The 63,892-nt window shown below is 48.2% G+C and overlaps 3 protein-coding genes across 10 annotated transcripts; 2 read left to right on the top strand and 1 right to left on the bottom strand.

The window, feature by feature from the left end:
• Positions 1–25,988: 25,988 nt before the first annotated feature.
• Positions 25,989–37,038, bottom strand: SLC5A6 (solute carrier family 5 member 6). Of its 6 annotated transcripts, none has more exons than XM_061432977.1 (18): positions 36,880–37,038; positions 36,256–36,317; positions 34,156–34,237; positions 32,790–33,332; positions 32,397–32,462; positions 32,029–32,080; positions 31,603–31,670; positions 31,193–31,347; positions 30,674–30,814; positions 30,359–30,488; positions 29,744–29,832; positions 29,235–29,347; positions 28,848–28,915; positions 28,360–28,446; positions 28,032–28,213; positions 27,700–27,803; positions 27,358–27,473; positions 25,989–26,953 (listed from the first exon to the last, which is right to left on the bottom strand). In XM_061432977.1, the coding sequence occupies exons 4-18, from the start codon at positions 33,180–33,182 to the stop codon at positions 26,801–26,803; spliced, it is 1,917 nt and encodes a 638-aa protein (XP_061288961.1). In that variant the 5' UTR covers positions 33,183–33,332; positions 34,156–34,237; positions 36,256–36,317; positions 36,880–37,038; the 3' UTR covers positions 25,989–26,800. The 6 variants fall into 6 exon arrangements, with proteins under 6 accessions (XP_061288961.1, XP_061288960.1, XP_061288963.1 ...); XM_061432976.1 differs by lacking the exon at positions 36,880–37,038 and adding an exon at positions 36,502–36,632; XM_061432979.1 differs by lacking the exon at positions 36,880–37,038 and adding an exon at positions 36,582–36,630.
• Positions 37,039–37,105: 67 nt separating this feature from the next.
• Positions 37,106–41,790, top strand: ATRAID (all-trans retinoic acid induced differentiation factor). The gene is made up of 7 exons (XM_061433002.1): positions 37,106–37,274; positions 37,959–38,080; positions 39,707–39,778; positions 39,987–40,058; positions 40,159–40,280; positions 41,146–41,243; positions 41,459–41,790. The coding sequence occupies exons 1-7, from the start codon at positions 37,176–37,178 to the stop codon at positions 41,561–41,563; spliced, it is 690 nt and encodes a 229-aa protein (XP_061288986.1). The 5' UTR covers positions 37,106–37,175; the 3' UTR covers positions 41,564–41,790.
• Positions 41,791–41,893: 103 nt separating this feature from the next.
• On the top strand, positions 41,894–63,541 carry CAD (carbamoyl-phosphate synthetase 2, aspartate transcarbamylase, and dihydroorotase). Of its 3 annotated transcripts, XM_061432968.1 has the most exons (45): positions 41,894–42,236; positions 42,455–42,594; positions 44,408–44,537; positions 45,254–45,396; positions 45,559–45,700; positions 45,880–46,051; positions 46,229–46,414; positions 46,587–46,699; positions 47,019–47,164; positions 47,407–47,538; positions 47,664–47,897; positions 48,023–48,244; positions 48,439–48,627; positions 48,830–48,954; positions 49,145–49,275; positions 51,975–52,087; positions 52,327–52,571; positions 52,800–53,046; positions 53,392–53,490; positions 53,680–53,904; positions 53,991–54,173; positions 54,348–54,566; positions 54,830–54,997; positions 55,582–55,764; positions 55,913–56,017; positions 56,465–56,704; positions 56,952–57,033; positions 57,303–57,469; positions 57,629–57,793; positions 57,937–58,068; positions 58,258–58,459; positions 58,805–58,995; positions 59,150–59,290; positions 59,473–59,574; positions 59,936–60,032; positions 60,308–60,358; positions 60,647–60,691; positions 60,804–60,973; positions 61,084–61,158; positions 61,674–61,886; positions 62,071–62,196; positions 62,412–62,567; positions 62,669–62,770; positions 62,953–63,047; positions 63,159–63,541. In XM_061432968.1, exons 1-45 carry the CDS (start codon positions 42,155–42,157, stop codon positions 63,259–63,261), a joined length of 6,729 nt encoding a protein of 2,242 aa, XP_061288952.1. In that variant the 5' UTR covers positions 41,894–42,154; the 3' UTR covers positions 63,262–63,541. The 3 variants fall into 3 exon arrangements, with proteins under 3 accessions (XP_061288952.1, XP_061288953.1, XP_061288954.1); XM_061432969.1 differs by lacking the exon at positions 60,308–60,358; XM_061432970.1 differs by lacking the exons at positions 61,084–61,158; positions 61,674–61,886; positions 62,071–62,196; ... (2 more) ...; positions 62,953–63,047; positions 63,159–63,541 and having other exon boundaries at positions 60,308–60,369; positions 60,804–60,897.
• Positions 63,542–63,892: the final 351 nt, after the last annotated feature.

The raw sequence follows: 63,892 nt of genomic DNA, 5'->3' as shown, positions 1-63,892 counted from the left end.
TCCCATGAAGTGATGGGACCGGATGCCATGATCTTCGTTTTCTGAATGTTGAGCTTTAAGCCAACTTTTTGACTCTCCACTTTCACTTTCATCAAGAGGCTTTTTAGTTCCTCTTCACTTTCTGCCATAAGGGTGGTGTCATCTGCATATCTGAGGTTATTGATATTTCTCCCGACAATCTTGATTCCAGCTTGTGCTTCTTCCAGTCCAGCGTTTCTCATGATGTACTCTGCATAGAAGTTAAATAAGCAGGGTGACAATATACAGCCTTGACATACTCCTTTTCCTATTTAGAACCAGTCTGTTGTTCCATGTCCAGTTCTAACTCTTGCTTCCTGACCTGCATACAGATTTCTCAAGAGGCAGATCAGGTGGTCTGGTATTCCCATCTCTTTCAGAATTTTCCACAGTTTGTTTTGATCCACATGGTCAAAGGCTTTAGCATAGGCAATAAAGCAGAAATAGATGTCTTTCTGGAACTCCCTTGCTTTTTCCATGATCCAGTGGATGTTGGCAATTTGATCTCTGGTTCCTCTGCCTTTTCTAAAACCACCTTGAACATCAGGGAGTGCACGGTTCACATATTGCTGAAGCCTGGCTTGGAGAATTTTGAGCATTACTTTACTAGCATGTGAGATGAGTGCAATTGTGCGGTAGTTTGAGCATTCTTTGGCATTGCCTTTCTTTGGAATTGGAATGAAAGCTGACCTTTTCCAGTCCTGTGGCCACTGCTGAGTTTTCCAAATTTGCTGGCATATTGAGTGCAGCACTTTCACAGCATCATCTTTCAGGATTTGAAATAGCTCAACTGGAATTCTATCATCTCCACTAGCTTTGTTCATAGTGATGCTTTCTAAGGCCCACTTGACTTCACATTCCAGGATGTCTGACTCTAGATCAGTGGTCACACCATCATGATTATCTGGGTCGTGAAGATCTTTTTTGTACAGTTCTTCTGTGTATTCTTGCCACCTCTTCTTAATATCTTCTGCTTCTGTTAGGTCCATACCATTTCTGTCCTTTATAGAGCCCATCTTTGCATGAAATGTTCCTTTGGTATCTCTGATTTTCTTGAAGAGATCTCTAGTCTTCCCCATTCTGTTGTTTTCTTCTATTTCTTTGCATTGATCACTGAAGAAGGCTTTCTTATCTCTTCTTGCTATTCTTTGGAACTCTGCATTCAGATGTTTATATCTTTCCTTTTCTCCTTTGCTGTTCACTTCTCTTCTTTTCACAGCTATTTGTAAGGCCTCTCCAGACAGCCATTTTGCTTTGTTGCATTTCCTTTCCATGGGGATGGTCTTGATCACTGTCTCCTGTACAATGTCATGAACCTCATTCCATAGTTCATCAGGCACTCTATCTATCAGATCTAGGCCCTTAAATCTATTTCTCTCTTCCACTGTATAACCATAAGGGATTTGATTTAGGTCATACCTGAATGGTCTAGTGGTTTTCCCTACTTTCTTCAATTTAAGTCTGAATTTGGCAATAAGGAGTTCATGATCTGAGCCACAGTCAGCTCCTGGTCTTGTTTTTGCTGATTGTATAGAGCTTCTCCATCTTTGGCTGCAAAGAATATAATCAATCTGATTTCGGTGTTGACCATCTGGTGATGTCCATGTATGGAGTCTTCTCTTGTGTTGTTGGAAGAAGGTGTTTGTTATGACCACTGCATTTTCTTGGCAAAACTCTAGCAGTCTTTGCCCTGCTTCATTCCGTATTCCCAGGCCAAATTTGCCTGTTACTCCAGGTGTTTCTTGATTTCCTACTTTTGCATTCCAGTCCCCTATAATGAAAAGGACATCTTTTTTGGGTGTTAGTTCCAAAAGGTCTTGTAGGTCTTCATAGAACCGTTCAACTTCAGCTTCTTCAGCGTTCCTGGTTGGGGCATAGACTTGGATTACTGTGATATTGAATGGTTTGCCTTGGAAACGAACAGAGATCATTCTGTCGTTTTTGAGATTGCATCCAAGTACCGCATTTCAGACTCTTTTGTTGACCATGATGGCTACTCCATTTCTTCTGAGGGATTCCTGCCCGCAGTAGTAGATATAATGGTCATCTGAGTTAAATTCACCCATTCCAGTCCATTTCAGTTCGCTGATTCCTAGAATGTCGACATTCATTCTTGCCATCTCTTGTTTGACCACTTCCAATTTGCCTTGATTCATGGACCTGACATTCCAGGTTCCTATGCAATATTGCTCTTTACAGCATTGAACCTTGCTTCTATCACCAGTCACACCCACAGCTGGATATTCTTTTTGCTTTGGCTCCATCCCTTCATTCTTTCTGGAGTTATTTCTCCACTGATCTCCAGTAGCATTTTGGGCACCTACTGACCTGCTCTTACATTATTGTAAAGTTTAATTGGATTATTAAAAGGACATTCTAACTTTGTCTCTGAAGTTTATCACAGTAATCTATCTCTGGATGAAGAGCAAATATCCCATGACCTACAACTAGGAGATTATGCATAAGAACACATCAGATAAAGGACTCTTTACAGTCAGGTTGGAAGGGGCCATATCAGTTCTGCTCTCCTAGTTCAGTTCAGTACAGTTCAGTCACTCAGTCGTGTCTGACTTTTTGCAACCCCATGGACTGCAGCACACCAGGTCTCCCTGTCCATCACCAACTCTCAGAGTTTACTCAAACTCATGTCCATTTAGTCGGTGATGCCATCCAACCATCTCATCCTATGTCATCCCCTTCTCCTCCCGCCTTCAATCTTTCCCAGCATCAGGGTCTTTTCAAATGAGTTAGCTCTTTGCATCAGGTGGCCAAAGTATTGGAGCTTCAGCTTCAACATCAGTCCTTCCAATGAATACCCAGGACTGATCTCCTTTACGATGGACTGGTTGTATCTCCTTGAAGTCCAAGGGATTCTCAAGAGTCTTCTTCAACATCACAGTTTAAAAGCATCAATTCTTCAGTGCTCAGCTTTCTTTATAGTCCAACTCTCACATCCATACATGACTACTGGATAAACCATAGCCTTGACTAGACGGACCTTTGTTGGCAAAGTAATGTCTCTGCATTTTAATATGCTGTCTAGGTTGGTCATTACTTTCCTTCCAAGGAGTAAGTGCCTTTTAATTTCATGGCTGCAGTCACCATCTGCAGTGATTTTGAAGCCCCCCAAAATAAGGTCTGACACTGTTTCCACTGTTTCCCCATCTATTTGCCATGAAATGATGGGACCGGATGCCATGATCTTCATTTTCTGAATGTTGAGCTTTAAGCCAACTTTTTCACTCTCCTCTTTCTAAGTGAGCTGCAACTCCTGTTTCTTATACCAGACTACAGCTAAGATTGATCTCACGGAGGCAGCAGTGAATGGTGGTGTGAAGCGAGATTTTAATTCCCTGCCCAGGAACTGAACTTGGGTAGCCTGGATGAAAACCAGGAATCCTAGCCCACCAGACCAGCAAGGGCTAGAGGTTAGAAGCTATTTTCCCCCGGATCTTTCGGTTTAGTTCAGTCACTCAGTCAAGTCTGACTCTTTGTGACCCCATGGACTGCAGCACACTGGGCTTCCCTGTCCACCACCAACTCCTGGAGCTTACTCAAACTCATATCCATCATGTCGGTGATGCCATCCAGCCATCTCATCCTCTGTCATCCCCTTTTCTTCCTGCCTTCAACCTCTCCCAGCATCAGGGTCTTTTCTAATGAGTCAGCTCTTTGTATTAGGTGGCCAAAGTACTGAAGCTTCAGCTTCATCATCAGTCCTTTCCTTCCAATGACTATTCATAAGTTATTTGCCCCCAGTGAAAAATGCATTTCTCATGGAGGCAAAAACTGTAAATGCAGGCACAAAGTTTATTATTAGAGACAATAGCACAACAACAAGTGGGAGAGCACACAGAGAAACTGTTTAGCTAAGATAGAAGCAAGGGCATACTCAGAGAGAAAGGGTGTGGGCTTCCCCTCTAGTGAGGAGGAGCGCAGAAAAGAGGCAGTTAAATCCTTTACGTAAGGCAGTTCTTCTGGGTCTGTTTCTTCCCTTTGGACAATATCTGGTTTCTTTTTCCACACCTACCCTAGGGCCCTCTCCAACATGCATGTGCTACTTTCTTCCAAGAAGGATTCCAGCCCAGAGGACTGTGGGATCACATATTAGTGTCACAAATTATGGGGTGGCACCTCCTCCTTTTCAACCCCCAAGGAGACTTTCCGCTCATGTGAAACACCTCCCTTGTCCAAAGGATGGGAAATATATGACCTCCTGATCCTTTACTTAGATGAGGTTTAGCCCCTGTCTGGTCTTGCCACGACTGTTGTCTTAAGGTGTTCACAGGAGACAAAGCCTGGCTATTTACCTTTTTTTCATTGTTACTTCCATTTTGGAGAACAAACAAGAGGCTGGTTGTAAATATCTAACCTGGGACTCACCTATCCCGTGTTTCAGGAAATGAAAACAGGAGGCTAGCTGTAAGTGTTTGCCCTAAGCCCATCTTTTTCTTGCCCCTCAAAACAGGAGGCCAGTTATAAATGCCTAGCCTGAGACCCATCTATCTCCTACCTCAAGATCACCACTACAGACCAGGACAAGAAGGAGACATCTGAAGTAGACAGCTGATCTAAGGTGCCGAACCAGGCCTAATTACTTTGACAATTACCCACACTTTTCCTAATGAACCATGTATGTTTCTTCCTTGGACTCAATTATATGCTAGTTTCAAAAATCAATCCAGGGACTTCACTGGCAGTCCAGTGGTTAAGACTCTGCTTTCCAATGCAGGGGACACAAGTTCAACCCCTGGTTGGGGAACTAAGATCCCATATGCCCCGGGGCAACAAAGCCCGTGTGCTGCAACTACTGAACCTCCACACCACTACTAGAGAAGCCTGCCTGCTGCAGCAAAGACCCAGCACAGCCAAAAAAAAAAAAAAATCAATCCAATCGCCAAGGTTGCTTTCTCCTCCTCGAGGCTCTAATTGTATGGCCCTTAGACATTTTATTTTAGAAGAAAGAAATTCTAGTGCTGTGCAAACTACCACCAGTATCATTAAGTGGATAAACCTCTTACCTGGCCAATTAAGGACACCTGTTCTGAACCTGACCATAAATACCTGCTTTTGACTAGATGCTAAATATTGGCCCACAGTGGATTTATGGTCTATGAATCTCCTGCATTGCATGTGGATTCTTTACTGCTGAGCCACCAGGGAAGTCCCATATTAAATATGTAGCTGTATAAATATAGATATGTTGGTTCTTCTCAGGTTGTTTCCTAAACAACACACAATTGCTTTCCCTTGGGTTCAAGGCCACCTACGGGTAGCCTTGGAATCAGCCTCTGCCAATCTGCCTTTCATGTAAGAATTCTGGTTCTATCAGTTTTCCAACGGTATGATCATTTGGCTGTGATATTTGTTCCTTCAGTTGGAATAAAAGATGTCATTACATAGAGAGTTTAACAAAATTTACTCAGCAAGCCTTGAAAGATACAAATAAAGCTGGTTGCTTGCTCAGTGTAGAAGTCTCCCTGATGACAAGGGTTCCCTTGTGGTTCATCTGGTAAAGAATCCGCCTGTAATGCTGGAGACCTGGGTTTGATCCCTGGGTTGGGAAGATCCCCTGGAGAAGGGAAAGGCTACCCACTCCAGTATTCTGGCCTGGAGAATTCCAAGGACTGTATAGTCCATGGGGTTGCAAAGAGTTGGACACGACTGAGCGACTTTCACGTCACATGATGACAAAAGTGGTCTGACAGAATCACGCGGCTCTTAATACTTCAACTGCTTCCCAAGGGGGAACTTGAGCTATAATACATACTGAACGTTGGGGTTTTCTGTGTCTTCTGTTGTAACTCATCTAACAACACATATGAAGAACTCAGATTTCTGCTCCGAATGATCCTTTTCCCAGTTTAAGGGAAATACTAGGAAAATGGTCTGGTTTAGGAGGATCCTGGCTTTAACCCTTAGTGATGACATTGTCACTCCTATTGACAATTTTGATTATAATTTGTGTAATTAAAACTTAAAAAGTGATAGTTTCCTGCCTTTTGTATCATCTACTCCTATTAAGATAATATCTAAACAATTTGAAGCTATCAATCACATCTGTAGTTCTCTATGGGCTTCCCAAGCAGCACTAGTGGTAAAGAACCTGTCTGCCAATGGCAAGAGACATAAGAAACGTGGGTTGGATCCCTGGGTAGGGAAAATCTCCTGGAGGAGGGCATGGAAACCACTCTAGTATTCTTGCCTGGAGAATCCCACGGACAGAGGAGCCTGGGGGGCTACAGTTCATGGGGTAGCAGTGCCAGACACGACGACCGAAGCCACTTAGCAAGCACACAGCACGTGCTGCTGCTAAGTCGCTTCAGTCGTGTCTGACTCTGTGCGACCCCACAGACGGCAGAGCACCAGGCACCCCCCCTCCCCATCAAAGCTGGCATGAATCCTATTGGACAATTTGGAACTGACTGTTAGTCCTTGCCAGATATCTTACTAGTACAACCCCCTAAAAGGAAAGAAAGAACTGGACGATTTAAGACCCAACGTCAAGGGATATGATGAACCCAGAATAGGTAAGCAACCACCATTTGAACCCAATGGATCAAATATTTGATCAGCTAATGCTTTCTATCAAAAGGTTAATAATTAAAAAGGGGGAGGAAATATTGTTTCCCAGGTTAGAATCCTTATTTGGCTCAAAATTTTCCATTTCTTTCTTAGATCGACTACTGATTCATTTTTAGTCAACACTACTTTTGGGCACTAGCCTTTTCTTCTTGCTAATAGAACTCTGATTTTGTTAAGCTTGGGCTGGCAACAGGCTCAGGAAAGATGGGGTTATCACCCAGTCCGGTTGCCAGATTTAGCAAATAAAAAGATAGGACATTCAGTTAAAAGTTAACTTCAGACAAACAACCAATAAGCAATCCAATCCCCATGTTTTGAAGATGAACTGTGATTGGTTAAACCAAACAGGGCAGTCCCTTTCCCCACCCAGTGATTGGTCTGGATGGGCATAATAAGAGACTTTGACCAATGGCGTTGAGGAGAAGTCTGGGGACTTCTGGGAAAGATTTTCCTCCCTGATTATAAACAGAGAGAGAGAGGAAATGTGGGAAGTCCTTCATGTTTCCTGCCTTCAGTAATCTCCTGTGAAGAAGATGTGTTGCGGACAGCAGTAGTTATTTTGTCCCTGTGGAGGAACAGTCGTGAGAAAGCCGGAAAGACTGAGCCAGAGCTCTGATGTTGTTGAACTTCTGAATCAGGCAGCTCTGGAATTCTTTTCTTCAGACTTCTTGTTTTGTAAAATAATGAATGTCCTCATTATTCGAGCCTCATTTAGTTGGGCGTCTCTGTTTATGCTGCTGCCAGCATCCTGGATGATTCAGCTGAAATTGTTTCGAATCTCACTCAGCAGGTGTTAAATGGTGGTTCTTAGATAGATCCAGAACTCAGCTAAAGAACTGTATTCCACCCGGGTGAAGTTATTTTATTGTAAGATCTACTGGCCTAGTAGAATCGCCTGGGTCTTTCTCAAATTCTCACACCTTCAAAAATCACAGAAAAGCTCCCAACAGACTTTATAGACAGTGGATGGGACACAGCGATTGTCACCTCCTGGATGGAGTATTCTTATTAACAGTTCTCCATATGCTTGATGTCACTGACAGCTTCACAGAGCTGTACGGGCTGCAGGGGGAAGTGCCAGCCAGTCAGGTCAATTTTATGAGACAGACAGACATTGTGTGATGGACATTTCACACCTACAATTGTAGGTATGAAACGGACAACCTTTAGCTCAAAAGAAGTTGGGATGGGTGATCCTGAGATGTGCTATCGCTTTTGATCACAATGTGGATATTATGCCTTGTTTGTTGGTTTTAGTTCTAAACACTCTAAAATGAAGAAAAATTCTCAAATGTTTAGAAGCCACATTTTTATGTATGGCAAATAGTTTGTATTAAAAACAATGCACATGTCATCTATAGACTTCAGACCAATAAGTCTCCCATACTAGTCTTTTTTCATTATCTGGAAGCAACCATTATTATATCTCTCTTTTGTATACACGGATCATTATACAAATATGTACTTTTTAAATACAAATGGTAGAATATAATACCTATTAATTATATCTTGGAGAGCCTTCTGCGTCAGTACTTTTGAAACTACATTATTCTGTTCAAAACATGCAGAGGATAAACAAACAAAAAGAGCTGCAGAGGAATCTAATGCATGGATGTGCCATAACACATTAGTGACTCTCCTGTTGATAGATGTCACAATGGACATTTGTCATGTTTTCTAGTTGGCCGGCTCCTTTGGAACGTTTCTCATGTTGGAGGAGAAACTCACTCTCCTGTCTCCTTGGAAGCTCTAATGACCAGCTGCACCCAGGGCAGATTCCAAATTAGAAGTGAAGCCAGAAGCAAATGTGCTTTGGGTGGGACATCCATGTTGTGTCCAGGGTGCAGCCTTATAGCCTTATAGCTTTGGCAGCAATAGGAGTTAACAGAGCAAATTCCTGATGCAGAAGAGGCATTGGTGGCACTGGTATGAATGATGTTGCAATTCTAGCCTAGTTCCGAGTGGCAACATAAATCACAACACCTTGTTCTTGGTCATAGCACGATGTTCTGGACCTTTTCCTCATCAGACCATTTCTAAATGTGGTTTGTGGCTTTATTTCTTGAGATTTAACATCAAGTCTATTCTCTAGCCCTCCCAGCAATTATTTTTATAATAAATGACTTTCTGCTCATCAGCCAGAATCCCTTCTACTTGTGACCAAGAACCCAGTTTGGGACATTTCGTTTTCCTTCTAATCTGTTATTTTTTAGGGAAAGAAAACTTTAATGACAATCTTTCATATACATCTTTGTGCCTGTGTGGGGATAAATCTGTGGCATAACATTCTAAAAATGGCATTAGTCTGAGAGAAAATATCTGCAAAAGACACATATGATAAAGGACTGCTAACCAAAATATACAAAGAACTGTTAAAACACAACAATAAGAAAATGACCTGGTTGAAAAATAAGCCAAAAACCTTCATACACCTCACCAAAGAAGATGGCCAATAAGCATATGAAAAGATGCTCCACATAATATATCATCAAGGAAATGAGAATTAAAACATTACACACCTATTAGAATGGCCAGAATCCAAAACACTGATAACATCAAATGCTGATGAGAATACAGAGTAACAGGAACTCATTCATTGCTAGTGGGAACGCAAAATGGTACAGCTAGAAGACAGGTTAGCAGTTTCTTACAAAACTAAACATACTCTTACCATACAATCTAGCAATTACATGCCTTAGTATGTAACCAACTGGGCTGAAAACTTCAGTAAAGTTCAGTTCAGTTCAGTTCAGTCGCTCAGTCGTGTCTAACTCTTTGCGACCCCATGAATCGCAGCACGCCAGGCCTCCCTGTCCATCACCAATTCCTGGAGCTCACCCAGACTCACGTCCATCGAGTCAGTGATGCCATCCAGCCATCTCATCCTCTGTCGTCCCCTTCTCCTCCCTCCCCCAAAAAACCTGTACATGGATATTTATAGAAGCTTTATTCATAATTGCCGAAACTTGGAAGCAACCAACGTGTCCTTCAGTAAGCGGACGGAGAAATAAACTCTGGTACATTCAACCAATGGAATATTATTGAGCGATAAAAAGAAATGAAGTGTCAAGCCATGAAAAGATATGAAGGAACCTTCAAAGCATATTGCTAAGTGAAAGAGACCAATCTGAAAAGGCAACATACTGCCTGATTCCAACTATATGACATTGTTGAAAAGATAAAATTACAGAGACAGTAAAAAGATCAGTGATTGCCAGTGGCTTGGGGGAGAAAGGAATGAATAGGGGAAGCACAGGGGATCTTTAGGGAGGTGAAACTATTCTATACAATACAGTAATGGTAGACACAAGTCATCATACATTTGTCAAAGCCCATAGAATGTACAACACACAGAGTGAATCCCAATGTTAGCTATGGACTTTAGTTAATCATCAATTACAACATATGTACCACACTAATAAAAGAAGTAAATAGTAGGGGATACAGTGTGCTCAGGGAGAGGGGTATGTGGGAAATCTCTGTGTTTTCAAAAAACATTTTTTTGTAAACCTGAAAATAGCCTAAGTAAAATATTAAAACCCCCTACAATGAAAAACAGTTTATACACACTAGGATAAAAAAGATGGACAATACTATTGACAGAGGAATGGATAAAGAAGATGTGGTACATATATGTAATGGAATACAACCGAGTCGTAGAGAAGGATGAAATGCCATTGTGGCAACGTAGAGGGACCTAGAGATTGTCATACAGAGTAAAATAAGTCAGACAAAGGGAAATATCACTTATATGCAGAATCTAAAAAGAAATGATACAAATGAATTTATTTACAAAATACAGACTCACAGACTTATTAGAGAATGAATTTATGGTTGCTACTGTGATGGGAGGGGGAGGGTCAAGGATGAGAGAAAGGATACTTAGGGAGTTTGAGAAAGGATACTTAGGGAGTTTAAGATCAACATATACACTGCTATATTTAAAATGAATAACCAACAAAGACCTACTGTACAACACAGGGAACTCTGTTCAATGTTAATGGCAGCCTGGTTGAGAGGGGAGTTTGAGGGAGAATGGACACATGTGTATGCATGGCTGAAGTCGCTCTGCTGTGCACCTGAAACCGTCACAACATTGTTAATCAGCTATACTTCAATATAAAATGATAAACTTATTTAAAAAAAAGAGGGAGAATAGTAAGAAATAGGAACTCTCATACATTTCTGGTAGGAATGTAAAATTTGCAGCCACTTTGGGAAACAGTCTGGTAATCATTTAAAAGGTCACACACAGAATGATCATATTACTCAGCAATTCCACTCCTAGGTGTACAATCAAGAGAAATGGAAATATTTATCCACATAAAAGTTTGCACATGGATACTAATTGCAACATTATTCATAGCAGCCAAAAAGAGGAAACAATGCCAATGTTTACCAACTGATGAATGGATAAACAAAATGTGGTATAATCACACAATGAAATATTCACGTTCATGCTCAGTAGCTTTGTAGTGTTTGACTCTTTGCAACCCTGTGGACGATAGCTTGCCAGGGTCTTCCATTTATAGGACTTCCCCGGCAAGAATACTGGAGTGGGTTGCCATTACCTCCTCCAGAATGAAATATTATTCGACAGTAAAAGTAATGAAGTACTGATAGATGCTATAATATGGATGAATCTTTAAAACATGGTAAGTGAAAGAAGGCAGTTACAGAGGGCCACTTATTTGTTGATTCCATTGATGTGAAATGTTTCAGATCAGATCAGATCAGTCACTCAGTCGTGTCCGACTCTTTTCGACCCCATGAATCACAGCACAACAGGCCTCCCTGGCCATCACCAACTCTCGGAGTTCACTGAGACTCACGTCCATCGAGTCAGTGATGCCATCCAGCCAGCTCATCCTCTGTTGTCCCCTTCTCCTCCTGCCCCCAATCCCTCCCAGCATCAGAGTCTTGTCCAATGAGTCAACTCTTCGCATGAGGTGACCAAAGTACTGGAGTTTCAGCTTTAGCACCATTCCTTCCAAAGAAATCCCAGGGCTGATCTCCTTCAGAACGGACTGGTTGGATATCCTTGCAGTCCAAGGGACTCTCAAGAGTCTTCTTCAACACCACAGTTCAAAAGCATCCATTCTTTGGCGCTCAGCCTTCTTCACAGTCCAACTCTCACATCCATACATGACCACAGGAAAAACCATAGCCTTGACTAGATAAACCCTTGTTGGCAAAGTAATGTCTCTGCTTTTGAATATGACTTCTAGGTTGGTCATAACTTTCCTTCCAAGGAGTAAGCGTCTTTTAATTTCATGGCTGCAGTCACCATCTGTAGTGATTTTGGAGCCCAGAAAAATAAAGTCTGACACTGTTTCCACTGTTTCCCCATCTATTTCCCATGAAGTGGTCGGACCGGATGCCATGATCTTTGTTTTCTGAATGTTGAGCTTTAAGCCAACTTTTTGACTCTCCACTTTCACTTTCATTAAGAGGCTTTTTAGTTCCTCTTCACTTTCTGCCATAAGGGTGGTGTCATCTGCATATCTGAGGTTATTGATATTTCTCCTGGCAATCTTGATTCCAACTTGTGTTTCTCCCAGTCCAGCGTTTCTCATGATGTACTCTGCATAGAAGTTAAATAAACAGGGTGACAATATACAGCCTTGACGTACTCCTTTTCCTATTTAGAACCAGTCTGTTGTTCCATGTCCAGTTCTAACTGTTGCTTCCTGACCTGCATACAAATTTCTCAAGAGGCAGATCAGGTGGTCTGGTATTCCCATCTCTTTCAGAATTTTCCACAGTTTCTTGTGATCCACACAGTCAAAGGCTTTGGCATAGTCAATAAAGCAGAAATAGATGTTTTTCTGGAATTCTCTTGCTTTTTCCATGATCCAGCAGATGTTGGCAATTTGATCTCTGGTTCCTCTGCCTTTTCTAAAACCAGCTTGAACATCAGGCTGATAACTGGTAACTATATAACCCCACCAGCAGGAGCTAGGTAGGTTACTAGCTCTGAAATTTTAATGCATTTCCGCCACTGGTCAGTATGTTTTGCAGAGTAAATAGAGGGTATTTCTCAGTCATTGAGGTAGTTAAGTAAACTAGTTAGGATTACCAGCGCACTTCTGTTTGGAAATATTATAAGTTAAATAGGCTCTTTGCATCTAACCCGGCCTGCCACTTTGAAGTTATAGCATTTACCCAAAGACAGTGCTGAGCCCACTGTAAGCACCATCAACACTTTGGATATCAAGAACCTCTTGTGGACAACTTAGATAGAGTGATGGCTCCTTGGAACTGCCTGTCAGAATCAAACAACAGAAATTCACAAAGGAGACTGCATGGAAAGCCACTCGAATCTGGTACTTACATCACCCTGGAAAAGACTTTTCATGCTATTGTCATCCAGAATAATCAAATTAATCTATAAATTCATTGCAACCCCAGTCAAATCCTAACAGGACTTTTAAATTGGAATTTAAGAATTCTGATTCTCTTCTGAAAGATAAAGTATTAACAACAGTCAAAAAAATCTGAAAAAGATTATTGCATGGGAATTCGCAATATAAATATAAAAATTATATTTTATATTTATATTTATATAAATATTTGCAACATAAATATAAAAATACATAAAGCTGGGGCTTCCCTGGTGGCCCAGTGGTAAAGAATCTGCCTGCCAATACAAGAGACACAGTTTGATCTCTGGTCTGGGACGATCCCACATGCCATAGAGCAACTAAGCCCACGTGTCACAAGTACTGGAGCCCACACACCCTAGAGAAGCCACCACAGTGAGAAGCCTGCACACCACAACTAGAGAAAAGCCCGTGCAGCAACAAAGTCCCAGCACAGCCAAAAATAAATTAAAAAATAAAATTATTTTTTAAAATATATAAAGCTAGATTAATATTTTAGAAATAGGTTTAGCAATATAAAATGAAAGGAATAAAAATAGATCAATGGAATAGAATAAAATGCAGAAACAGATCCATAGGGAGCTAACAATACAGGCAATGTTTAAAATCTATGAAGGAAGGGTGGCTTTTTTTCAATAAATCATGTGACATAATTGGCTATCCACTGAAGGAAAGATAATTTTAGATTGAACCTCCTGGCCCATCACATCAAACACAGATGGTCCAAGTAGTTAAACATCTGTGGTGGAGGTGGGGGCGAGTTAAAATATTTTAAAGGATTTTAAACTATATTTTTAATAATATTGGGGTGGAGAAAGACTTCCTAAGCACAATACAAAACTCAGAAGCCATACAAAGCTTCAAGATTTGTCCTCATAAAATATAAAACTTCTGTTAAAAGAAATGCTATAATAAAAGTTGGAAGAAATGAGAAAAATGTAGGAGAAAAAGATTATTGCATTGAATAAATATCCAAGAAATATACAGAATTCTGACAACAATAATTTAAACCAACAGAGGATATGACCAGAAATTTCATAGAAAATTACAAATCAAAGAAGAAAAAGAAAGAGGAGTAAGAAAAAAAGGAGAACAAGGGGGAGTAAGAGAAGAGAAAAGAAAGAGAAAGAAGAAAAGAAGCTCAAACTCAACAGCAACCAACAAAAGCAAATTAAATGAGATGTATTTGCCCATCAGATTGTCCAAGATTTAAAAGCTTGCTTAAAGCCAATTTTTGCCTTGTAATGCTCAAGTTGCAGTAAGCTTCTAAATGGTTTATAATTGCCAGTAAGATTTATATTTAATGCAGGTGTTATTTAGAAGTATTTAAAAACTTCCAAATGTACAGGTTTTTAAAAAAATATTTTAGTATTGGTAATGCATGAATTGTTCAAAAGCAAAATGTGTAAAAGGTGCCAAAAGATGAAAGAAAAGGCTCCCCTTCCGGCCCAGTCTCCTTATCAATCCAGCCCCTCTTACAGCCTTCATCGTTGTTAGTTGCCTCCATACATTTCCAGCATGTGTCTATTAATAGAAGCATTAATTAATTAAGACAAGTATTAATGTATTCTTTTCCTTCTCATTTATCCTACAAAAGGTGGCATATTATGTATTATGTATTATTCTGCATCTTGTTTTTCTTAAGAATATATTGAAAATGAGAGCTGTCTATGACTATCATACATCAGACTTTTTAATTATTGAGAAATGTACCTAGAGCATATAAGGTATATTTGCAATGTTTAGAGTGAATCTTTAAGATATTCCCACACAGTGAGGAACTAGAATACAGCTGGTATCTGCAAAGCCACTCCCTGATCACATCATCCACCCGTTTCCCTCTAGGTAACCACTCTCCTGGCTTTGGGGGTTAATAATTTCCTTGCTTTTCTTTACGATTTTGGCACCCCACTCCAGTACTCTCGCCTGGAAAATCCCATGGATGGAGGAGCCTGGTGGGCTACAGTCCACGGGGTCACTAAGAGTCGGACACAACTGAGCGACTTCATTTTCACTTTTCACTTTCATGCTTTGGAGAAGGAAATGGCAACCCACTCCAGTATTCTTGCCTGGAGAATCCCAGGGACGGGGAGCCTGGTGGGCTGCCATCTATGGGGTCGAAGAGAGTCGGACACGACTGAAGCGACTTAGCAGCAGTAGCAGCAGTGGTTAATTTTTTGTCATTGTTGTAAAGCATTCCTGTATGAATGTAACACAGTTTTTATGAACTTTTAGCCTTCAGTTTGAGGTTATTGTGTTGCTGTGAAAGTTCTCTTTTGTCTCCTGGTTTACAGCAACAATTATCAAAGTGTGGTCCATGAACCCCTAGGGATCACAGGAACCTTATCAAGGAGTCACTGAAGTTAAAGCTATTTTCTTCTATGATAATACCAAGATGTAATGTGCCCTTTCATCTTATTTATAGCTTCCTTTGCTATGCAAAAGCTTTTAAGTTTAATTAGTTCCCATTTGTTTATTTTTGCTTTGATTTCTATTACTCTAGGGGGTGGGTCAAAGAGGATCTTGCTGTGGTTTATGTCAAAGAGTGTTCTGCCTAGGTTTTCTTCTAAGAGTTTTATATTGTCTGGCCTTATATTTAGGTCTTTAATCCATTTTGAGTTTATTTTTCTATGTGGTGTTAGGAAGTGTTCTAGTTTCATTGTTTTAAATGTAGCTGTCGAGATTTCAAAGCACCGCTTATTGAAGATGCAGTCTTTTCTCCATTGTATATTCTCGCCTCCTTTGTCAGAGAAAAACTTAAAAGCTTTTGCTCAGCAAAGGAAACTATAAACAAGATGAAAAACAACCTTCAGAATGGGAGAAAATAATTTCAAATGAAGCAACTGACGAAGGATTAATCTCCAAAATATACAAGCAGTTCATGAAGCTCAATATCAGAAAAACAAACAACCCAATCAAAAAATGCTTGGAAGATCTAAATAGATATTCCTCCAAAGAAGACATACAGATGGTCAACAAACATATGAAAAGATGCTCAACATTGCTCATTATTACAGAAATGCAAATTAAAATTACAATGAGGTATCACCTCATACCAGTCAGAATGGTCATCATCAAAAAATCTACAAACAAAAAATGCTGGATAAGATGTGGAGAAAAGGGAACCCTCTTGTACTGTTGGCGGGAATGTAAATTTATACAGCCACTATGGCAGTTCCTTAAAAAACTAGAAATAAAACTACCATATGACCCAGCAATCCACTACTGGGCATGTACCTGAGAAAACCATAATTCAAAAAGTCATATGTACCCCGATGTTCATAGCAGCACAATTAACAATAGCCAGAACATGGAAGCACCCTAGATGTCTATCGACAGATGAAAGGATAAAGAAATTGGGGTACATATATACAATGAAATATTACTCACCCATAAAAAGGAATGCATTTGGGTCAGTTGTAGTGAAGTGGATGAACCTAGAGTTTGTTATACAAAATGAAGTAAGTCAGAGAGAGAAAAACAAATACATTAACGTGTATATATGGAGCCTAGAAAAATGATACTGAGAGTCTATTTGCAGGGCAGGAATAGAGAGGCAGACATAGAGAACAGACTTGTGGGCACAGTGGAGGAAGGAGAAAGTGATCTGAATTGGGAGAGTAGCACTGACATTTATATGCTACCATGTGTAAAAGGGATAGCTAGCAGGAAGAAGGAGAAGGCAATGGCACCCCACTCCAGTACTCTTGCCTGGAAAATCCCATGGGCAGAGGAGCCTGGTGGGCTGCAGTCGATGGGGTTGCGAAGAGTCGGACATGACTGAGCGACTTCACTTTCACTTTTCACTTTCCTGCATTGGAGAAGGCAATGGCAACCCACTCCAGTGTTCTTGCCTGGAGAATCCTAGAGACGGGGGAGCCTGGTGGGCTGCCATCTATGGGGTCGCACAGAGTCAGACACGACTGAAGCAACTTAGTAGCAGAAGCAGCAGCAGCAGCAGCAGCAGCAGCAGGAAGCAGCTTATAGCAGAGGGAGCTCAGCCTGATGCTCCATGGTGACCTAGAAAGGTAGGATGGGAGGGGTAGGAGGGAAGCTCAAGATAGAGGAGATATACCTATAGCTGATTCACATTGTTATATAGCAGAAACCAACACAACATTGTAAAGCAATTATCCTGCAATTAAAATTTTTGTTAAGATTTTTTTAAAAATTGAAAAAAAAGAAAAGAGATAATGTGCCCTTTCCACTCTGTGGACATTCACATTTATGATACAAAAGCACTAATAAGTAAAACTGTAGCCGCCTTCATTTGTGTCCAACTCTTTGCAACCGCATGGACTGCAGCACGCCAGGCCTCCCTGTCCAACCTGGGAGTTGGTACTCCCAGAGTTTTTTCAAGCTCATGTCTATTGAGTCAGTGATGCCATCCAACCATCTCATCCTCTGTCGTCCCCTTCTCCTCCCACCTTCAATCTTTCCCAGCACTGTGTCTTTTCAAGAGCCAGTTCTTCACATCAGGTGGCTAAAGTACTGGAGTTTCAGCTTCAGCATCAGTCTTTCCAATGAATATTCAGGACTGATTTCCTTTAGGATGGACTGGTTGGATCTTCTTGGAGTCCAAGGGACTCTCAAGAGTCTTATCCAACACCACAGTTCAAAAGCATCAACTCTTCAGAGCTCAGCTTTCTTTATAGCCCAACTCTCACATTCACACATGACTATTGGAAAGACCGTAGCTTTGACTAGACAGACCATTGTTGGCAAAGTAATGACTCTGCTTTTTAATATGCTATCTAGGTTGGTCATAACATTTCTTCCAAGGAACAAGCGTCTTTTAATTTCATGGCTGCAGTCACCATCTGCAGTGATTTTGGAGCCCCCAAAATAAAGTCTGTCACTGTTTCCATTGTTTCCCCATCTATTTGCCATGAAGTGATGGAATTGGATGCCATGATCTTAGTTTTCTGAATGTTGAGCTTTAAGCCAACTTTTTCACTCTCCACTTTCACTTTCATCAAGAGGCTTTTGAGTTCCTCTTCACTTTCTGCCATAAGGGTGGTGTCATCTGCATCTCTGAGGTTATTGATACTTCTCCCAGCAATCTTGATTCCAGCTTGTGTTTCTTCCAGCCCAGCGTTTCTCATGATGTACTCTGCATAGAAGTTAAATAAGCAGGGTGACAATATACAGCCTTGACGTACTCCTTTTCCTATTTGGAACCAGTCTGTTGTTCCATGTCCAGTTCTAACGTTGCTTCCTGACCTGCATACAAATTTCTCAAGAGGTGGATCAGGTGGTCTGGTATTCCCATCTCTTTCAGAATTTTCCACAGTTTATTGTGATCCATAGTCAAAGGCTTTGGCATAGTCAATAAAGCAGAAATAGATGTTTTTCTGGAACTCTCTTGCTTTTTCCATGATCCAGCAGATGTTGGCAATTTGATCTCTGGTTCCTCTGCCTTTTCTAAAACCAGCTTGAACATCTGGAAGTTCATGGTTCACATATTGCTGAAGCCTGGCTTGGAGAATTTTGAGCATTACTTTACTAGCGTGTGAGATGAGTCTGTGGTAAGTGATATTTTTCTGGTTATTTGTCCATTTTATTTAAAGTTTCACATTTGTTGGCCTAAAGTTGTTCATGATAGCTTCTATTATTTTATTAATAATGCTACAATGTCTGTAATATGTAGTACCTTTTTATATTTCTGAAATTATTTGTACCTTCTCAACTGTCTTGATCATATTTGCCAGAGTTAGTGAGTTTTATCATTCTTTTCAAAGTCCCAAATTTTGACTTGTTGAGCAGTGTGAAACTGAACTGCAAATCCACAAGAGTTGATATATGATTTTATAGAGATTTTTTTCACCACTCTGCTTGGTTCTAAAGCAGTTTTTCTTGCATTCCTGGGCCTTGGGGGTATCACTGTTTTGCACCCCAGCTTTAGAGAGGGAATGTATCCTTATAGCCCCCACATGCTGGATATCCCCTGAGCTAGATGTCTGTCAAAGCTGAAGATGTCAAAACTAATGCTCAAATTCACGCAAATCTGCAAATACCACTGGGGACAAAAGCAATCTCAGGGTTCTGCCCAGCTCTCCAGATTCCTGCCCTCACTTGACTCCAGCCCAATGAAGTCTTACCCTTACTATTAATAGCTGTATGATGATTTTAAGAATTTTTAAAAAACATTTTATTCAGTATTATCATCACTTTCAAAGGAACATTGGTCCAGATATTTAACCAGACTTATCATCATAAATTTGCATAAATTCAGTAATGCTCTTATTTTTAAACAATGTGAAATATCATTTTGGGTCAGTTTGAATGCTTTCTGCATTGATTCTATTGACATGCTATCGATGTTTTATTAAATTCTATTGATGTCTGATATTACTGCTACTGCTTCTGCTTTTATCATTTGCACGGCCAATTTTTTCCCACATCTTTACTTTCAATTATTTCATGCTGTTTCCTTTTAAGTATATATTTTATAATAGCAAATAGCTGGTTTTCTTTTATTATTGCCAAATCTAGAAGTCTGTGACTTTTACGTTTTACTTTTATATATTCATAAATATTGAGTGACATGCTTGAACTTATTTTTACCATAATATTCAGCATTTTTATTTAGAAAATACACCCTCCCCCCTCCCCCCCCGCCCCCACAACACACACACTCTTACTCCACTTGATTATTCAGGGTTTTTTTTTCTTCATCATTGCTCCATTTGATTTTTTTCTTTAATGGTATGGGAGTGATATATCATATTTCTATTATTCTATTCAGTTCAGTTGCTCAGTCATGTCCAACTCTTTGTGACCCCATGAGCTGCAGCACGCCAGGCCTCCCTGTCCATCACCAACTCCCAGAGTCCACCCAAACCCATGTCCATTGAGTCGGTGATGCCATCCAATCATCTCATCCTCTGTTGTCCCCTTCTCCTCCTGCCCTCAATCTTTCCCAGCATCAGGGTCTTTTCAAATGAGTCAGCTCTTCGCATCAGGTGGCCAAAATATTGGAGTTTCAGCTTCAACATCAGTCCTACCAATGAACACCCAGGACTGATCTCCTATAGGATGAACTGGTTGGATCTCTTTGCAGCTATCTTTAAATGTTTACCTCATACTGTAATTTTTCAATTATCCAATGTGAGTCTACATCCAGTTCTCTAAAAAAGAGAAAAGAAAATCTTAGCTCTTGGAGTTTAGTTCCAGATTATATTGATTGTTTGAAAAGTAATCCCTGCTTATTCAGACATAACAATAAATGTTATTGGTTAATTAGGTCATTGTTCTAACAGTTGACACCTGTCGACTTTATGTTTCCTTGTATATCCAAAAGTATCTTTATTTCATGTTCACATTTGGATTATATTTTGATTAAGTGTAAAATTCTAGGTTGGTAAAGTTGTTTTTCAGATGATAAAACAAGTTTATTGCTTGGGAGCTAGAATCTCTGCCAAATGACTTAGTGATACATTGGTAGTTGGATGGATTTTTCTCTGGCAAAAATGGTCACATGGACTGAAGACCCCACTCTGACTTTGCTGCTTCTGCTGTGGGTATGTAGGGTCATGTAAACATGTAAAACACTGTAGTGCTAGGTTTCATTCCCAGCTTTCAGACACAGAATCTGTTTCTTTCCCGCTTCTCACCACCACTGGCTTCACTACCAGCCCTGCCATGGAGTCATCTGCTTTCTGCTGTCAGATGCAGAGGAGCCAAGGCTGGCTGCTGGGAGTGGAGGTTCATAGGTCTTTTGCTTCTCACACTACATGATTCCTTTAGGAAAACAGAAAACCCATAGAGGCCTCAGAATCCTCCAGAGGAATTCTGGAATGGTGGTGGAAAGTGGGAAAGAAACAGATCATGTGTCTGAAAGCTGGGAATGAAACCTAGCACTACAGTGTTTTCAGTGGACCACAATACATTTAGTAGATCATGCATGAAAGTCAGTTCACTGTATATTTCCTACTAACAAGAACATGACCCTACACAGCCACAACAGAAGCATCAAAGTCAAGAAGTTAATGTTACTTTAATACTCAGATCCTATTTAATTTTCAGCTATGGTCCCAATAATTACAAGCCAGTTATTTTATGGAATGTCTCTCAATTTTGTTTTGTCTGATATTTTCTTATGATTAGATTCAGGTTATACATCTCTGACAAGAGAATCACAATAGTGATTATGTGTTCTTCCCTTTGCATCTTGTCAGGTGATGTATGACTGATTTATCCCTTACAGGAGATGTTTATTTTGATTACTTAAGATGGTGTCTGCCAGGTGGCTCCACTACAGCTCTTCTTTCTCCCTTGTAATTAGTAAGTATTTTGTGCAGAGGTAAGCATTTGAAACTATATAAAGATTCCATACCCTATCTAAACTCTGACTTACTACTTTTATCAGTATGAACTCATGATTTCCTTTTTTCATTTAATAGCTTATCATCTATTATATTATTTTAATGCTCAGAATGTTCCAGATTTGGCTCGTTGGAGTCCCTTCAAGCTAGCTTCTCTGTCCTTTTGATATGATCTTATCTTTCCTCGATAAATTCTTTGCTTTCTGGCACATGATGTCCCAGCCCTAGAATCAATTTCTCCAAGCAGCCTTGGGTTTTTTGTTGCTATTGTTGTTGACATTCTTAGTGGAGAATGTTATTTAGAGTCCAAGGTCTAAGCACAAAGCTCTTATTGCTCCTATGCTACTACTGCCCCCCAAACCCTCTCAGAAGACACAGCTACATCCATCTGCTTCTTTCTGCTTCTTTAATATTATTTGGCTGCTCAAATCTTAGCTGTGGCACGCGGGATCGTTGATCTTCATTGTGGCATGCGAACTCTTAGTTGTGGCATGTGGGATCTAATTCCCTGCCAAGGATCGAACCTGGGCCCCCTGCCTCGGGAGCTCGGTGTCTTGGCCACTGGATCACCACAGAAGTCCTCATATCTATTTATTTCTATATTTATGTAGATCTATTGAAAACCAGGAACACATGCCAATATCTCCTGTTCCAATTCACCAGAGTTCATTCTTGCTTTCTCCCATTCCACGAAACACTCTTCCCCAATAGTGAGAAACATGGCTCATGCTATTGATTGTCACAGCATCTTGTCACAGCCCCAACAGTTCTCTCACACATATTATGCCTTCCTCATCCTACTCAGGCTGTGAGACTCCACTGGGCTGGCCCCTATGTGGATGTCTTCATCTCCCCATTTGAGCTGACCCCCCAGCCCTGGCTGCCTCCATGGCAGATGACCTCCTCACCCTACTTGGGCTCCCACCTGATGATAGATTCTTCCTCCTGTTGCACATGCCCTTCTCACAGCACTCAGGCTCTAACAGCCCAGGTTGAGCTGCTCGCATGTGTAGATGCCCTCTTCATTCTGTGTGAGTTGATTCTCCATGGAAGACACACACACACACACACACACACACACACACACAGGATTTGATAAGCCACACCAAGCCACCTACCTTGTGGATGCTCTCCTCATGCTGACACCCCCTGCCCCCCAATCAAGCTGTCCCCCTTATGAGCTCCCACCTCACTCACTCCCTTTGACAACCCATATGTCTTCTTGCCTCTAAGGACGCCTTTCATATTCTCCAACCCTACATCAGGCTTCTGACCCCAACGGACACTTCTCACCCAACAGAGCCCTAACACACCACAGCAGGCTTCAGCCCTGCGTGGATACCTCCTCATTCTGCTCAGTCTCACATCCAAGCTGGGCCAGTTCTATGCATGGCCTCCCTCCTCTCACTTGAGCTCTGACATCCATGAGAGCCTCCAGCATGAATGCCTAACTTGCTCTGCTCCACATGATGGCATGAGGGCTGAATTATTCACAGAGCGAAGGGAAAAGGAGAGCTCCAGAAATAGTAACTATACCTAGAGACCCTTTTTCATGACATGTTTTAGTAACACAATGCAATGTATGAGTGTACTGGGTCATGCTGTGAAACATTTTACTGTGGGTCTAAAGCAAGGTTTGAAGGCCAGAATGTGAAGTCAAGTGGGCCTTAGAAAGCATCACTATGAACAAAGCTAGTGGAGGTGATGGAATTCCAGTTGAGCTATTCCAAATCCTCAAAGATGATGCTGTGAAAGTGTTGCACTCAATATGCCAGCAAATTTGGAAAACACAGCAGTGGCCACAGGACTGGAAAAGGTCAGTTTTCATTCCAATCCCAAAGAAACGCAATGCCAAAGAATGCTCAAACTACCGCACAATTGCACTCATCTCACACGCTAGTAAAGTAACACTCAAAACTCTCCAAGCCAGGCTTCAGCAATATGTGAACCATGAACTTCCTGATGTTCAAGCTGGTTTTAGAAAAGGCAGAGGAACCAGAGATCAAATTGCCAACATCTGCTGGATCATGGAAAAAGCAAGAGAGTTCCAGAAAAACATCTATTTCTGCTTTATTGACTATGCCAAAGCCTTTGACTGTGTGGATCACAATAAACTGTGGAAAATTCTGAAAGAGATGGGAATACCAGACCACCTGATCCACCTCTTGAGAAATCTGTATGCAGGTCAGGAAGCAACAGTTAGAACTGGACATGGAACAACAGACTGGTTCCAAATAGGAAAAGGAGTACGTCAAGGCTGTATACTGTCACCCTGCTTATTTAACTTCTATGCAGAGTACATCATGAGAAACGCTGGGCTGGAAGAAACACAAGCTGGAATCAAGACTGCTGGGAGAAATATCAATCACCTCAGAGATGAAGATGACACCACCCTTATGGCAGAAAGTGAAGAGGAACTCAAAAGCCTCTTGATGAAAGTGAAAGTGGAGAGTGAAAAAGTTGGCTTAAAGCTCAACATTCAGAAAATGAAGATCATGGCATCTGGTCCCATCACTTCATGGGAAATAGATGGGGAAACAGTGGAAACAGTGACAGACTTTATTTTTGGGGGGCTCCAAAATCACTGCAGATGGTGACTGCAGCCATGAAATTAAAAGACGCTTACTCCTTGGAAGGAAAGTTATGACCAACCTAGACAGCATATTCAAAAGCAGAGACATCACTTTGCCAACAAAGGTCCGTCTAGTCAAGGCTATGGTTTTTCCTGTGGTCATGTGTGGATGTGAGAGTTGGACTGTGAAGAAGGCTGAGAGCTGAAGAATTGATGCTTTTGAACTGTGGTGTTGGAGAAGACTCTTGAGAGTCCCTTGGACTGCAAGGAGATCCAACCAGTCCATTCTGAAGGAGATCAGCCCTTGGATTTCTTTGGAAGGAATGATGGTAAAGCTGCAACTCCAGTACTTTGGCCACCTCATGCGAAGAGTTGACTCATTGGAAAAGACTCTGATGCTGGGAGGGATTGGGGGCAGGAGGAGAAGGGGATGACAGAGGATGAGATGGCTGGATGGCATCACTGACTCAATGGATGTGAGTCTGGGTGAACACCGGGAGTTGGTGATGGCCAGGGAGGCCTGGCGTGCTGCGATTCATGGGGTCACAAAGAGTCGGACACGACTGAGTGTCTAAACTGAACTGAATTGACCTAGGAAGGTTCTAGAATGATGGTACAGTAGCACCTATTTAATACATCATTGTTCTCTGGACTGCTGTGTCAGGACAGACCCTGTCACCTGTGTGTGCACCCTATCCCAAAGGACACAGCTTCCAGGACAAGAGATGTGACTTTGGTAGGCCACTGAGAGTCACAGATCTGGGTTCTAGCCCTGCTTCAGCCAATCACTAGGCAAGCACTCCAGTTACCTGATACATGAAAATGCAAACGACATGGTGTGTGCTTCTCTCCCAAAGTATAAAATCAGGTAGTCACGAAAAGTGCTTCGAAAACTACAATAACTGGAATTTAAGGAATGCATCAATCCTTTACAATCTTGAACCTTCATGAAATTCACACCTAGTAGATGAAGGAACTGAAGCTTAAGGAGGTTAGGTGGACGGATGAACCAGTATTTGAATCCAAATCAGTCCATTAGACTTCACCCCCAATTATTAAATGGTACTTTTCTGCATGAAGATAAGTTACTGCATTAGAGACGAAGGAACATCTGTGTTGAGTTTGAATTACTTATATCGAGAATGAATCTATTATTCCCTTTTAATATAACTTGTGAAAGTTCTGAGTTCTGTAGGGTCCCCCCTTTTCTATGCAAATACAGTTAAAATACAGGAATTTGAGGCAAAAAGGGGCCACTCTGAAATGCCAATGGTGGGACTGGTGCAGGGTCCCTGGGTGGCACAGTCATTCTTTAGCTATAAGATGGCAGCCAAGGTGAGGCCCTTGCATGAAGTGGGTGATGGATAAATATGATGAAGAATAAATGATGAAACTCCAACTAAAAATCTTTATTTACTTAAAAAATAATTGTAATATATACTGGAACTATATGTAACCTTGTTCTGTATTTTCCAAGTCTCCTGTAAATGTGTTATCATACTTTCATAATTTAAAAAAATTAAAAAAAAAAAAAGGAATGAATGAGAGCCTGGCTAGGGCTAGAACCCTAGCAGCTTGGTGGGGTAGGGAAACAGGTTGAGCTGTGGCCCTCAGGACCAAGGTGGGGGGCTGTCAAGAGGGGCCTGAAGAGCCTGTGCTCTGGCCAGCTGGATGGGGCCAAGCAGAGACAGAGACCAAGTGTGGGTGGGCATAAGCAGAGTTTCTTCACAAGACCATAAAAGTCCACCTTAAATGTTCTATTTTTAAATGCTAAATAGCAACCTTCTTCCTCCTGCCCCCAAAGTGGAAATTCTCAGAGCAGCATATTGTTCTGGTCAAGGACAAGTGGGCAGGACAGGCAACAGACCGAGCCACACGGGAAGAGAAGCAGCAGAGGAAAGTGCACGTTCAACCCCATGAACACGTTACCCCCTGTAGACATGCACACCGGCCAGAGATCAGAAACCTCACCAGCCACCCTTGGTCCCCTGCAGGCCTCCCTCAGCAGGGGAAGACCTGTGCATGGGAGGGGGGGCTCTTCACCCTCGCCAGGGACAGGACTAGGGTGGACAAGAGCAGGTGCAGACAGTACAGGAACCCAGATTCTAGCCCAATGGCAGTTTTTATTCCTTAGGAACAAAGATATGTGGGTAAAACTCCAAAAGGAAACAGGAGCATGAATGACCAAATGACACGAGGGTGGCATGGCTCAGGAGTCAGACGGATGGCACACTCCACAGTGGACCTGGTCATGTCCTGGTTTCTCAACATCCACCCCATCCCCAAGTGCCCATTGCAAAGGTAGGGGGTGGGGCAGCGAGGTGAAAAATGTCCCTACTCTACACAAAGGAAATTAATGTACCTGCGTGTTCCGAGAGGCCTCTCAGGGACACCAAAACCTCCCTCTCAAGAATGGAGGTAGACAGATCAGGATGTCTGGGTAGCACAGACAACCTCAAAGTAGTGTCCCAGGGGCCCTGTGTGGCTGGCAGAAGCCGTGCTCCAATGGGACTGCAAGGGACACAAGAGCTGGCCAAGGCAGCTCCGCATCAATCTTGCCAGAGTGGGCCCAGCACAGCTATTTCCATTCACTTCAAAGAAGCCTGGCGATGCTGAATCAGAAGCCATTATCCTTTTGCCTGGAGATTTACTTCTATCCCTTTTTCTGGCAGAATTGTACCCCCTGCAAGCCTGGTTCTCTAGAGAACAGATGGGCAAAGAACAAGGAAAAACCTTGTCCTACTCTCACACCTCCTGTGACATGACAGCTTCTGCTGTAGCACAAACTCCCAAGAACAAGGTCCTTTGGTGTGGGTGAGGTCACTCAGTCTGTGACCCTCCTGCGGAACACCAGGGAACTCATCCCAGTACCGCAGGGGCCTCTGGGTCTGGGTCCCAAGTCTGTGATCCCAGGATCACAGTGAGGTCTCCTGGAGGATGAAGGTCGGGCTGATCCCCGGCTGGACGGGGCCTTCCTCAGGCACAGCCATGTCCACCTGGTCTCTGCTGCCCCTCAGCATCCCATTGCTCATCTTCTCTGGAAACATACAGGCTTCCAAGGAGAGGTCCTGGGGAATGTGGGCAAAGGGTGGGGTGAACGTGAGACGAAAGGGGAGGTGAAGGAACCTCCTTTTCCTCTTGCAGGAAGGGTGACCCCTCTGTGATCCTGGCTAGAACGGGGACCAGCAAGGGGCAGCGGGGGGAGGAGCAGGCCTGGGGTGAGCATGAGGGTGGGAGGAGGGAGAGGACAGGCCAGCAGCTGTGGCCGCTCGGGGCCAAGACCCTTCTGCCCACCAAGCCCCCGCTTCCCTGTGGGAAGGAGCCAGCACCTGCTGCCGGATGGCCCAGGCTCAGGCAGATCATCAGAGAATGGGGGCTGGGGGAGAAAGAAGATAGGGGGGGGACGGAAACCAGAAGGTCCGGCAGTAGTCTGAGAGGGAGGGGAGGGGTGATCTGACAACAGAGGAGCTACCTGGCTGCCGGCTCTGCAGGGAAGCCGCTTCTGACAGGACAGGGGCAGGAGGGCAAGGAGTTTCGGCAACACTGGGTAAATGGTCCGAGGGTCCACGGTCCGGCCCCGCATGCCCCCTGAAGACAAAGTGCTCCTGAGACTCTAGTGTATAACCAGGGCACTTCCCAGAGCCATCCAATCTCACTCCTCTGAGCCCCTAGCCCCTACCCACCTCCTAGAGCTCCGCCAAGAAGCCTGACTATTCCAGACATCCAGGAGCCCCTGAGCTCAGACCCCAGACCCCTGAGTGCCATCCCTCGGGCAGTCCTCATTTCTTTGCGTGCCCACCCCATGCCCCCTCACCACTGAGCAGACTGACAGCCAGGCCCACCACAATGACGGTGGTGGAGTTGTGAGCGCTGTACCATAAGTACGACAGGGAATAGAGCCGCTGTAGCCCCGTGGGCCTGGGGAGAGCAGGGGGTGAGGACAATTAGCAACTCATTGAAGGAGCAACCGACCCTCAGGCACCTGGCTCCCCGCCCCCACCCCCTGCAAGGTCCCAGAGGTCGGGGAACCAACACCCAACATTCCCCACCCCCCAGGCTTCTAGTGGCCCATCCCTTAGCAAGGGCCCTGGAAAACCCCTCAAGAATGAGCTGCTTTCCCCAAGGAGAGAGTGAGCTCTGACTCACTTGGAGGCGGCAGTCGAGGGCATCAGTGTGGCCATGGTGACAGCAGTCAGATTGCTGGACAGGGAGAAGCTGGACCCGTTAGGGGGAGAGAGTGCTCTACCAGAGCCCATGCTGGTCACTATGCTCCCGATGCCGATCCAGAAGGCCATAATCAGTCCAGCCAACAGGCCCACGATGGCACCCTGCCCAGAGACGTGACACTCTCTTGTCACAAGGCCAGCCCCACCAAAGCTTTACACCAGTTCCCAGCACTCCTAGTGAAAGCCCTGCCAAGCCATTCCCCAGGTCCACCCCCACACATGACCCTGGAGTCATGTGGGTCACTCACAGGAGGATTTGCACAAGGAAAGAACATCCCAAGGCAGAAGAGTCCAAGCAGTGGCCCCCCAACCATACCAAAGATGCTGATGGCTGCCTGCAGAGGACAGGGTGAGAAAAACAAAAGAACACACAGGCTCAGAGACCCCAGCCTCAGCAATGTGGCAGAGCCACCACCACTGCCTCAGAGCCCCACCAGCCAGATCTGTCAGTCTCTTCTCCCTGGAACCACTAGAACGCAGGATCCTAGAGGGCAGAAACAGTTATGGGAATATGCCTGGGGTTCTCCAGAGGCTGATCCTTAGAACTCTCTGAACCAACAACAACTCTGGGGCTTTTGGCTACTAGGGAGTCTGTTCAGACCTACAGGCGTAGCCGGTCAAAGGGGAACTTCTGACACCTGCCCTCTGTGTCAATTCCTTTCACAATAGCGGTCTTCTTCCCTTTCTGATTTCAATCTGCTCCTTTTCTCCCCCAACAATTCTGTTCCCTCATTACCTGCAGCACAGGTCCCATCTGCGAGGAAATATAGGCCATTCCCAGACAAAGTAGCCCATAACCAAAGGCTGGGAAAAAAGCAGGGGAGAAATAAGCAGATGTGAGTTAACACAATAAGCAGGGAAAGCAGAGCAAAGCTCTTTCCCTGGTCAAACTACTACCTCTCTGTCCCTGGGAAGGGAGCATATTACCTCAGGACCCAGCTCCAGGTCCCTCCCACCCTGTCCTCACTTCTAGGTGACCAAGACTGCTCCCCAGGAAGTTCCCTGGCACATAATCAAGGTCAGTGCTTTACTGGGCAAGTGTACTTCAAAGCAGACAGCCGACAGTGCTTAGGAGGTATCTTAGAAAGTACATGGCTGAAAAGATAAGGAAGTATAATCCCACCAATGATTCTGGAAAGCATGGTGGCCCGGACTTCAGAGACACGAGGGAACCAGGGTCGAATCAAGTCTTCCATTGTAACAGTTGCCAGTGAATTAAAAGCAGAGGATATGGTGCTGAAAGAAGGAAGAGAAAGTCAGGTCCAGAAGGGCAAACCTAACAAGGGACCCTATTGAGGGACAAGTGCCCTAAAGGCAGGAGAGGACGCATGTAACCCAAACACTACTCTGACAGCTGGAACCGAGGAAGAGGCCTGGGAGGCAGGGACACCTGGCCTCTTCTGACTGGGGTTCAGGTTTGGTTCAAGTAAATCAATTCCTGGTATAGAAGACTCCTTCGCCAAAAAGGGGCCTCGCCTAGGAGAGGACATGCCTGTCCACACAGAAGAGCTGTCCCTTGTCGTTCACACACAAACAGGCACAATGAGAGGCTCAGAGGGACCTCCCATCCACCCGTCACCTTGTACTCAGAGGGGTCAGCTGTGTCAAGCCTGAGGGGAAAGGTCAAGGTACCTGAGGGAGCCACTGAAGAGGCAGGCGACGAAGAGCCCAGGCAGCCCCGGCAGGCCTCTCAGGAGATCCATCACAAAGTACAAGACGAACTGCAGGCGGAGCAGAAGAGTACAGCTCTGCTCAGAGAAGCCCTTCCCAGGGGAGCGCCGCCCTTCCCCTGCATGTGCCACCCACACGCGCCGACCAGTCTTTGGAGACTGGGCGCCTTAGGAAGGGGGCCAGGCACTGAAGGCGACCCCACAGTAAGTGGAGAGAAAGCGGGCTCTGTACAAAGAAGGACGCAGCAGCCCGTGCCCCAGCTCTCCCCCAGCCAGTGGTGTGACTTGAGCACACTAACCACCCCATTGGGTCACCTTTTCTCCTCTACCAGATGAGGCTGTGAGGAGGGATAGAAGAGATCAGCTGTGTGATGGCTCCCCACAGGGCAGGTGGTACGGAGGAGTGAGTCAGTAAAGGGAGGTCCCCGCTCCGTGGGCTGGGCCCTATGATCAGCTGCAGAATCCCAGGGAGGAAGGACTTCACATGCAGTGCCCACCCCAGGTGGGGGTCCTCTCTGCAGCCACCCAGACACTCCCTTTGGAGGGGTCCAGGCAGGGGGCAGGGAGGCCGTCTCACCTGGTCAGGGGCTGCCTGACTCTGCTGGGTGCTCATAGGATACTCCTGGTAGTAGGTAAACATGACCAGGCCAATGAGGCAGCCCATGCTGAGCGCCACCTGCTGGCAGGGGAAGACGGCATAGCAGGAGCTGCAAGAGAGGCCAGTGCAAGCAGAGGGTGTTAGCAGGCATGTCCCCACACCCCAGAAGGCAGGTCCACGTCCTGCCCAGTGGGTGTGCCCTGGTATCCTGCCCCACCGAAACTGCCGCAGCAGAACCAGGTCCCAGTCTCTCCCCCATCCCGGGCCCCCCCGTCTTCCCAGTCCTGCCCTCACAGCACTGCAGCCTTCTCCGTGCGGGAACTGAGGTAGCGCTGCACCTGCGCCTGGTTCACTCCATACAAGGAGAGCATCATGAAGACACCCCCGAAGGCCAACGTCCAGAACGTGTGCCGCACAAACGGGTCCGGGTCCAGCCTGCCATAGACACCAACGTGCCACTGTGGCCTCAGACTCAGCCTTCCCTGCCCTCCTCCGACAGGGGGCAGGGCAGAGAGATGGCTGCCGGGGCCAAAGTGGACTCAAGACAGGACAGCAGGCTGGGTGGGGAGGGAGTGGTTCCATTCTACCAACCCACAGCCTCATCCCAGGTACTAGAAACATCCTGACACCTGACCACCCGGGGGAACACTGAGCTTGTCCTCCACCCCTGCAGGCCCAGCCTCCCACTGGCCTCAAGGCTGCACTTCAACTCCCACAGCTTCCTCTCTGCTTACTACCACCCTAGGCGCAGGCTCTAAGAGGGGCTCAGCTCCCAGGCACGACAGACCCCAGCCAGGGAAGGGGTGTACTTACTCAATTCCAGAGATGAGGCCATGCTGGGAAGCCACTTCCCACACGTGCCCCAAACCGCCCACCTTGGCCGACCCCACAATGATAACTGCCAGCTGCCCCAGGAACATGACCAGTGTCTGGAAGACATCTGTCCAGATGACTGCCTTCAGCCCACCCTACAGGGAGAAGACAGCACCCCTGCCACAGATGTCCACGGAGCCACACCACCAGCGAGGGCAGCAGCCAGCTGCTGACATCCTTCCCATCCCATTCCCTACCATCACATCCCATCCCCCGACACGATCCCATCCCTTTTCACAACACCCATCTCCTCACCTATATTCTTATCTACTACCCACCTACTTATCTTGTCCCACCTTTTCCTCTTTCCCCCACCTCCCTCCTCTCCACCCTTCCCTAAGACTGGTTACCAGAGCAGTGTAGATGGTACAGACAATGCCTAGGGTCAGCACTGACAGCCAGAGATCAAAGCCAGTCACTGTAAACAGATAAAAATCACATTCCTATCTCCAGAGGAGGGTTTCCCAAGGATAAACCAGGGAAATGCAGTAAGATATGAACCATTTGATTATAAGGATGAAATAAATCATTTACCACAATGGAAAAAAAAAAAAGGTTTGTAAAGCTCCACCAAAAGGTGTTGATTAACCAATTCAGATGGGGCCTGGTAATGTTTGATTAGCTTTCCACCTCTAGTGAAGACCAGCCAAGGGCCCAGAGTGGAATAATTCCTTGGTCAAGGTTAGGTTTTTTTCTGCATTCTTTCCTCCACCTGCCCCTCCCAAAGGTTTTCCCTAGCCTGCAGTGGCTGGGAGCCAGGGACTGTGACTCCTCACCTGCATTGAGGGCCAAGGATGGTGCATAGAGGACGACCCCCATATAGATCACCTGTTGGGTGTGGAGAGAAAATGTGAGGGGAGGAGCCGATGAGGTGGGGCAGAGAGAAGAAAAGACAGACCTCAGCTCCAATATCCCAAAGGCCTTCCTTCACCTACACTCCCCCTCCCTCTCCCTTCTCCCAAAATTTGGTTTGCCACCACCATGGTTATGTGTGCTAGAACTGGAAGGGACGGCAACAAGATGTCTCTGGGGGTGAGCAGGAATTTCAGTCTTGCTAGTCTGAGAGCAGGGAAGGCTCCAGCGAGCCCGAATCCATGTCCCTCTACCCTGCACCAGGTTCAACTTCTATCCTCATTCCACTTACCATCTGAAAGATGAAGGTCACAGTTCCACAAACACGCACAGCTTTATTGAACCGGAGTTCCAGGTACTAGGTAGGAGTAAATTAAAAAAAAAAACAAACACAATGCATTCCTCCCCACCCCATCCCCAACAAATCACACACAACTTCCCTCAGGAAGCCCAGGAACAGAGGAAATAGCCAACTCATATCCACTCTGGGCCCCCCTCAGCACAGTGCTTCTCCCCGAACTCCTACCCTGCCCGACCTCACCACAGTGAACTTCTAGACACATGATGTATTTATTCTCTGCCCCTCTCATCAGGCAGACAGAGTTGAGGGGCCCAGATCCCTGTGTGCCTGGTTCCTTCTCTCTACCCCTGCCCCTGAGAGTCCTCCGTGCTCCTCCCTACCTACCTCATAGGCACTGGTGATATGCAGGCGGTAGAAGATGGGGATGAAGACATGTGCTGGGATCAGCAGTCCTAGGAAATAGCAGCAGCCCAGGAACCAATACTGGGTCCCGAATCGGTAGATCTCAGACGGCACACCCAGGATGGCCACAGCTGACTGGAAGGTGGCCAGCAAGGACAGGGCCACAGGAAGGCAGCCCATTTTTCGATCTGCCAACAGCAACTGGCCGATGCTATGTCGGCCCCAGCCACGATAGGCATGGTAGAGCCCGATGGCAAGGGAGAGAACCAGCAGCAGGACAAAGACCACATAGTCCACCAGGCTGAAGGTGGACGTGACCACGTTGGTGTCTGAGGCTGGAGGGAGGGGCGTGGCGGTGCTCAACCCCACACTCATATTCTCTCTGAGTCTGTGACCTGCGGCCACTTGCTCTTCCTGGGGTCTGGGCTGCCACTCAGCTGGGCAGTGACAGGCAAGCCGCTACAACCTGACTTCCAGACACCGCCTCACAGTCCTCCTCCACCAAGTGACATTGTCCAGGGTGATCTACAAAGAAACTGGCTCTCAGGCAGGCCTCCCCTGCCTTCACGGCCACCCACCCTCGGGCTTGTGCATTCCACACCCATCAGATTTGCCCAGCCAGGCCCCAGGGCAACCAGAAAGGTCTGGAGGCATTGATATGTGTTTAGTAGGGCAGAGTTGGGAGGAGAGGGAGGAAGCAGCAGATTGAGATAGCCAGGAGGTAACTATTTGGCCAAGACCTTTCTGGGTATACACAACTGTGAAACTTAAGAACCTTCTAAGGTCTTCACCCTAGCAGGAAAAGAAAAATCACCTCTAGCCCACCCTCTAGTTTCTTCTCAGAATCCCCTGCCCCACCCGCTGCCTGAACACACAGACCCAGTCACTACAATGTAAGCCAGCAGAGTCCAGCCTGGCGCCTCCACCCAGCAGGGAAGAAGAAACTTCAGGAAAGAGACTAACAAAACCATGGCCTCTATTCTCCCAGCCTCAGGCCCCACCTTCCGAACAGCACGCCTTTTCAGCACTGATCACCAGGAAGACCACCTCCACAGCAGCCTCAAATTCCTTTTCAGGCATCCCCAGGCCAACGACTCTGTTCTCCCCAACTTATTTAAAGCCCTGCCAACCACCTCTCAGCTCTTCTACCTGTAACACGGCAGTCAGTAGCAGATCCAGGGAGAGATTGGGTTCAAAAGTGAGAGGCCAACATGCTGGAACCAGGGGTTCACAGTTACAATTTCAGGGGCACTTCAGAAAGAAGCTAGCCAGCCAGGGAGTTGGGGCAGGGGTGGGCAAGAGAAACAGTCAGGGAAAGTGGTGCTATCCCACAGGAGCAGACACCCACCTCAAGAAGCAATCCCTGCTGTGAAGCAAGGCTGCCTGGAGAAGCTGCGTGTCTGGAGCTGAACGGAGGCTGAAGGCCTGGTCTATAAGAAGCAGAGGTGAGAAGAGCTAAGGTGAAGCTCAGCAGCTATTTGTTGCGGCCCCTTCAGGGAACCAATTACTGCGGTCCAAATGGCCCTATCACCCTACAACCCCCAAACTCCAGCTCAGCCCTAGAGACTCCAGAATGGAGAGCAGGGAGCTCACATTCAACGGCATTCTTAGATGGATTAGGCTTTTGCTGCAAGTCCCACTTGGCACTGAATGCCAGGAGGAATTGCAAAAGAGTTGCTGAGAGATGGGAAAGTTGCTGTTCTAACTCCTGCACAATAAATACTAATCCTTAGAGAATATATTAAATACCATTATCCTCAGAACAAGGACCAGATCACGGTATGCCAAAACTTAGAGGAATCTTAGGAGATCACTAGCATAACCCCCTCATTTACCAACAGACACACCAAGGCCTGCGAATTTAGAAAGCCTAACATGATGACCATTAACATGACCATTAACATTTTTGAACACATGTTGTAAAACACAGCACTGTGCTATGTACTTTATAAGTATTAGCAATGATAATAATATCTATACCTTTCAAAACACCATGTCTCTCAGGTTATACACTTTATATGAACACTCTTTAGTTCTCTAGGGTTGGACAGCATCATATAAAACAACAGAGAAATAACAGGATTGTCAGTAAGTGTGACAGGTAATTCACTAGAAGCCCCTCCCTCCCTAGTCCCTGAACTGGGGCTGGAGCAGAGTGTTAACTGTTGTCAATCATTCCTGGAACAAAGTTTAGGTTTCAACTAATCTAGAGACAGATTAACATAAATCATGTCTTCTGTTCTTGCCCACTAGGAGAAAGATCAGCTTCGCTGTCTTCCGGCCCTCCTACCCTGTGTTCTTGGATATATGTTGCCTGCCTGGCAAGATATGGCTTCATGCAGACCAAACCTGAACCCTGAACCTCCTGGGGTCAACGAAGAGGTGAAAACAAGTTGGCAACTCTTGAATCACATGTTCTACTAAGTCACAAATGTGAGTCCCCAGAACAATGTTCCCAACAGGCCACTCAGGTTTAACCTAAAGATGCCTGGGGCTTTGCTACATTGCAACATCTCAAGTTTTCTCACTCCTCTTTGGCAAGGTTTTCATTGCTATGATAGAGGTGATAGGAACTACCAGAGAGTAAGAGGAAATATGTCTGCTGTGTACAAATGTACAGACGTAAAGGGTTAATGATATAGCTAGGCAAGTAGTTGCAGAAAGGAAGGAAGGTCAAAGTATAGAATGGAAAACAAGATGTACAGAAACGCAGACTCTCTGCTGCTGGGGTAAACTGGCAGGGCTTCCTGAGAATTCTATTTGCATGAGATGCAGAGAACCCTCCTGGATGGCTGAAGAAAGAGCCAGGCAAGACAGGAAAAACCTGACCCAGTAACAAAAACTTCACCAGACACGGTTCTAAGAGCAGGACAGGGACCTTCTAACCTTTAAAAAACTCACCTCTCTCTGAGAGGTGCTAAAAGTAACAGAAAAGCTGTTTCACTAAAACTCTTAACACACAGGGCACCAAATAGCAGGCTGTAGGGGGCTCTTTTTAAAAGTCTGATATACACAGACAAGAAAGAGAATCATTCCTAACCACCCTAATCACACTCTCACTTTGGTAGCAAAATGAATTGCTTTGCCCCCTACAAAAGGCAAATGGGCCACCGGAGGACCAATCTTCCTCAAAAGATGCCTTCAAAATCTGTCCTTGTGCCTAGAATCCCGCAAGATCTGAAAGGCTCTAGAGGTCCTCATTAAAACGCTAGTAACTAATGCCTTAGTAAATGTGCCAGCCCTCTGAAAGTAAATACTTTTAGATTCCAGACACCTGGGGGTAGGTAGAAGGGGAGCCAGGCTAGAAGATGAGCTTTGATTAGCTTTGATGAGTTTTTTCTGGCCCTAACCAAAGCCCACACTCAGTCCCTCCCGGCACGGGGCTCCCTCGGCGCCCCTTCGGTCGGGGCCTCGTGCCACCACGGGATAGCCCTCGTCTTCCCCTTACCTCCAGGGCCCAGCCAAGACTAAGAAGGTCTTGTTCTTCCCGAGATCTGCATCGCTCCTTTTCTGGGAAGACAAAGGAGATGAGGACTTAGGGGACTATCTATCCCGCTTCCACCTCCTCGCCAGAGCACCGGACGCCGCGTGGTTTCAGGACTGAGCTGAAAGGGACAGGGTGCCCCGAGCGTCCTCAGGCTCGTCTCCTCCCGACAGGATTTGCCCTTCGTCCTTTGCTCCCCATCACCCTTACCCTCTTTATTTCCTGACTTCTCTCCTCCCTCCACACGCGAGGTGGCACAACCACTACCACCTCGCCGCCTGCACGCTCACCTTCCCCGGACTCCAGGCTAGGAGCCGGCCCACCCCGCTCCTCATCTTTCTGCTCCTCCCCGTCCCTCCCCGCCCTGACGCCACTCTCCGCAGCCTGTGTGCTCCAACCCAACCCCTCACGGCCCGCCCTCGACCGGCCCTCCTGCTCGATCTCCACACGTGGGTCCGGCCTCCGCGGGAGAGCGGGCCCGGCCACGCCGGGCCGGGTGACAGCTGAGTCCCGCCCCCTGCCCGTCCTCGCGCCGCCATGTTTACTGCGGGCAGATGGATTAACCCCGAGTTGCTTCAGAGACGCGACCCCGACGTCCGGGGGCATGGAACGCGGCGCTGAGAAAGCGGTGGCAAGGAGGTCTTCGCTTAAGGGGGGAGAAGGGTGTGGTTAGTCCCCCGAACTAGGACTGGGGCCCCCAACGACAACAAAAAAAAATGCGCTGACCCCCACGACTAAAGGTAACCCCAGCCCTCCCAGCACCGACCAACCCACCTGACTAGCGGGGGCGGGCCAGGCCACGCCCCGCACGGGGGCGTGACACGGTGGGAGGAAGGGCCGCACGCGCGTCTCGCGATCAGTGGAGAAGGTCGGAGGAGCGAAAAATGGCCCCTTGCGGGCTCGGCAGTCCTTTGAGCTTGGTTCCCTGGGCTGCAGCCCTGCTCTTCGTTCTGAGCGTGGGAAGGGCTTTGGCGCTACCCGAGGTACTGAAGCAGATTAAAGGTTGGGTTGAAAAAGAATTGCTCGCCGGCACTCGGCTCTCCCCTCTCCCCTGCCTGCCGCAGCCCCGATTTCGTTCCTGGGGCCTCCCTACCCGTCACCTAGCCGGCTCCCACTCCCGAGTACTCAACGCCGCTGTCTCCCAGCGCTTTCGCCCTGCTGACGTCCAAAGACGTTTGAAATTTGACCTCCTCGCTCGAATAGTTATATTGGAATAACTATAAGTTCTTTCCACAAATGAGCCCTCCGGCCGTTCTGCAAGCTTGCTGCGTTCTAATGCCGCTGGATAGCGTGCGTTGGTAGGACTGTACTTTCTGTAATGCTTGATGAGTTCTTTGTGTACCTGCAGTCCTTTTACACCCGGTCACATGGGGCTGGCAGGTTGAGAAGTCGTTGGAGAGGGCATTATAAGTGTGTTCGAATAGTAATTCTCAGAGATGAGATCCTTCCCTGGACAAGATCCGGTACGGAAATTCTCCGGTGCGCTGTTTTGGCGCCTGGTTCCAGAGGAAGAAATATGTCTTCTGTAAATCTGACATAAAGGCCCTGTGTTAGAGGAATTCTGGAGCATATACTGGCAGTTAACGTTTGAGCCTCTGTTTCCTGCCCCCCCCCCCCCAACCCCGGCTTTTCTTTCTGGAGTTCTAATAGTTTTCTCTCTTCTGCAGATATGCACCCAGTGTCCAGGGAGTGTGCAAAATTTGTCAGAAGTGGCTTTTTATTGTAAGCGGACACCAGAGCTAACGCTGCGAGCCCGCTGCTGCCTGAATGGGGAAGGCACCATCCTGGGGTGAGGGAGAAGACCTCCCTGGGTACTGGAAAAAAGTTCCCGAACCGGATTCTTCAAGGCTTGCCTGATTGGCTTTGGGGATAAATATTCATATATATTTTTGAGGCATCTAAACCGTGATAAGTGAAGAATCTGCCTACAGTCCAGGAGACCTGGGTTGGGATTCCTGGGTTGGGAAGATCACTCGGAGAAGGAAATGGCAACCCACTCCAGTATTCTTACCTGGAGAATCCCATGGACAGAGGAGCCTGGCGGGCTACAGTCCATGGGGTTGAAAAGCGTGAGACACATACTGAGTGACTAACACTTTAAACAACCCTGTGGTTCTTCCTGGTTGAAAAATGCATAAAAGTCATAATTTTGAGCATTTTTTAACCTTATTTCTTTTGTTTATTATCAACTCTCTGGCTTATTTACTGTAGTGTCTCCATGAAATGACTCCTTTGGCCTCCAGGACACTGATACACGGTTTTCTTCCTCTTCTCATTAATTCATATTTGAGGCAAATTTCTCTTTTTGTCCCCTTATACAGATTACTTCCTGCATTGTTTTCCCCTCACACTCTTGAGAATCCACTTATTCTTACGGCTTCAACCATTATGCAGGTGTCTCCCAAAACTAGATCTCTCTTAATTTCCTTTGACTTTTCTCCAGATATGTGGAGAAAACATAATAGATTCCTATTAAACATTTCCTTTTTCAGAGCACCCTCACTTCTGATTCAGATTGTCTTGCTTCCTTTCTCCTCATTCCGTTATCTATCTAAATACTGATTTGTATTGAACTTTCAGAAAACCAGTTTCTTTCCATTATTGCTCTGGCTTTAAAATTACACTTATAATTGTCTGTGGTCCTAGGATAAAGTACAAACCAGGAACTATCATAGACTGGCCCAACCTACCTTTCCAACATTACTTTCAATTAGTTGTCCACTCAAACCCTCCAGGAGAGTCTGGCTTCAGCCTTCTACCTCCAAAAGCAGGCCACCTTTGTTTCTCTGTTCAAGCCTCTCTCTTTACCTAAACTTGCCTTCCTCCATCAAATTAGGACATATCTGTCCTTTAATTCCAACATCTTTTGTGAATACTCTGTACTACTAAATGCCAGAGTAATATCTTTTAATTTTTCACTTCCTCTAATCCTTAGTGTCTGTACCACTCAAGTTAATTTTATATACTGTTCACATTGCAATTTAATGTTTATATATTTTTTATTTTGGGTGATGGTCTTGTTCCCCTAGTACCTTGTAAACAACTTGCAAGCTAAGATACTGAATGTTATTTTTAAGTCTCCCAATTTTTGCAGTTAGTAGGCATTAAGTAATATTTGCAGTTAGTAGTCATTAAGTAAATACTAAGGCACCATTCCATTAAGTAAAGGAATAGCAATAGATATTGAAGAAATATGACTAGTGCAAATGAGGGACAATTTTTTAAATTTAAGTAGCTACATGTGTTAGTGGTTACTTAATTGGACAATGCAGGATGAAAACATCTACCAGAGTGCCTAGTTTGTGGTCCTGACATAGGTGTGTTCAATGAATATTAGCTGTAAAGAGGGTTGTAATAGCTTACCCTGGGTGAAGGGGAAAGATACACAGTTTCACTAATTACTTTATTTCCTCAGGCTGGATCTCCAGAACTGCTCTCTGAAGGACCCTGGTCCAAACTTTCCTCAAGCACATACTGCTATCATCATGTAAGTCGTTAGTTATCCTCCTTCCCAAAAAGTGACCTTGGCATAGGGTTGATGGGAAAGTCTTTGAGGATGGACTGCTAAAAAGATGTTTGAATATTGTCTACATTTGGACAACTCAGAATAAGAACTGGATTACCATCCAGAAAGATGTATGAATGGAAGTAAAGTGTTTTCCTAGAGCACAGTGCTAACAGTGTGTGCTTTGCAGAGACCTTCAGGCAAACCCCCTCCAGGGTGACTTGGTCAACACCTTCCATGGCTTTACTCAGCTCCAGACTCTGTGAGTAAGAGTGTGGGGTGCGGGAGAGAACCAAAGAGAGGCAGTGCTATGAACTCAGCAACTTTGGTCTGTGTATTATGACTGCCTGTGTTGTGTTCAGGATACTGCCACAAGATGTCAACTGTCCTGGAGGTATTAATGCCTGGGATACTATCACTTTTTATATAAACAACCAGAGTTGCGAAGGACAAAGGAATACTTGCAACACCACTGAGGACCCAGGTATGCTGTCTCACTTCCACCCCTCCGGAAACTACCCTTCCTCCCTGTATTCTCTACTTTAGATCAGAAAGACGGTAAAATTGCCTAAGTGCCTTTTGTTCAGGTTTCCGAAGTGTTCAGTTCAGTCCAGGTGCTCAGTCGTGTCCGACTCTTTATGATCCCAAGGACTGCAGCATGCCAGGCTTCCCTGTCTATCACCAACTCCCAGAGCTTGCTCAAACTCTTGTCCATTGAGTCGGTGATGTCATCCAACCATCTCATCTTCTGTCATCCCCTTCTTCTCCTGTCTTCTTCAGTCTTTCCCAGCCTCAGGCTATTTTCCAATGAGTCAGTTCTTTGCATCAGGTTTCCAAAGTATTGGAGCTTCAGTTTCAACATCAGTCCTTCCAATGAACACCCAGGACTGATCTCCTTTAGGATGGACTGGTTGGATCTCCTTGCAATCCAAGGGACTCTCAAGAGTCTTCTCCAACACCATGGTTCAAAAGCATCAGTTCTTTGGCATTCAGCTTTCTTTATGGTCCAACTCTCACATCCATACATGAATGACTACTGGAAAAAACCATAGCTTTGACTAGACAGACCTTTGTCGGCAAAGTAATGTCTCTGCTTTTTGATATGCTGTTTACATTTGTCATAGCTTTAATACACTCTCTAGGTTTGTCATAGCTCGGAAGTCTTAACCCTTTGGAAAGAAAGGTCTTAAAATTATTTTGTTATCATGATAGTGTTCTGATTATCTGTAGTCTATTTTCCACTCTACCTTTGCCCTAGAAATAGTTGAGAGAATCTAAGCTGAAGGAGATATATGGGAAATATACCTAATGAAATCCATTGATGTTCTCTGTTTCTCTCTGGCTCTCAGAAATATGTCCTGAGAATGGATCTTGTGTACCTGATGGTCCAGGTCTCTTGCAGTGTGTCTGTGCTGATGGCTTCCATGGCTACAGGTGTATGCGCCAGGTGAGGAATTAGGCCTCCTAATTAGGGGTAAGAGATACGCATAGATCAAGTACCTCTTTCAAAGAAGACCAGCAGCTGATGCAAATCACCTAGAGAAGGAAACTAGAAGAAAACTGCCCTGGCTCAGGGGACAGATATGCTAGGAATTACTGAATGTTAGGTTTTAAGCCCTTGGTGTAACCCTGTATGAAGTTTTTTTGGTCTGTTATTCACAGGGCTCCTTCCCATTGTTCATGTTCTTTGGTATTCTGGGATCCACCACCTTATCCATCTCCATCCTCCTCTGGGGGACTCAACGCCGAAAAGCCAAGGCTTCATGAACCACACAGATCTTCCCACTGACCTAAAGATCATCCCCATCTTAGCCCAGTCAGGGAGATTTGCTTCCTAGACATCAATCATCAGCGGATCCTCCCAAGGCAGAGGCCTCCGATGGAAGGAAGATGGAAATTTGCACAACCCTAGTGTGTTGTAGACATCCAGTCCGGGAATGGACTAGTACCAGTTCACATTTGTGCTGTTGACCATAATAAACAGTTTTTCTTTTTTTCTTCTTGTCTCTTGGTTGGGGTGGCAAAGGCTGCTTCAGTGGGGAGAGCTGGTTTTCACAGGTTTCCCTTAACTTCGCGCTTGGTAAGAGGTGACCCTACCCGCTAGCCTCCCTGGCCCCGCCCCTCACGCTCCCGGCCCCGCCCCTCACGCCGCCAGCTGCTTGCGCCGCCGCAGTCTGCCGCCGCCCAGAGCGCCTGGGCTCCTGCGCGGTTTACAACGCGCTGGGCTCTAGACAGCGGCGCGGCGAGCCACGTGGACCGACTCCGGGCGCGCAGTCATCTGGTGGTTCTAGCATCGACCGGGGCTTGCTGCGCTTTCCCTGTTCTCTGTGATCACCCCCGCCTCTGAGCTCCGTTCCCATGGCCGCCCTGGTGTTGGAGGACGGGTCGGTCCTGCGGGGCCAGCCCTTTGGGGCCGCTGTGTCGACTGCCGGGGAAGTGGGTAAGCAAGTCCGGGCTGGCTGCCGACCTCATCTGTCTCTCTGATGCCCCTCTCTGCCCAGCCTGCTCTGCTCAGACCCCGCCATTTTCCCGCCTGCACACCCCCCTCCCCCGCCATTCCCCAGCACGGCCCCCTCTCCGTATCCCTACGGCCCAGGGGCATTCGCAGTGCTCCGAAGGATGCCCTGCCTAAGCCCGAGCTCTGCCTCTTTCTTGCAGTGTTTCAAACCGGTATGGTCGGCTACCCCGAGGCCCTGACTGACCCTTCCTACAAAGCACAGATCTTAGTGCTGACATACCCTCTGATCGGTAACTACGGAATCCCCCCGGATGAAGTGGATGAGTTCGGGCTCAGCAAGGTAGCCAACACCAATGCTTGTTATACATTCCTTTCCGAATCAGTAGCTATTAACTGTTAGTGAAGACACAGCCATTCCGCTAGTCATTCTAGAGAAAGCTGATACACACTGAAGTGATAGACAGGCCCTGTGCGCGGCTTGTTAGGTGCCTTGAGAGGCACAAAGTGCTGGATCAAGCCAAAGAATCTGAGCTCGGAGAAGATTTTTGTGATCAGAGTTAAGCTTTAAGAGTGTATGGATTAATGGGAAAGAGATTGGAATACAGGGTCACACCCTTCTCAATGGTAGTAAGTCCTGGTTTTCCTACCAAATCAATTAAGCTGATAATCATCTAAACCTGCTTTTCTTACCTTGCCTCATTTTTTTTACCACTTTTCAGTAGAGTTCTTAACATGTAGATAAGAAAACAGTTTCCTTCTCAGTGAAGTTTTTCCTATTCCTCCTCTGGAATTTGGAAACTAAGTTGCCCTCTGAGAGTTCAAGTAAAAAAACAAACCAACACGTGCATCATAGTCACCATAGCCTCAGTGCAGTATTCCTCAAAAGTCATTTTATTCTGATACTAGGCTTACTGAGCCTTTAATTCTTCATATGCTTTCACCACTCACCCTGACACTTGGGAGAAGAAACTCTAGGTAAAACACACACCTGTTATTCCGGAAAGAACCACTCCTCTAACGACCTATGAATTCACTGTGTTCTAGTTTATAATGCAGTATCTTGGTTAATTTACGTCAGTCTTCAGCTTTGTCAACTCTAGATACAATGTCAAAGTTGAGTTTATACACCTGCAAAATTGAGGCCCTGACAGAACCAAGATGAGTAAAGCCTCCAGGAGCCCCCAGCCCACCACTGATGCTTTTGAAGCATATATGCCGAAAATGTATGTCCAGGATTCGACCATCTAGCCATGGAGCGTTCTGCCAGACTAGCCTTTGCATCCCTAAAGAACAGTCTCAACACTCATCTTTCTTAAACCTTCTACCACTAAGCAGATGTAATTTAAATAATGCCACTTCCTCCCCAATAAACAGCCTGTTTCTCTACTTAGTTATTATAAGCTTATGTATTGAGTAACAAATATGTTACTTTTTAAAATGATAATCCCTTATGGAGGGGGTGTAATAATCATGCCTAGTATTCTACCCTGAGCCTTTATTTTTATTGAGTAAGGTACTATGCCCCTGCCTGTTCTGTATTGTTTTACTCTGAGAATATGATCTTATCTACACTACCTTAATTTTCTGCTTCCCTGAGTAGCAAATTAACATCCTGAAGACAAGACCTTGTCTATTCGTGCTCATGCTTGCCCCCCAGCATCTGTTATAATACCTGGCATGAAGTGGGCCCTCTGTAAGCTTCATTGACTATTATCGTATGTCAGGTATCTTGCTCTTGAGTTCGGAGTTCTCTGATGAAGGCAAATGAACACATTTGTAATACAATGTAAATAGCGAGACAAGTGAAAGTAAAAGTGAACTTACATGAGTTCTAAGAAGGAGGCACAGCTGCAGTTGGTGAGAATGGGGGCGACTTCATGGAAAAGGAGATGAAAGGGAGGGAAAAGGAAAATGTCCTCTCAGTTATCACTGTCATATCAGTGCCATCAGGCACCCCAGGCCCATGTGTTCAGTGTTTCACGTGGGAGGCAGCATTGCTGATAAAAGCCAGAAGCATGAGGTGCTTGGCTTGTTAAAGGAATGACAGGTCATTCACTGTGGCTGAAGTGCAGGGTCCATGGCCCTGCAGTGGGAAAAGATGGCTCGGGGAGGTATGTGGCCCTGGGCTCCTCACCGTCTCCTTCTATCGACAGTGGTTTGAATCCTCGGGGATCCACGTGGCAGGACTGGTGGTGGGAGAGTGCTGTCCCACACCCAGCCACTGGAGTGCCAGCTGCACTCTGCACGAGTGGCTGCAACAACATGGCATACCAGGCCTGCAAGGTATGGCGCAAGCATTGCTGTGTCTGGATGGAACATAGGTACCCGGGTAGAAAGAAGTAAGAGAAGCTCTCTGTGGACCCTTGGGACTTGAGTCCAGGGTTGCGATAGAATGTACCTGATTCGACTAGGGGAAGGGACTGAGCTCTCACTCAGATGGGAAATTTCAAGCATGCAAAAGGAAAGAATAGGATAATGAATCACCAGTTTCATCAACTCAGGGCTAAACTTATTTCATCACCACTACTACAACTTCCAGATTATTTTGGAGCAAATCTCAGACATAATATTGTTTCATCTACTGAGAGTTCAATATCTATGAAAAAGAACCCTTGTAAAAACATGATGACAATAACACTACCATACCGTTAACAAATTAACAGTAATTCCTTAATATCAAACATCCAGGGAGTGTTTAAAATTTTTCCAGTTTTCTAATTTTTTTAAAAAACCTGTTTGATAATATTCTTGTATTGTCATTTAGCGTCTTCTTTTGTCCCTTGGTATTACTTTCTATAAACAGATCTGGGGCGGTGGTTCAATTCAAATGTGGTACTTGGAGGCAGGAATACTTTATGGTGGGGTCGTTCTGGAAGGACAGCCCAGGATTTTGATGCCCAGAGGACAGCCGTGGGTGACTCGGGCTCTAGAATCGAAGTCTTAACTTCCTGCATGACTGCACTGGCGGAGTGATCTCTCAGAGTCTGCTGTTTCAACAGGAGTGGACACTCGGGAGCTGACTAAGAAGCTGCGAGAGCAAGGGTCTCTGCTGGGCAAGTTGGTCCAGGATGGGACAGAACCTTCAACCCTGCCCTTCTTGGACCCCAATGCCCGCCCCCTGGTGCCAGAGGTCTCCACTAAGGTACAGAGATAGAGTGGGAGAGTGTTTCATGCTAAGCACAGTAGTTACACTGTGTCCAGACTGGTTGTGAACACTTGAGGGAGACCTGGAAAAGGCCTCCAGAATACAGGTTGTGTGCACATTATACCTACTATTCACAGCTGTCAACCATTTACTCCTCAGGTTCCCCAGGTATTCAACGCAGGGGGTACCCCTCGGATCCTTGCTTTGGACTGTGGCCTCAAGTATAATCAGGTCCGATGCTTGTGCCAGCGTGGGGCAGAGGTCACTGTGGTACCCTGGGACCACGCGTTAGACAGTCAAGGTGAGTAGCTTGGGTCTGTACAAGGCCTCAGACGAGCAGCGTGTGTGGAAGATCTGGTCCTCCGTCCAGCTGCTGAAGTGAGTTGCAGAGAAGAAGGGGGAGAAAAGGGCTTTTGCTCTAATGGTGTGTCTCTCTAGTTGAATTATAGATTTTGATATCATCTTTTCTGCCCACTCCAGAGTATGAGGGTCTCTTCCTGAGTAATGGCCCTGGTGACCCTGCCTCCTATCCCAACTTGGTATCCACACTGAGCCGTGTTTTATCTGAACCAAACCCCCGACCTGTCTTCGGGATCTGTCTGGGACACCAGCTTTTGGCCTTAGCCATTGGGGCCAAGACTTACAAGATGAGGTGGGGGCACAAGGGGTGGGGAGTCTTGGGAATGAGAATAGAATAGAGTTGGTGTTTATTAGTGTTGAAATTAGACTGGGGGCTGGTGAGAATCGTGAGATCAGCCAGAGCTGGGTTTGGTGCAGGAGTGAAGGGAGGGTGAGAGGGGCCTGTGACTCAGGATGTTTCTGCCTCCAGATATGGGAACCGAGGCCATAACCAGCCATGCTTGCTGGTGGGCTCCGGGCGCTGCTTTCTAACATCCCAGAACCATGGATTTGCTGTGGAAACAGACTCGCTGCCAGCAAGCTGGCTTCCTCTCTTCACCAATGCCAATGATCACTCCAACGAAGGCATCGTACATGAGAGCCTGCCCTTCTTCAGGTAAGCCCACGTGGTTCTGGCACAATGCCTGGATCTCTGCAGCTCTGACGCCCACTGAGACTTGAAGATCAAAAAAGAAATCACAGCAATGGGCCCCCGTCAGTCTTCCCACTACCCGCCTTTGAGACCACCAGTGACGATGGCAGTTTTCATGATCCCCTCTCTTCAACAGTGTCCAGTTTCACCCAGAGCATCAAGCTGGCCCTTCAGATATGGAACTTCTTTTTGACATTTTTCTGGAAACTGTGAAAGAAACTGCAGCTGGAAACCCTGGGGGCCAGACAGGTAAGCACTTGAGTAGATCTAGGTTGGGGATCTAAGAACAGGCTCCAGGGTAGGCATAAGATGAACGTGCCTCGGGAAACTGAGAGGTGTTTGGGAGGTTAGGCAGGAGGGGTGGGAAGGCAACCAAGCCAAAGTGATTCATTCATGCTTCTTCCATTCAAAGGAACTCCAGAGTCACAAGTCCGGGTTTATGGTCCTACCTCTGCCACTCATTAGAGGCATGTCTTGTTCTGGTTTCTTCCGTAAAGTGAGGGGTTAATCTAGATGATCTCTCAGGTCTCATTCAACTCTAATGTACTGTCTTTCTTTGCCTCCGTAGTTCGAGAGCGGCTGGCTGAGCGCCTCTGTCTCCTTGGGATTCCCACCCCAGGCTCTGGGCTTACAGCACCACGAAAGGTTCTGATTCTGGGCTCAGGGGGCCTCTCCATCGGCCAGGCCGGCGAGTTTGACTACTCAGGCTCTCAGGTAAAGTGCGTCCATTGCTTCCCCTCTGGGTGTATGGCCCTCAGGATGAATAGGGCTTAGGGATGAACACTGGTTGTAGGGAACAAGTGACCCAAGTGAACTGGGGAATACACAGAAAGGTGAGAAGTCAGTTATTAGGGACTGAGAGTCCAGGAAAGGGAGAAGAGGAAGAGAAATGCTGGTCTAAGACCAAAAATCTTGCTTCTGTAGTCGAGGCTGATATGCCATCCTTATCCCCCTAGGCGATCAAGGCCCTGAAGGAGGAAAACATTCAGACATTGCTGATCAACCCTAACATCGCTACCGTGCAGACCTCACAGGGGCTGGCGGACAAGGTCTATTTCCTCCCCATAACACCTCACTATGTAACCCAGGTATGACTCAGGCGAGGCTGGACTGCAGAGAGGACCCACATGGGCCAGGCGATCCTGTGCCAATTCTGTGATCCCCTCCTTAACCCCAGGGTCTCAATGCCTGTTACACCTCCCTCCTCCCCCAGGTGATACGTAATGAGCGCCCAGATGGTGTGTTACTGACTTTTGGGGGCCAAACAGCTCTGAACTGTGGTGTGGAGCTGACCAAGGCTGGGGTGCTTGCTCGGTACGGAGTCCGGGTCCTGGGCACACCCGTGGAGACCATTGAGTTGACTGAAGATCGGCGTGCCTTTGCCTCCAGGATGGCAGAGATCGGAGAGCATGTGGCCCCCAGCGAGGCAGCGAATTCTCTTGAGCAGGTTCAAGGGCTGGTGGGAGGAGACAGGTGGCGTTTCCTTGACTGCATATTTTATCTGGGCCCAGGAGCCCTCTGCACAACACGCAGTCAAGACCTAATCTGTTTGTTCATCTGTGCTCATTGCAGGCCCAGGCAGCTGCTGAGAGACTGGGATACCCTGTGCTGGTGCGCGCAGCCTACGCCTTGGGTGGCCTGGGCTCTGGCTTTGCCTCTAACAAAGAGGAGTTGTCTGCTCTCGTGGCCCCAGCTTTTGCCCATACCAGCCAAGTGCTGGTAGATAAGTCCCTGAAAGGATGGAAGGAGATTGAGTATGAGGTGGTGAGAGATGCCTATGGCAACTGTGTCACGGTGAGTGATGGAGGAGGGGCAGTCGTGTAAGGCAGCGTGAGCTGTTGTAAGAGCCCAGGCAGGGCTGAGGTCTTTGAGAGTTTGGTGTCCTCACACCCAGGATGGGCGCATCTCCAGAGGCAACAGGACCCTGGGATGCAGCCTCCTGCCCATCCTCACTCCCTATGGTGGTGACCTCATGGTCACCTTCACAGGTGTGTAACATGGAGAACCTAGACCCGCTGGGCATCCACACCGGGGAGTCCATCGTGGTGGCTCCAAGCCAGACGCTAAATGACAGGGAGTACCAGCTGCTGAGGCAGACGGCCATCAAGGTGACTCAGCACCTCGGAATCGTCGGGGAGTGCAACGTGCAGTACGCCCTGAACCCTGAGTCTGAGCAGGTGAGACTCCAGGCCGTGGGGCTGATACTCTACTGCTGGAGCACCGTCTGTAATTTGGGGGCCTCTAGGCCAAGAAGCCTTTTAACCCTCCAGACCCTGGAGCAGAAACTAGGAATATTTTTGATAGGATTGGGGCTTTATCGTCCTGCCTTTCTGAGGCCTTCTAGGCCAGTTATCTAGTCTCTGTCCTTTCTCTTTGCAGTACTACATCATTGAAGTGAATGCCAGGCTCTCTCGCAGCTCTGCCCTAGCCAGTAAGGCCACAGGCTACCCACTGGCCTATGTGGCAGCCAAGCTGGCTTTGGGCATCCCTCTGCCTGAACTCAGGTACAAGGATTGGGAAGAGATGGAGTTGGGGGTGGGGGTGAGATCGTGGGAGTTGGGGGAAGAAAAGCATTTATGGGACAAGGAATAGGAAAAAGACACTGGCCTGGGTGTGAGTGGGAGAGCACTATCTGCAAGCTCACCATTTATCTCCTGCTCTGTCCTCCTGGCAACCCCACCTGATGGCCCGCAGGAACTCTGTGACAGGGGGAACGGCAGCCTTTGAACCCAGTCTGGATTACTGTGTGGTGAAGATTCCTCGCTGGGACCTCAGCAAGTTCCTCCGCGTCAGCACAAAGATTGGGAGCTGCATGAAGAGCGTGGGTGAGAGACATATCCCCAGAGACCCCTCCTCAGTTCACCTCACGGGGTCCTGCACATCCCAAGAACCTAGAATGTCATAGAGTCAGCTCCCTGGCAGCTCTTGTATGAGCAGCTTGTTGTGAGCGGTTTCTCAGAACTAATAGGGACATTTCCAACTAAGATAGTGGTTCTCCCCAGGGGCGAGGATCCAAGGCATCTGGAAATCCATATCCACACTGCCTCCACTTCCCAGATGGCATGTCAGAAATCTTGGAATGGGGTGATAGCCATCAGATTCTCATCTCTAGTGTTACAGATGAGTAAGCAGGTATCCACAGTGTGTGGCTGAGTAGAGGGCAGAGCCAAGAGCTGAAAACTGGATCTGTTGCTAGTTGCATGTTCCTCTGTTACACTGTGTTACCTGTCATGGGTGAGACCAGTTCCATGAAACTCCACCCACAGTGTTTCATAGCATTTTGCCTTTGGCCTCATCCCCAGGATGTTAATCCCAGTGACAATTTGTTCTCCATGCTTGTTTAAATACCAGTATTTCAAGGAAATGACTGCTGTTTACTGTGAACTCTTCTAAGGCCAAGTCAGCACAGTGGCAGCCATGCCAAATGTATCACCTCTGGGCACTTCCTGCCATGGTCGCTAAATTAAATTAAAAATAATAATAATAATTAATTGATCTGGTGGCACTGGGTCTTGGTTGCAGCATGCAGGGTCTTTCTTTAGTTGTAGCATGCAAACTCTTTGTTGTATCACGTGGGATCTCTCGTTCCCTGACCAGGGATCAAACCAAGGCCCCCAGCATTGGGAGCATGGAGTCTTAACTACTGGACCACTGGGGAAGTCCCTCACATGTTTTTCAATACAATGTTTAAGATCAGAGCAGGATGTAAGAGAAATTTCACAGAAACAGAGACAATTAGTAATGAATGGATTTGATGGTCAGCTTCTAGGCAATGTTAAAAATGCTGTAATTGAGATAGTATGCTGCCTTACAGTGACCCTTTCTTTAAGTTCCCTTAGTTTGTCGTCCACAACATTTCTACTAAAACAAGCATGTGCATGTACCAAGCTGCCACCAGCTAAGGATAACAGCTTTTTACTGTGCTCCAAATTTCCATTAACAGCAGTAGTAGCCTTTAAACTTGTAAGTCTAAGCTCAGATATTAGTTGATTTTTAGAAATCTTACAAGACTGCCAAGTTGTTCCTTCTGGAGATGAATTTCTGTTATGTGAAAATTATAATAAACATGGGAATGAAGCCATAAATTGTAGCGAAGAGAAGTGGATTGAAAATAGGACAATCAAAGATTGATTCCTAAATGAGAGATTTAAGTATTTTATATCTGAGTATTCTTGGAATTTGATCTTCTTTGGTAACTCTTTGTAACTTTTATTATACAAGTAAGATGCATGAATCATTGAGAAATTAGAAAAGGTAGTTTTACCAAAGAAGAGTAATCACCTATAATCTTATCACACAGACATTAATTTGGGGATTTATATGATTCTAGGATTTTTTCTAGGCTTGCATGTGAGTGCATTGGGTTTCTCTTTTCCCCAGGATAAAAACTTTTATCATATAACCACATTACAAAGAAATTGAACAAAATCGCTCATCTTCTTCCTTAACACTACCAGTACCATCTTGATGTTTTTGAAAATTTTTGTAAAGAAACAAATACTAGAATTGTAAATAGAAAAATACATTTGGTAAGGGATATTTGAAGACTCTAGGGTAGATTGTCAGAGGACATGAACAAACTTCATTGATGAGGAAATCAATAAGCAGGCCTGGGTATAGGAGGGAAGTTTCCTCTTAGTAGTAGTTAGAAGAAATCTAGTTAAAATGAGAGAATTATTTTTACTTGTTGGCAAAAGTTGTTTTAAATGACTATACCCACTTCTTAAAAGATTGGTTAAATTTATATTGGGTTGGCCAAAAGCTTCGTTCAGGTTTTTCATAATAGCTTATGGAAAAAGCTAAACAAACATTTTGGCCAACCCAATACTTTGTATTATAAAGCACAGACTTCTACAAAGCAATTAATACTTATCAAGGGCCAGAAAACATACCTTGCCTATTGCCTATGCACTTCTGAAAATATATCCTCAGGAGATAAACTAAATCCCAGATAGCATTACCGCCTTATTTACAGTGATGAACACTTCAAAGCTAAGTGTCCTTCAGTGAGTGAGCAGTCACTTTACGGAAATCACACAAGAGTTAAACTGCTGGTAACAAAGTCACACACTAATGTGAGAAAAGCTTACAATGAGGGGAAAAGCAGGATAAATGTTTACGTAAACTATAATCTTGTATAAAACATTTGGAAGAAGTACTCTAGAGTGATTGTTGGAAATATGATTAACCCTGAGTGAATTCAAAGAATAATGGGATCATCTTACTACCCAGACTTTTAAAAAGTTTTAAAGGATGAGCCAGATCCCAGATTACATCATCACAATGTGAATAAAGGAAACCAAATAAATGGATAACCATCAGTGATTGGGCCTCTGTGATTGTTCCAATATCCACATGAAAATGGTAGGGAGAAAAAGCTGCAAGTGTAAGATTCTCAATGAAACAACATAAATCCACCATTGTGGGCTTGAGAACGTCCCAGAGAGATTTGACGGTAAACTACCGACATTCTGGGCAACACCAGTGCCCCCTGGCCCTCAATCCTCACATCATATTCCTCCAGGTGAAGTCATGGGCATTGGGCGTTCTTTTGAGGAGGCCTTCCAGAAGGCTCTGCGCATGGTGGATGAGAACTGCGTGGGCTTTGATCACACGGTCAAGCCCGTCAGTGATATGGTAAGTGGCTCCCCTACCTGTGACAGCACTCTCAAAATGTACCCTGCTTCTTCTCTGTGTCCCCAGCCCCCAAGCTTGTTACCGGTAATACTAGTACCAGTCACTAGTGGACTTCGCTGTGTTTTCACTTTGCTGAGAATTCTGTGGTTTCATTTTTCTTTATTATGGGGATGTATCATTAGACTTGTTTCTATAGGTGAGGAAACTGAAGCTTAGCTTGTCTGCCCTCTCCCCATTAGGAGTTAGAGACTCCAACAGACAAGCGCATCTTCGTGGTGGCAGCAGCCCTATGGGCTGGCTACTCAGTGGATCGCCTGTATGAACTCACTCGCATCGACCGCTGGTTCCTGCACCGGATGAAGCGGATCATAGCACACACCCAGCTGCTAGAGCAACACCGTGGACAACCTTTGCCCCCAGACCTGCTGCATCAGGCCAAGCGCCTTGGCTTCTCAGACAAGCAGATTGCCCTCGCGGTCCTCAGGTCAGGGATGGTGGGAGGATCTCAGGCTGAGAACCTGGGGCAGAGAACCTTTGTACTCCGAAAGGGCCCTCAGGAGGAAAAGTGTGTGTGTGTGTGTGTTGGGGGGGGGTGTTGGAGGCCACTGCCCTTCATCCCTGGGATTTTCCTCTCTGATTCCTCCCTTGGATCTCTGCCCTCTGCTGGGGCCATTCCCCACTCCCATGGTCTATATTTCTGACCCTTCTTTAGCACAGAGCTGGCTGTTCGCAAGCTGCGTCAGGAACTAGGGATCTGCCCAGCAGTGAAGCAGATTGACACGGTTGCAGCTGAGTGGCCGGCCCAGACAAATTACTTGTACCTGACATACTGGGGCACCACCCATGACCTCACCTTTCGAACACCCCATGTCCTAGTCCTTGGCTCTGGCGTCTACCGTATCGGCTCCAGCGTCGAGTTTGACTGGTGTGCCGTGGGCTGTATCCAGCAGCTGCGAAAGGTCTCCAAGCTCGTCTTTCATATGGGTCTCTCTGCTGTACTGATCAGCTTCCGCAGCCGCCTTCCCCCCATACTTGATCCTGGCACTTTCTATTCATTACTGTGCCTCACATCTGTCATAGGGCTTTAATGGGGTTGGGGGTCCCTTAGGCCGTCCTGTGCCCTACACGTGGTTCCTCTCCAGAACTCCATGTCTACTTTTCCAGTACCTTCCCTCCCAAGGCAGGCGTCCTGTATAGCAATTTCAGACAGCCAAGGCAGTACTCTCTGAAGTAGGGACTTGGGCTTCCTTTCCTCATGCTATCCACCCACCTGATTGCTGAATATCCTTCCCCTCCTATTGCAGATGGGGTATAAGACCATCATGGTGAACTACAACCCAGAGACAGTCAGCACCGACTACGACATGTGTGACCGACTCTACTTCGATGAAATCTCTTTTGAGGTGAGACGGGTGCAGGCTGCCTGTGAGCCTAGGTGGCCTGTCAAGTAGGAGCAGCTGGCAAACCTCAGACTCTTTGGAACTTGTGAGGTTTGAGGGGGTTTGGGTGAAGGATAAAGGGCGGTGAGCAAGAAGGCTCAGGCCCCTGACCCTATCTGTTAACCACCACCTGTTTCTCCTCCTTTACTGCAGGTGGTGATGGACATCTATGAGCTGGAAAACCCTGAAGGTGTGATCTTGTCCATGGGCGGACAGCTGCCCAACAACATGGCCATGGCTTTGCATCGGCAACAGTGTCGGGTTCTGGGCACCTCCCCAGAAGCCATTGACTCAGCTGAGAACCGTTTTAAGTTCTCCCGGCTCCTGGACACCATTGGTATCAGCCAGCCTCAGTGGAGGGAGCTCAGTGACCTAGAGGTGGGCTGTGTCCTGGTCAGGGGCTGGAGGCCAGATGGCATCATGGGTGAGTGTGTGCAACACAGCTAAGCTCCCTGTGCCCTTAGTCTGCTCGCCAGTTCTGCCAGACCGTGGGGTACCCCTGTGTCGTGCGCCCCTCCTATGTGCTGAGTGGTGCTGCTATGAACGTGGCCTACACCGATGGGGACTTGGAGCGCTTCTTGAGCAGTGCAGCAGCTGTCTCCAAGGAGCACCCCGTGGTCATCTCCAAGTTCATCCAGGAGGCCAAGGTGGGACGCTGCAGATGAGTCTCTGAAGGCAGTCTTTCAGCCACGGAGGCGACTCCCCTGTCTCTGATCTGGGAAGGACGGGTTGTACCAGGGCTCTTAAAGGCAGAGAAGCTTCCTGCAGGGGCAAGTGAGAGAAGGAAATGGCCCTTGCTGATCACCACCTTGCCCCCCTAGGAGATTGACGTGGATGCTGTGGCTTGTGATGGTGTGGTGGCAGCTATCGCCATCTCCGAACACGTGGAGAATGCAGGTGTGCATTCAGGTGATGCCACACTGGTGACCCCACCGCAGGACATCACTGCCAAAACCCTGGAGCGGATCAAAGCCATTGTGCATGCCGTGGGCCAGGAGCTGCAGGTCACAGGACCCTTCAATCTGCAGCTCATTGCCAAGGTAGTAAGAGGGGGCTAAAGAAAGGGACCCGAGGGCTGTGGCACCTCTTTGTTCTCTGCTGGCCACTGTGCTGGGGAACCCTCACTGCGGGAGGAGACCTGGAGGGGCAGGGTCACATCTAAGGCCCTCAGTGTTTGTGACAGTCAACCTGCCCCCTGTCCTGGGTTAATGACCCACAGAACAATGAGTGAGGGGAAGACCCGATTCACTGGGTCTTCTGCAAGCCCGCTTGCAGAAGGCCTGACCAATCTCTGTCTGTCCAGGACGACCAGCTGAAAGTCATTGAATGCAACGTGCGTGTGTCTCGCTCCTTCCCCTTCGTCTCCAAGACACTAGGTGTGGACCTAGTAGCCTTGGCGACACGGGTCATCATGAGGGAAGAAGTGGAGCCTGTGGGACTCATGACTGGCTCTGGAGTTGTGGGGGTGAAGGTAAGGAAGACCGAAGCCCCAGGTTAGTGGTTAGCAGGGAGGCAGATAGCAGGAGGGAGTGCACCTGCTGCCCAAGCCATGTGCCCATTGACATATAAAGCGAGTACCTCCTGTGGGCAAGGCCTTGCTAGGTGGTCAGGGCAATGAGATGGCCCTCCTCCCTGAGGAGTGTCCACTCTAGTGATGGGAGGCAAGAGAAGTCAGCTCCCAAACAGCTTGTTTCTAGAATAGCGTGTGATAAACCTGCAGAGTAGAGACCGAAACGAAATGCTCAAGGAGGTGCCACTTCCACAGAGGGTGACCCGGGAAGGTTGAAGAAAAGAGGTGGTATTTGGACTGAGCCTTGGAGTACAGTCAAGATTTGAGATTTGCTGAGCTTGTTGAGGAAGTGTTCCAAGGCCAGGGAGTAGCCTCATGGAGGCCGAGGGAAGTGCAAGCACGTTTGGGAAGTAGCCAACGATTGGCGGGTTCATGTAGGGCAGTACAGGGAAGGCTCACCCCGTGTGGAGAAGGCCGAGAGAGGGGATCATTGCCACCCCTCCTGCTGTAGGGATGTGGGCCACTCTCACCTCCTGCTCCCTCAGGTGCCCCAGTTCTCGTTCTCCCGCCTGGCGGGGGCTGACGTGGTGCTGGGTGTGGAGATGACCAGTACTGGGGAAGTAGCTGGCTTTGGGGAGAGCCGCTGCGAAGCCTACCTCAAGGCCATGCTCAGTACTGGTTTTAAGATCCCCAAGAAGAACATCTTGCTGACCATTGGCAGCTATAAGGTAAGAACCCATGTGGGGAGTGGTGGGGTGGAGGGTAGGGTGGGCCTTGAAGAGGTGGGGGCGGGGTACAGATGGCCATGGCTCCCTGGGCCAGGGCTAACTTGAAGTGGAGGACAGGAGAAACACACCCTCATCCTCCTTTCTTCAGAACAAAAGTGAGTTGCTCCCAACTGTGAGGCTGCTGGAGAGCCTGGGCTACAGCCTCTACGCCAGTCTGGGCACCGCTGACTTCTACACAGAGCATGGTGTCAAGGTATGGGGTGACCCCCCACACCCAACCCACCCACTGCCCACCCTCTGAGATGTGAGAGCACCCAGGATTCTCTCCCTGTTTCCCTGCTATCCATGTCATTGTATGAATCATCTGTTCCACGTAGAACAGTAGAGTATACAGAAAACGAGAGAAAAAAATCCGTCGTGATCTTTCCACCACTGTTAACATTCTGGCATATTTCCTTCCATACTTTCCTCTGTGTATTGTGTGAGCTCCATATTGCAGAATCCTTGGTAACCACAGTGTAAAGATTTTCTGGTCAAGAAAAATGCTTTGCCTGCAATAGAGTGAAGTGGCCTGGTCCCCCTGCTGTGGGTCCTCTGTTTCTTCCTCGTGGGCTCCTGGGCCACCTCCCCACTCCCTTCAGGCTGGCCTCCTGGCCCCCTGCCAGGCTCAGGTTGCTCCAGTCTTGTCTCTGGGCCACAGGTGACGGCTGTGGACTGGCATTTTGAAGAGGCAGTGGATGGAGAGTCCCCACCACAGCGAAGCATTTTGGAGCAGCTTGCTGAGAAAAACTTTGAACTCGTAATTAACCTGTCCATGCGTGGGGCCGGGGGCCGGCGTCTTTCTTCCTTCGTCACCAAGGGCTACCGGACACGGCGCCTGGCCGCTGACTTCTCCGTACCCCTCATCATTGACATCAAGTGCACCAAACTGTTTGTGGAGGTAACTGAGACCCCCGGCGCTGGGACTGGGGCAGCCAGTGTCAGCAAGGGAGGAGGCAGAAGTGAGCATGCTCTGGGGCTGGGGAATCTCGGTATGGAGCGGCCTCGCTAGTCATCAAGCTTTGTGGCTGCAAAGAGAGAGTGTGGATGTAGAGAGGCAGAAGCCTGGTTTATGGGAAAACCCAAGCCCCATCTGCAGCTCCCAGGCTGCCCTTCGATCTTTGCTGACCCTGATTTTCCCCCTGCAGGCGCTGGGACAGATTGGGCCAGCCCCTCCTCTGAAGGCGCATGTTGACTGCATGACCTCCCAGAAGCTCGTGCGGCTGCCTGGTAAGCACATCTCGGGAGAGAACCTGGCTCCTGGACATCAGTAGGGGCTACGGTGAAGGATGGCCGTGGGGCCCACTCCGCCCTGGACTGTTCAGAGTGGGAACAGCCCAGAAGCTTCCTCACTCTGAGCTCTTTATTCTCCATCCGCGATGCCCCTGACTGAGAGTTTCACCACCTCTCACTGGTGTCAGTCGCTGCTTATTTTCCTACCTTGATGCCCGTTGAGTCTCTGACTCTCCCTCCAACCTGCTGCCTGTGTGTTCTCCCAGGATTGATCGACGTCCATGTGCACCTGCGGGAACCAGGGGGGACACACAAGGAGGACTTTGCCTCGGGCACAGCTGCTGCCCTGGCCGGGGGCGTCACCATGGTGTGCGCTATGCCCAATACCCGGCCCCCCATCACTGATGCCCCTGCCCTGGCCCTGGCGCAGAAGGTGAGCCCTGGTTCTCCTGCTTCCTGGTGACCCACATCCCCCACCTGCCTCCTCCACCTCCCTCTACCCTGCTCCCTCTACCCCTCCCCAGGGGCCAGGCCACGTGAGCCAGGCTGGCACAGGTGCCGATGGGCCCTATCTCAAATGTATCCCTTCCAGCTGGCAGAGGCCGGCGCCCGCTGTGACTATGCCTTATTCCTCGGAGCCTCGTCGGAAAATGCAGGGACCCTGGGCACTGTGGCTGGGTCTGCTGCGGGGCTGAAGCTCTACCTCAACGAGACCTTCTCTAAACTGCGGCTGGACAGTGTGGCCCAGTGGATGGAGGTAGGGGGTGAATGGGGGCGGGGCCAGCCAGCCAGTGCCCCTGGTTTGAGGGCCTCCTCACGGCAGGCTGGCGGCGGTGTGAGTCGGGAGCCCCGCGAGGGCTCGGGCGCTGCAGGGTCCCGGAACCTTCCTCCTGTCCCCAGCACTTCGAGACATGGCCATCCCACCTCCCCATCGTGGCCCACGCCGAGCGGCAGAGTGTCGCAGCCGTCCTCATGGTGGCCCAGCTGGCCCAGCGCTCGGTGCACATCTGTCATGTGGCACGGAAGGAGGAGGTGAGAGCCCCAGGGGCGCCCCTGTGGCTTTCCCAGTGACTCCAGGTGATCAGGATGGTCCTTGGGGGCAGGGGCGGCTCAGCACGCCTGCCCCGTGACTTTCCAGGAGGGGAGGTTGGATGCGGGGACTGTGCAGGTCAGGGCTTCGAGGGACTCCCCCCACCTCGAGGTCTCCCCGCTCTCCCCCAGATCCTGCTGATTAAAGCGGCTAAGGCGCGGGGGCTGCCGGTGACCTGTGAGGTGGCACCCCACCATCTGTTCCTGAGCCATGATGACCTGGAGCGTCTGGGGCCCGGGAAGGGGGAGGTTCGGCCCAAGCTTGGCTCCCGGGAGGACGTGGAAGCCCTATGGGAGAACATGGCCATCATCGACTGCTTTGCCTCCGACCACGGTGAGAGGGCCCAGGACGTAACCCCTGGCCCAGGGGATCTGGGCCAGGACCTTGGGCTCCATGAGGCCTGGGCTTGGTCTGGGTGGGACTCCAACCAAGTTCCTGGTCTGTCATAGGCACTTGATAGGTATTTACTGAGAGAATGAATGAGCAAATGAGAAATAGTAAATGAGAGAATCTGGGTGGAAGGTGTGGGCCCTGAAGATGGCAGCAGTCCCAGCTTCCCTGTCTTAGGATTCCCAGGAAAAGCTAGAGTCGGGGTTGGTAGCGAGGCCTTTCCTGGTGGCATGTGTGACTCCCTAGGCGTGGAGGCCACTGTCCTGAGGGTGGTGCTCTCTCCCCCAGCCCCCCACACCGTGGAGGAGAAGTGTGGGCCCCGGCCTCCCCCCGGCTTCCCAGGGCTGGAGACCATGCTGCCCCTGCTGCTGACGGCAGTGAGCGAGGGCCGGCTCAGCCTGGACGACGTGCTGCAGCGACTGCACCACAACCCTCGGCGCATCTTCCACCTGCCCCCTCAGGAGGACACCTATGTGGAGGTGTGGGGTGGGGCCAGGGGCAGGCGGGCTCTTCCTGAGCCCCCTCAGGAGGACATCTATGTGGAGGGGTGGAGCCAGGGGCTGGTGGGCCTCTCCAGTCCTGGGAGAGGGTTCATGTGGCACCCGTGCCCATCATGACCCATGACTCTGGCAGGTGGATCTGGAGCACGAATGGACAGTCCCCAGCCACATGCCCTTCTCCAAGGCCCACTGGACACCCTTTGAAGGGCAGAAGGTGAAGGGCACCATCCGCCGTGTGGTCCTGCGTGGGGAGGTGGCCTATATTGACGGGCAGGTATGTGTGTGGCCCAGGCCTGGGCAGTTGTGACCTGCTGGGTGCCGCTCTCTTCCCACCCCAGCAGGTCTGCATGGTCCCACTACCCTTCCAGGCACAGGTCCCCGGGGCATCTTTTCTGCTTGCCAGCTTCCACCTCTTGACTGCGTGGCTCACTTGCCCTCCCTGCCTTCTGTCCGCAGGTGCTGGTGCCACCCGGCTATGGACAGGACGTCCGCAAGTGGCCCCAGGGTGCTGTTCCACAGCTCACGCCCTCGGCCCCGGCTGCCAGTGAGCTAACCACGGTAATTTTCAGGGCTGGGTGGCGGGCCTGGGGGTATAGTCAGGAGAAGGTATAAACAGCACAAACATTTTAATTGGTGGTTCAGGGGCAATGGAAGGTTCGTCACTTAACAGTTAAAATCCTCACCACCTACCCTGTCTACTGCAAATTAACTCAATTTAGGAGGTTTCCTGTGGGAAACACTAATCCATTAACCTAACCAGAGAGAAATCTCGAAGAGCCCAGAGGGCCACCCCTGCTGGGGGCAGCCCAGTGGGAGATCAGGTTGAGGGGCGTGATGGCGTGGACAGGAGGCAGTTTGGCTTTTCTTGAGGGACTGAACTTGAGGAGGATTACGTCACTACCCAGTGTTGTCTCTCCAGACCCCGGAGAGGCCCCGCCGGAGCGGCCCAGCACTCCCTGATGGCCGCTTCCACCTGCCTCCCCGGATCCACCGAGCCTCTGACCCAGGTTTGCCAGGTAAGAGAAAGATCCTGTGACTCAGAGGGTGGGGCCGCCTGGACCTAGACACGAGTAGGGACGGGCTCCTCTCCCCCGCAGTGTCCCAGGTGGCCCGAGTTTGGGGGCTCTGTGGCCTCAGAGCTATTCCAGTCCCTCCATCCACTTCCCTTGTCCTTCCTACCACCCCAATCCTCATCTGACCCCCTGTGCCCCCCTGTGCCTAAATCAGCCCACCCAGCGTGAGGTAGGCATCCCCCAGCCTCTTCTCACAGGCCCTTTTTTGTTGTGGGCAGCTGTGTTCCTCCGCCCAGGAGCTGGGACCCCATGGGGCAGCAGAGCGTGGGGTAAAATCCAGGTTGTCGGTTGCTGTGGGCCTGGCTGCCCCCCTTGCCTAGGATCCCTTTGCCAGCTGGGAGGGTCCTGGGAGGGCACTGCTGATCACACCCAACAGCCTCTGTGGGAAATCATGGGTCCATGCCCAGAGCTGCCACCCCTGCCCTCAGCTAACCTACTGCCGCTGCCGTGGTGTGAGTTGGTTTAACACAGACACTGTGATCCAAAGTCCCAGGAAGCTGGGGCTCTTCACACACCCCAGCTGCAGGTTTACATCTGTCCTGTCGCCCTGTTTGTAGCTGAGGAGCCAAAGGAGAAGACCTCCCGCAAGGCAGCTGAGCCAGGTGAGACACTGCCCTGAGCACACACTCGCTCACCTTTGGGGACCTCTCTGATCTGGCCTGGGTAGGAGGAACCCTCTGACCAGCCTCTTCTGCCACGCCCCTCACTCTGCAGAGCTGATGGGAACCCTTGATGGCATCTGCTACCCTCCACCACCAGTACCTAGACAGGCGTCACCCCAGAACCTGGGGACCCCTGGCCTGCTGCACCCCCAGACCTCACCCCTGCTGCACTCACTAGTGGGCCAACATATCCTGTCCGTCCAGCAGTTCACCAAGGATCAGGTGCCTGGGGGAGGGAGGAGGGGGCCACCCAGAGCTGTGAGGATCTGGAGAGCTGGGGCCAGGAGCCCTGGAGGCCACACCCTTTCCAGCTGACTCGGGATCTTTCTCAGATGTCTCACCTGTTCAACGTGGCACACACGCTGCGCATGATGGTACAGAAGGAGCGGAGCCTCGACATCCTCAAGGTCAGGGTCAGGGCTGTGGGCTAAGGATGCAGCCCCAGTGGGCAGGGTTCCAAAAGTAGTCAGAGGGGTCTCCCTCCCCCACCTTGGGTTCCCCCATGGGAGTCCGCACCCTCCATAGGTAAGCCCTGCTCTGATGGTCCTGCTTCTGTAGGCCGCCTCTGCGGTGGCCCTTCTCTGATCCGTATGCAGCTGCCCTGCGAGCCCTGAGTACCAGCACACGGGCCCAGTAACCCAGTCCCTTGGTTGATACTGATGTCTTCGTGGGAGAGAACTGGGTATTTCCTCTCCCAGAGAACAAACGTCTGATTCAGATGCTTAACAGTAGCTTTTTGGAGGCAGACCTTTAGCTCACAGGAACACACTGTTGGAGATGCCAGGGCCCCAACGGGACACAGGGAGGTTTGGGGGAAGGGTTTTCTCGGCACCCCTCTAGCACAATTGAGGAAGCAGGCAGCAGCCCCACATGCTCCCCGGGATGGACACAGCTACACACGCACACGCATCTTGCCTCCCAGGGGAAGGTGATGGCCTCCATGTTCTACGAGGTGAGCACACGGACCAGCAGCTCCTTTGCAGCAGCCATGGCCCGGCTCGGGGGCGCTGTGCTCAGCTTCTCCGAAGCCACGTCCTCCGTCCAGAAGGGCGAGTCCCTGGCTGACTCGGTGCAGACCATGAGTTGCTACGCTGATGTCGTTGTGCTGCGGCACCCCCAGCCCGGGGCAGTGGAGGTGAGGCCAGCCTCTGCGCCAGGGCAGGATCGATTGGGCGGGACCTGCAGACACTGCCTGTAACTGCAGGTCTCAGGTAGGGCCAGATGGGTGAGGGGACCCAGGAGAAGTGGGACTGTGGTGGGGAGTGGGGGTCCCTGAGATTCAGAAGAAAGGATTCTCCTTCCTTGTCCCCGTGTCACAGCTGGCAGCCAAGCACTGCCGGAGGCCAGTGATCAACGCAGGGGACGGGGTTGGAGAGCACCCTACCCAGGCCTTGCTGGACATCTTCACCATCCGGGAGGAGCTTGGGACGGTCAATGGCATGACGGTAAGAGTGCAGGGGGGGCTCGGAGGCCTGCCCTGGACAGTCTGGAGAGGGAGGCAGGTGGGAAGCAGTTTCTGCATTTCAGAGCCTGTTGCATCAAGGAGGCTTCCATTCTGGTCCTGAGGCTGAAAGCTTCAAAATGGGGGTGAGGAGTGTGCTCAGTCTGGGGGCCCTCCTGGTGACGGGCTGCCACCCACCCCCACCAACTCCCCGCCCAGATCACGATGGTGGGCGACCTGAAGCATGGCCGCACGGTGCATTCGCTGGCCTGCCTGCTCACCCAGTACCGTGTCAGCCTGCGCTACGTGGCGCCCCCAAGCCTGCGCATGCCCCCTGACGTGCGGGCCTTCGTGGCCTCCCGTGGCACCAAGCAGGTCAGGCCCTGGGAGGCTTCCCATGGGGGGGGTGGGGAGGGACCTGTGTTGGGCGGTCAGTGCAGGCACTGCGCTCACCCCGGCCGGGCCTCACCATCTAGGAGGAATTTGAGAGCATCGAGGAGGCGCTGCCTGACACCGATGTACTCTACATGACACGCATCCAGAAGGAGCGCTTCGGCTCCACCCAGGAGTATGAAGCAGTAAGTGCGAAGCGGGGACGAGCAGCCCGGGGTAGCTGCTGGCATTCCAGACTAGCAGCCAGGAAGGCTGGGCCCCTCGTTTGTAATAACTGCCTCCAGGGACTGGTGGTGGGGGACCAGGCTCCATGGGCTCGTAGCCACCGCGGCCCTGAGGTGCTTACGGGGCCCCTCCCTGCCCGCAGTGCTTCGGCCAGTTCATCCTCACTCCGCACATCATGACCCGGGCCAAGAAGAAGATGGTGGTGATGCACCCAATGCCCCGTGTCAATGAGATCAGGTGACGTGGCATCAAGATTGGGGCTGTGCTTGGGGGCACGGGGGCGGGGCCCTACACTCAGTCCCGTTCAGGCTGTCTTGGGCCGGGCAGTAACTCTGCCTTCTCTTGCAGTGTGGAGGTGGACTCAGACCCCCGAGCAGCCTACTTCCGCCAGGCAGAGAACGGCATGTACATCCGCATGGCTCTGTTGGCCACCGTGCTGGGCCGCTTCTAGGGCCCACCCCCTCAGCCTCTGCTCAGGCCCAGCTGCTGGGCATGGGAGCTCTCGCCCTCCACAGTGGCTGCACCCCGAGTAGCTGCTTTGGGGCATCCAGATGGCTTTGTGCTCAGATGCACACATGTGGGGACCACGCTTCAGACCCTGGACTGGACTGGAGCCATCTAGCATGGAGGTAGGGCCTCAGGGGTTGGGGCCCAGTCGGCGCATCTCCCTTCTCGCACCTCAAATCTGTATAGTTACTTTTTCACTGACTTAATAAAGCAGCTGAGCTGCCTCTGCTTCTCGCTTCCTTGAATGTATCCTGGCTTTAGCAGAGGATGCTAAGTCCAATAGGCAGAGCTTTCTTCTAGAAAATGAGAAGAGTTTCTCAAATACAAGAGCACCTTGCTGGGCAAGCCCCTGTTCTGGCCAGGGAAGCAGGCAGACCCCATTTTCAGAGTGGTGGCTCTTGGAGGTTCTGGGCAGGAACATGCCGTTCTCTTGGTGCTGCCGAGGCCTGTGTTCCACTGAGGAGCACACTCCACTGATCCACGTCTGGCCCTCTTTCCTCCATTCAGGTGCATGAGTCATGGGGAATGGAGGGCTGGGAGTCTGGGCCCTGATGCTGAGGTTCATTCTTCTCTAG

Source organism: Bos javanicus, chromosome 11, assembly GCF_032452875.1.
Source record: "Bos javanicus breed banteng chromosome 11, ARS-OSU_banteng_1.0, whole genome shotgun sequence".
Classification (NCBI taxonomy): domain Eukaryota; kingdom Metazoa; phylum Chordata; class Mammalia; order Artiodactyla; family Bovidae; genus Bos; species Bos javanicus.
This window is presented reverse-complemented; position numbering and strand designations above follow the sequence as displayed.

Bases quoted from the DNA above. Each gene is read 5' to 3' on its own strand.
- SLC5A6 (XM_061432977.1), bottom strand. From the start codon at position 33,182: ATGAGTGTGGGGTTGAGCACCGCCACGCCCCTCCCTCCAGCCTCAGAC. The intron at 30,489-30,673 runs GTGAGGGCAGGA...CCTCTCTTGCAG, and splicing joins ACGGAGAAGGCTGCAGTGCT to CTCCTGCTATGCCGTCTTCC. The intron at 27,474-27,699 runs GTGAGGGGGCAT...CTTTGTCTTCAG, and splicing joins GGCTGTCAGTCTGCTCAGTG to GGGGCATGCGGGGCCGGACC.
- ATRAID (XM_061433002.1), top strand. From the start codon at position 37,176: ATGGCCCCTTGCGGGCTCGGCAGTCCTTTGAGCTTGGTTCCCTGGGCT. The intron at 39,779-39,986 runs GTAAGTCGTTAG...TGTGCTTTGCAG, and splicing joins GCACATACTGCTATCATCAT to AGACCTTCAGGCAAACCCCC. The intron at 40,059-40,158 runs GTGAGTAAGAGT...TGTTGTGTTCAG, and splicing joins TTTACTCAGCTCCAGACTCT to GATACTGCCACAAGATGTCA.
- CAD (XM_061432968.1), top strand. From the start codon at position 42,155: ATGGCCGCCCTGGTGTTGGAGGACGGGTCGGTCCTGCGGGGCCAGCCC. The intron at 46,415-46,586 runs GTAAGCCCACGT...TCTCTTCAACAG, and splicing joins GAGAGCCTGCCCTTCTTCAG to TGTCCAGTTTCACCCAGAGC. The intron at 46,700-47,018 runs GTAAGCACTTGA...TTGCCTCCGTAG, and splicing joins AAACCCTGGGGGCCAGACAG to TTCGAGAGCGGCTGGCTGAG.